The sequence below is a fragment of the Pongo pygmaeus genome, chromosome 9 (assembly GCF_028885625.2).
Source record: "Pongo pygmaeus isolate AG05252 chromosome 9, NHGRI_mPonPyg2-v2.0_pri, whole genome shotgun sequence".
Taxonomy (NCBI): Eukaryota; Metazoa; Chordata; class Mammalia; order Primates; family Hominidae; genus Pongo; species Pongo pygmaeus.
Genome location: NC_072382.2, coordinates 100026883 through 100098971, shown reverse-complemented (window position 1 = coordinate 100098971; position 72089 = coordinate 100026883). Strand labels below are relative to the sequence as shown.

General features: G+C 36.1%; 1 pseudogene; it reads left to right on the top strand.

Moving 5' to 3' along the window:
- The first annotated feature begins 36555 nt into the window (after positions 1-36555).
- Positions 36556-46346, top strand: LOC129008730 (zinc finger protein 614-like; annotated as a pseudogene).
- Positions 46347-72089: the final 25743 nt, after the last annotated feature.

Here is a 72089-nt window from a genome sequence, read left to right as displayed (position 1 = left end):
ACAAAGAGTATTGCAATATGCTCATGGGTATCTTGCTACTAAGTTGCCTTCAGTCTCTATAGCTGGTTTTGAGAAAGTGTATGGATTCTAAAAGTTGATTATATTACTCTCAATTTATTATCTAATTTAGGAAATGCAACAGATTGTCCAGGCATAATGTACATTTGACATATTTTTGGTTGAATATATTCTTTCTTATTTTCTACATGCTTATTTGTTTCATTTGGTTAATGTTAGTGAAAGATTAAAATCTCCAAGTGCATAAACTGAAGAGGGCAATTCTTCCTTTACTCACTGCTGTCCTTTTATGGAACACTTAATGCTGATTAGTTAGAAATACTCTACATGTAGGAGTTTTGGTATGTCATTTCTGACTATTTTATTTAAAACTCCCGTACCTGCCCATCACTGTGTCTCTCCATAAGCTGAAATTGTATAAACCACACATTTATTTGTTTATTGTGGACTGCCTTACTAGTATAAAAGTTCCTTCTTCACTGATGTATCCCCAGTACCAAGAAAAGTCACCAGTATGTAGTATTTCCCCAAAAGATATTTGTTAAATACATGAAAAAATAACAGGTAATGACATTGGTAAAGATAAAAGCATCCTGTTAAGTCTTAATGCTATAAGATTATGTTGGAACTTCCTGTTTCTTCATCTCCCAAATGCCCTGATTTTTATTAGTTTATCAACTTCCTGAGTCATCTTTCCGTGAATTTCTGTTTACTTAAGTATACCAGAATACATTTCTATTTCTTACAAGGGACAAAAATAGAGGCCTAAAATCCTTCATTGTTCTTCTAACACTAGGAAATTCAGCAAAAGAAAGAGTATATGATATTGAGAATCTTATTACTACAAGTCTATACATAAACAAACAAACAAACAAAATATATATATATATATGTTTTTTGAGACGGACTTTCGCTCTTGTCACCCAGGCTGGAGTGCAATGGCACAATCTCTTGGGTCACTGCAACCTCTGCCTCCCGGTTTCAAGCGATTCTCCTGCCTCAGCCTCCCAAGTAGCTGGGATTACAGGTGCCCGCCACTGCGCCTGGCTAATTTTTGTATTTTTAGTAGAGACAGGGTTTCACCACGTTGGCCAGGCTGGTCTCAAACTCCTGACCTCACGTGAACCACCTGCCTTGGCCTCCCAAAGTGCTGGGATTACAGGCATGAGTCACCATGTCTGGCCCAAACATATTTTTTTGATATTGCATCATATAAAAACAGGGGACAGATGTTTGCCATGTATGGAGGGTGTGTTTCAGATCATATGACCTTTAATTTAAGCATCATGGTATTTACAGGTTCACCTTCCAGGTCAGTGGGAGTAACGGGAGATAGGTTTTCATAGTCCAGAGTACCAGGCAGCAATGATTTAATGTCTGTTTTTCTTAACAAGATCTATGTAGTAACATACTCTTGGGTAGGAGACAAATGGGAATTTTTTAATTACTATCTTTGTTCAGGTGCCGAAACAAGATACCATAGACTGGTTAGCTTAAAAAACAGAAATTGATTTCTCACAATATGGAAGATTGTGAAGTCCAAGATCAAGATGCTGCTGATTCAGTTTTGATGTCCTGCTGTGACCTCTCACAGCCTTTCCTCAGTGTATGCACATGGAGAGAGAGAAAACTGTGGTCTTTCTTCCTCTTACGTACACAATTCTATCTATTCAGGGCCTTACTCCTATGGTCTCATTTTACCTTAATCACTCCCATCAACGCCCTTCTTCCAAATATAGTCACACTGAGCTTTTTTTTTTTCTTTGAGATGGAGTTTTGTTCTTGTTGCCCAGGCTGGAGTGCAGTGGCGCAATCTCGGCTCACCACAACCTCCACCTCCCGGGTCGAAGCAATTCTCCTGCCTCAGCCTCCCCCCTGAGTAGCTGGGATTACAGGCATGCCCCACCAAGCCCAGCTAATTTTGTATTTTTAGTAGAGACAGGTTTCTCCATGTTGCTCAGGCTGCTCTCGAACTTCCAACCTCATGTGATCTGTCTGCCTCAGCCTCCCAAAGTGCTGGGATTACAGACGTGAGACACCGTGCCTGGCCCACATTGGGCTTTAACATACATAGTTAATGACTATTCCAGGCTATCAAGAAAAATGCTGCTGGTATCTTATATTTGTAACTATTTCATATAGTGTTTTTACATATTTGATCAGCAAAACGTCTCAGAGGTAGGTTGTACAGATATGAGCACAGGACTTAAATTGTCATTGAGGAAAAAGAGTCTACGTTGTAAACATTTATTTTTTAAAAACTGAACATTTATATTGGTGGTACAGCAATGGATTCTCGGTGTTTTGACTCACTTTTCACAATATCTATTTTTTCACAATGCCAAAACAACTGAAATAACTCTCTGAGCTCTTCTTATCTCACTTTCTTTCTGTTTTAAGTTCCTTGCTTGACTCACAGTGTCTTTACTATGCCCCCGGTTTGCTATATGTCCAATTGGATTTCTATGCTTCTCATTTAACTTCTGTCTATCAGAAAAAGTTCCTGAACACTTGTTATTTCATGACTCATATTCAAAATTATTCAAAACTATTTTAAACAATAGAATACAATCTACACATAAATGTGTAAATCATACATTTTCTTGGTATTGGCATTATGGTGTATGGAATATAAAAAAATCAGCAAAGCAAAAAAATTATATTGAAGAAATTAATTACATATAGTTTATAACTCAATAGGAACAGAATACTATCCAACAATAAAACAAAAACAACTTTTCCTCAGCAAGTTATTTTGGATATGAACAAACCAATTGTAAATTCTTTGGAGCAGAAAAAAACCCAGAATAACCAAAAAATATTCAAGGCAAATAACAAAGTTAGATAATTGATACTGCACAACTCCAAGACTTATTATAAAAGAGAGTGTGTTGTTTGAAAAAAAAAAAAAAGACAAATAGGTTAATAGAACAGAAATAGATTTGCATAAATATAGTCAACTAATCTTTGGCAAAAGAGGAAAGGCAACATAATGGATGTCTTATCAACAAATGATGCTGAAACAATGGATATTCACACACAAAAAGAAAATGAATCTAGATGCTATTGTTACACCCTTCACAAAAACTAACTCAAAATAGATAACTCAAAATAGATTACAGACCTAAGTGTAAAACAAAAACACTATTAAACTCCTGTAAGATAACATAAGAGAAAATCTAGGTTACCTTGGGTTTGGTGATAATGCTTTAGATACAACACCAAAGGCACAATCCGTGAAAGAAAAGCGTTGATAAACTGGACATCATTAAAATTAAAATTTTTGTTTGGAGGCAGAGCAAGATGACCAAATAGAAGACACCAGTAATCACCCCCCTCTGCAGGAACACCAAATTGAACAACTATTCACAAAAAAAAATCACCTTTATAAGAACCAAAAATCAGGTAAGCGATCACAGTACCTGGTTTTAACATCATATTCAAAAAAGAGGCACTGAAGAGGATAGGAAAGACAGTGTGGAATCACCTGCACCACCCATTCTCTATTCCTTTCACTGTGGCACTGAAAGAAAATCTGCGAGCTTGGGAGAAGGAAAGCACAGTGATTGCAGGATATTGCACAGGAACTCAGTGCTGCCCTGTCAAAACAGAAAGTAAAACAGAGAGGAGCTCAGCCAGGTACTATGGAAGCAGCATTCGGATCAGCCCTAGCCATAAATGAATTGCCCATCCTGGCAGTCAAAACTTGAGTTCTGGCAAGCTCCACAACTGTGGGCTAAGGTACTCTGGAGTACTAAATAAACTTGAAAGGCAGTATACACCACAAGGACTGCAATTCCTGGGCTCTGTGCTGGGCGTGAAGCCAGTGGACTTGGGGTGCATGTGACCCAGTAAGGTACCAGCTGGAGCAGCCAATTTGAGTGACTGCATCACCCTTCCCTTAACCCCAGCACCGCAGCTCCCAGCACGAGGAGACACTCATTTCTTCTACTTGAGGAGAGGAGAGGGGCAAGTAAGGAGGACTTTGTCTTACAGCTTTGATACCAGTTCAGCCACAGTAGAAGAGAGTAGCAGGTAGAGCTCTGAGGCCCCCATTCCAGGCCCTAGCACCCAGACCACATTTCTAGAGACACTGTGAGCCAGAAGGGAAGCCACTGTCTTGAAGGGAAGCACCCAGTCCTGGCAGAAGTTATCACCTGCTGACTTAGGAGCCCTTGGGTCTTGAATAATCAGTAGTGGTAGCCAAGCAGTACTCACTACAGGCCTTGGGTGAGACTCAGAGCTATACTGGCTTCAGATGTGACTCAGCACATTCCCACCTGAGATGGTTAGAGGGAGAGACCTCCTCTTCTGTTTGACAAAAGGAGAGGGAAAAGTAAAGGGGCATTGTCTCCAGCTTGGGTACCAGCTTGGCCACAGTGGGGTAGAATATCACGTGGGTTCCCAGGGTCCCTCATACCAGGCCTTGGCTCCTGGATGGCATTACTGGACCTTCCCTAGGCCAGAAGGGAGCCTACTTCCCTCAAGGGAGAAACTCAGGATGGACAGCATTCACCATAAGCTGACTGAAGGGCCCCTGGATGTTGAGTGAACATCAGCAGCAGAGAGGTAGATGTGGACCTGGGGTAATAGTGGCCAAATAAAGAGAATCATCTTCTTGAGGAAAGGGGAGAGAAGAACAGGAAAGACTTGGTTTCATGGCTTGGGTGCCAGCTCAGCTGCAGTAGAAGAGCACCAGTTAGATTTCGTAGGTTTTCAACTTCAGGCCCTGGCTCCTGGGAGGCAATTCTGGACCTACCCAGGGCTGAAGAAACTTGCCATCCTGAAGGAAAGGATACAAGCATGGCTCCATGTGTCACATACTGATTGTAAGGGCCTTGAGTAAACAGGTAATAGCAAGGTAGTGGTCACTGCAGACCTTTGGCAAGACCCAGTGCTGTACTGGCTTTGGGTCTGACTCGGCATAGTTTTAATGGTGGTGGCCACCCGAGTGCTTTTATCACCCTTCCCCCAGCTCTAGGCAGCTTAGCAAAGACAGAGATACTCTGTTTGTTTGCAGAAAAGTAAAGGAGCAGAACAAGAGTCTTTGCCTGGTAATTCAGATAACTCTTCCAGATTATACACAAGACCACCAAGGTAATATTTCTGAGTCTGCAAGTGCCACAGCATCACTGGGCTTTGGATGTTCCCCGAAGCTGATATGGCTACAGTGACATGTGACCTTTCAGACAGATAATTCAACATAGCTTTTCTGAGGAAGTGAAATGAAATTCAAGATAATGCAGATAAGGAATTCAGAATCCTATTAAATACATTTAGCAAAGAGATTGAAATAATTCAAAATAATCAAGCAGAACTTATTGAGTAGAGCAATGCAAAGGACATACTGAAGAATGCATCAGAGTCTCTTAACTGCAGAATTAACTAAGCAGAAGAAATATTTAGTTTGAAGACAGGCTATCTGAAAATACACAGTCAAAGAAGACAAAAGAAAAAATGATAAAGGATAATAAAGCATGCCTAGAAGATCTAGGAAATACCTCAAAAAGGGAAATCTAAGAGTTTTGGCCATAAAAAGGACATAGAGAGATTGTGGTAGAAAATTTTTTCAAAGGGGTAACAATGGAGAACTTCCCAAACCTAGAGAAACATATCAATATTCAAGTACAAGAAGGTTACAGAACACCAAGCGGACTTAACCCAAATAAGACTACTTCTAGTGGGGGGAGGGGGGAGAGAGAGCATTAGGAGATATACCTAATGCTAAATGACCAGTTAATGGGTGCAGCACCCCAACATGGCACATGTATACATATGTAACAGACCTACACGTTGTGCACATGTACCCTAAAACTTAAAGTATAATAATAATAAAATTTAAAAAAAAGACTACTTCCAGGTATTTAATAATCATACTGCCAAAGGTCAAGAATAAATATAATATCCTAAAAGCGGCAAGGGAAAATAAACAAATAACATGCAAAGGCATTCCAATATGTCTGGAGTAGACTAAGTCCTTACTTATCAATAATGGCATTGAATGGTAGTTGACTACACTCTCCAGTGAAAAGACATAGAGTTGCTAAATAGATTAAAAAAATAAAACAGGCCCCAATGTCCTGTTGCCTACAGGAAACACACTTTCTCTATAAAGATACATATAGAGTGAAAATAAAGCGACAGAAAAAGATATTTCATGCCAATGTAAACCAAAAAGGAGTCAGAATAGCTAAACATATCAGACAATATAGATTTCAAGACAAAAACTATTAAAAAGACAGAAAGAGTGTCATTATATAAGGAAAAAGCAGTCAGTTCAGCAAGAGGATATAAAAATTATAACTATATATGCACCCAATGCTGGAGGACCTAGATATATAAAGCAAATATTATTAGAGCAAAAGAGAAAGACACAAGTCAATATAAAAATAGCTGGAGAATTCAACACCACACTTTCAGCATTGGACAGATCATCTAGACACTATCAAAAAGACATATTGTACTTAACCTGCACTAAAGAACAAATAAGCCTAATAGATATTTACAGAACATTTCATGCACTGACTATAGAATATACATTCTTCTCAGCCCATGGGTCATTCCCAAGGATTGAGTATATGTTATGCCACAAAACAAGTCTTTAACATTTCAAAAATTGAAATAAAATCAACTGTCTTCTTCAAACACAATGGAATAAATCTAGAAATCAATAACAAGAGAAATTTAGGTAACTATACAGACACATGAAAATGAATTAAAATGCTCCTGAGTGACCAGAGGGTCAATGAAGAAATTAAGAAGAAAATTAAGAGATTTCTTGAAACAAATGAAAATGGAAACAAAACATTCCAAAACCTATGAAATACACAAAAGCAGTACTAAGGGGAAAGTTTATTTCAATAAGTGCCTACATCAAAACAGTAGAAAACCTTCAACTAAACAACCTTGAATGATTGAACTTAAAGAACTAGAAAAGAGAGCAAACCAAACCCAAAATTAGTAGAAGAAATATTAAAGATCAGAGCAGAAATAAATGAAATTGAAATGAGAAAAACAATATAAAATATCAACAAAAGGGAAACTTGGTATTTTAAAAATATAAACAAAATGACAAACCTTTAGCCAGACTAATTAACACCAAAAGTGAAAATCCTAATGCAAATTATGGACTTTGGGTGATAATGATGTGTTGGTGTAGGTTCTTCAATGATAACAAATGCACTCATCTGGTAAGGGACATTGATAATGGGGGAGGCTAAACATGTTTCAGGGAAGAGATTATATAGGACATATCTGTACCTTCCACTCAATTTTGATGTGAATCTAAAACTGCTCTAATAAATAAAATTCTATTAAAAAGAAACTCTTGATTTCCATGTTTTTGTTTGAAGGAGTTGTTGCTATGTATAATAGAAGGAATATATGTTTACAGAACATTTCATGCACTGGCTACAGAATATAATTTCCATGTTTTTGTTTGAAGGAGTTGTTGCTGTATATAATAGAAGGAATATATGTTTTACTAAGGGACCCATTTAAATTCAAATTTTGTTTCAATCTCTCACATCAAGTAGTAGAATTTCTAAGTCAAATTCCACTTTTGTAAACTGTAAATGATTATACCCATCTCACGAAGTTATTGTGAAGATTACAGAAAAGCATATATGAAAGCTGCCTTGCATGTTATACTTTTGTGTAAATACAAATGCTTCCACCAGCACCCTTAATTTGCTTCTCATCCCTTAAAAATCTGCCATTGGGCAATAACTTATATCATACACAATATCTTCCTATGTGACAGACTTGCTGTACTCTTTATTGTCCAAAAAAATACACACCAATGTAATCAATCTCTCTAGGAAAAAAATAAATTGTGTGGGATTTCCATTCCTGAATGTAAACAGTAATTTGCAAGGTCAAGTCCATCTACAAAATAGTTTTATATGCAGGAGGCCCATGAATTAACCAAAAAAAAAGTGTATTTTGACTAAAAGAAATTTAATTCATCCTTAAGGCAAATTAATTATTTTCACCTCAGATATATTTCCAACTAAAATGGGAAAACAAAAACTCTCATTTGTTACCAAGCCCCTAGCCTCCTTACTGGCTTTCCATTTCTCTTCTGAAAGGCTGCTCGGTATTTTGAAACTTTTGTTTCATGTTCAGCATTAAATTTAAAATTACTTTATAAATAAATTTACAAAAGGCAAAAAATTGTAAATGTCGTAAAATTCTTAAATTTGGTTTATTATCAATAAATGAAACAAGAAAATTAGTAATGGTTTATCTTTTAATTCTGGACTGTAACAGAATTAGAGTAATCTAATTTTTTATCCTTAAGGTACATTTTAATAAACATGTTTGTAGTAGCAGTAAAACATTCATTAATAAATTCATGCATATTATAAGAGTATATTATGGCAATGTATTAATTTTAAAAAGATAAGCATACCCATTAATCTACCACCCAGACAAAAACATATGAATAGAAACTTAGAAGCACCTCTGTGTACTCTCTCAATTTCAACTTCCTTGGTTCTCATCAGTAATGATTATCCTGCTAACATCACTAAATAATTTTGCCTATTTTAGAACTTTGTGTAAATTGAATCCTATATGTCTATAATGTTTCATTTATCTTGATCAATATTATGTTTTGAGATAGCAGATTCAGTTTTGCTGAGTAAGTCTTCAGCTTCTTCATTATTATACCATAGCAACTGCCATGGTGACCACATACTGGATAAGTTTATGGAAGTGCACTAAAAGGGACTTTAAGATTTAAAATATTGTATTACCTTTATTCTCTCAGACAGTTCAGCAACCAAAATCCATTGGATTTCTGGGGATAGCAGACAGGTGAACTAAACGTGGATATTATAAGACTACTACACCTGTATGTTTGATGATGATTCAGATGTTGCAATTCTCCTTACATGTAATATTCCTTTTGAGTTAAAATGTTGAACAAGACAGTTGAGACCACTCAAAAACTTTCATTTGTCTGTTACTCCAAAGATAGAGAACCAATATGAGGTTCTATCAATGTCCACTTATATCTATCCCAATTCTAAAATTAAAGGCCAAGAACACAACCAGAATTACCCACGACTCACTGGGCTTAAGTCCAAACCTCTTTTTTTTTTCACCCAATCTCTGTTAAGTCTCACTCTGAAGATTATTGTTAGTCTGTTTTCACACTGCTATAAAGACATACCTGAGACTGAGTAATTTTTAAGGAAAAAAGGTTTAATTGGCTCACAGTTCCACATGGCTAAGGAAGCCTCAGGAAACTTACAATCCTGGCAGAAGGAGAAGAGGCACATCTTATAGGGCGGCAGGTGAGAGAGAAAGGTGAGAAGTGAAGGGGTAACAGCCCATTATAAAACCATCAGATCTCATGAGAACTCACTCACTACCACAAGAATAGCATGGGGGAAACTGCTCCCATGATCCAATCACCTCCCACCAGTTCTTTCCCTAGATACATGGGGATTATTGGTAATAAAATTCAAGATGAGATTTGGGTGGGAACACAGAGGCAAACCATATTAATCATAATGTAATTATTGTCAGCTTAGAACACTGTTATCTCATAGAGGGCCTTCGAATAGGGTTAGGAATATTCTTTACCTAATTCATTGCAGTGTGCTATGGTCTACTGACAAAGCGAGGTTTGTTCTTTCCTTCTGGCAAAGAAAAAAGGGCTACCTCTCACAGTCAGAATGCTTCACAAAAATTTGAATTCCAAGATTATCACGTTAGCTTCTCCATGCCTAAGTCCAGGTCTGAGCCTCACATCCTTTTTTTCCCCCAGAATTTTGTCTTTAAAGCCATTAAAAGTGGCTATCTAGTAGCAAAATCCTCATAACAGTCATTGTTTTCATACTAATTTGGTGCAGTAGCCACTTGATTGCCCAATGCTTTCTTTCCAACTGCATCTCCTGTAAACCAATTAAAGCTGAAACTTATTGTGATTACGATGCCGCTGTGTGTCAGTGGTTGTTACCACCAACCACAACATTTCTACAATAAGGGCTTCCATGAATCCTACTAATGCCTATATTGGTATTGAAATTTCTGTAGCTTCAACCACAGCAGTCATAATAGAGGTTATTCCAAGACCGAGTTTTACTTTGGGAGATCTTTAATAAAACAATCGTGGAATCATCATGGATTTATGTCACAATATCAGAGTGAGCTTTGCTAAGGCAGACACGGATGGAAATCAAGGAAAATAACCAATTCCAGGTGAAAAGTGGAACCAAGTAGAAATAGAGAAATATGTAGATATCGGAAAATAAATCATTAGTCTAATTAACTTAGTCAATGTCATATGAGTATACTAGAATATTATAATGGCATTTTGCTTGCATTTCCCATATTACAATTTTATAAAATTTCTAGTTAAGTCTCTACTATTTTTTTAAAGGAATTTTTGTAGGTCTTTTTAATATAAATGTATAAGCATTTAAAAAAATTATATTTGGCATCATCACATACTTCTTGATAATTGAAGGTGAATTCAAACACATACATCGAACATTTCAGCAACGGCAAAAACACTTATTAGTTTATCAATTTAGGGAAATTTCTATTCAATTATTAGGTTACTACAAAGAAACCAAATAAAGACTTCGATGACCTCACACTTTACAAAGAAGATGGATATTACTAATGGTCCAGTAAAGTCATTAAATAAACAAATATCTTCACGATCAAGAAACTCTGAGATGGGAGGGGAGACAGTATTTCCAAAATTTACACATCATATTATTTACAATATCAAAGGTTAAAAAAATTTGAGACACACAAAGAATGAAGAATGTGTATTTCATACATAAGAAAAACAACAACAACAACCAAAAAACAGTTAATAGAAACTGTTACTGAGAAGCTGAGGTATTAATTGGACTCACTAGACAAAGACTTCATATTGGCTCTTATAATTATATTCGAAGGACCAAAGGAAACCATTAAAGGAATTAAGGGAATGCATACAAATTCCCACCAAATGAAAACAACGAGATAGAAATTTTAATAAGGAGCCAAGTAAAAATTTTGAAGTTGAAAAGTACAAGTTTAATGAAAAATATATTAAAGAGATTCAACAGCAGATATGAACTGGGAGGAAAATAAATCAGCAAATTTTAATATAGGTCAGCTGAAATTATTCATCTGAGGAACAGAAAAAGTTTTTTTAAATGAAGAAATTAGAATCTCAGAGACCTCTGGGGGCACCATCAAGCATACCATCATGTATGTATGTAATGGGAATCTCAAAAGGAGACGAAAGAGAGAAAGGGATGGAAATGATATTGTATAAAAACTAGTTGAAAACTTCCCAAGTTTGATGAAAAGTATTAATCTGTGCATCCAAGAAGCTTAGCATTCTCTAACTATGACAAACTAAATGAAATCTGCACCTAGACACATTAGAGTCAAACATTCAAAAGACAAATATTAAAGAAAAAGAATATTGAATGAAGCAAGAGAAAAGTAAGCTGTTAAGTACAAGTGGTCCTCAACTAGATGAGCAGTTCATTTCTCATCAGGACCCATGGAGGTAAGAGGCAGGGAGAAAACATATATTCAAAATTTGAAAACAAAAGTAAACAGTTGAATTTATAACTGTGATATAGCTGTTATGGAGGTAAGAAGGAGGGAGAAAACACATACAAATTTTGAAAAAAAAAAGTCTACAGTTACATTTATAACTGTGATATAGCTGTAAATGCCTCAATAACAAAAAAAAATGACCTAGACTCAATAAACTAACTCATTATCTTAAGAATCTTTACAGGAAAGAGCAAATTTAACTCAAAGCAAGCAGAGGAAAGAAAAAAAGTGATTAAAGTAGAAGCAAATGAAATAAAAATAGAAAAATTACAGAGAAAAATCAGTGAAACTAGAGTTGATTCATTGAAAGGATCAATAACATTCACAAAACTTTAGCTAGATTTACTAAGTAAAAGAGAGAAAACTTAAATAAAAGCCCGTATGCAGGTTATGGCTGATATCATTTTATTTTATTTTATTTATTTATTTATTTATTTTTCTTTTATTATTATTATTATACTTTAGGTTTTATGGTACATGTGCGCAATGTGCAGGTAAGTTACATATGTATACATGTGCCATGCTGGTGCGCTGCACCCACCAACTCGTCATCTAGCATGAGTTATATCTCCCAATGCTATCCCTCCCCCCTCCCCCCACCCCACAACAGTCCCCAGAGTGTGATGTTCCCCTTCCTGTGTCCATGTGTTCTCATTGTTCAATTCCCACCTATGAGTGAGAATATGCGGTGTTTGGTCTTTTGTTCTTGCGATAGTTTACTGAGAATGATGATTTCCAATTTCATCCATGTCCCTACAAAGGACATGAACTCATCATTTTTTATGGCTGCATAGTATTCCATGGTGTATATGTGCCACATTTTCTTAATCCAGTCTATCATTGTTGGACATTTGGGTTGGTTCCAAGTCTTTGCTATTGTGAATAATGCCGCAATAAACATACGTGTGCATGTGTCTTTATAGCAGCATGATTTATAGTCCTTTGGGTATATACCCAGTAATGGGATGGCTGGGTCGAATGGAATTTCTAGTTCTAGATCCCTGAGGAATCGCCACACTGACTTCCACAAGGGTTGAACTAGTTTACAGTCCCACCAACAGTGTAAAAGTGTTCCTATTTCTCCACATCCTCTCCAGCACCTGTTGTTTCCTGACTTTTTAATGATTGCCATTCTAACTGGTGTGAGATGGTATCTCATTGTGGTTTTGATTTGCATTTCTCTGATGGCCAGTGATGGTGAGCATTTTTTCATGTGTTTTTTGGCTGCATAAATGTCTTCTTTTGAGAAGTGTCTGTTCATGTCCTTTGCCCACTTTTTGATGGGGTTGTTTGTTTTTTTCTTGTAAATTTGTTGGAGTTCATTGTAGATTCTGGATATTAGCCCTTTGTCAGATGAGTAGGTTGCGAAAATTTTCTCCCATTTTGTAGGTTGCCTGTTCACTCTGATGGTAGTTTCTTTTGCTGTGCAGAAGCTCTTGAGTTTAATTAGATCCCATTTGTCAATTTTGGCTTTTGTTGCCATTGCTTTTGGTGTTTTAGACATGAAGTCCTTGCCCATGCCTATGTCCTGAATGGTAATGCCTAGGTTTTCTTCTAGGGTTTTTATGGTTTTAGGTCTAACATTTAAGTCTTTAATCCATCTTGAATTGATTTTTGTATAAGGTGTAAGGAAGGGATCCAGTTTCAGCTTTCTACATATGGCTAGCCAGTTTTCCCAGCACCATTTATTAAATAGGGAATCCTTTCCCCATTGCTTGTTTTTCTCAGGTTTGTCAAAGATCAGATACTTGTAGATATGTGGCATTATTTCTGACGGCTCTGTTCTGTTCCATTGATCTATATCTCTGTTTTGGTACCAGTACCATGCTGTTTTGGTTACTGTAGCCTTGTAGTATAGTTTGAAGTCAGGTAGTGTGATGCCTCCAGCTTTGTTCTTTTGGCTTAGGATTGACTTGGCGATGCAGGCTCTTTTTTGGTTCCATATGAACTTTAAAGTAGTCTTTTCCAATTCTGTGAAGAAAGTCATTGGTAGCTTGATGGGGATGGCATTGAATCTGTAAATTACCTTGGGAAGGATGGCCATTTTCATGATATTGATTCTTCCTACCCATGAGCATGGAATGTTCTTCCATTTGTTTGTATCCTCTTTTATTTCCTTGAGCAGTGGTTTGTAGTTCTCCTTGAAGAGGTCTTTCACATCCCTTGTAAGTTGGATTCCTAGGTATTTTATTCTCTTTGAAGCAATTGTGAATGGGAGTTCACTCATGATTTGGCTCTCTGTTTGTCTGTTATTGATGTATAAGAATGCTTGTGATTTTTGCACATTGATTTTGTATCCTGAGACTTTGCTGAAGTTGCTTATCAGCTTAAGGAGATTTTGGGCTGAGACAATGGGGTTTTCTAGACATACTATCATGTCATCTACAAACAGGGACAATTTGACTTCCTCTTTTCCTAATTGAATACCCTTGATTTCCTTCTCCTGCCTAATTGCCCCGGCCAGAACTTCCAACACTATGTTGAATAGAAGTGGTGAGAGAGGGCATCCCTGTCTTGTGCCAGTTTTCAAAGGGAATGCTTCCAGTTTTTGCCCATTCAGTATGATATTGGCTGTGGGTTTGTCATAAATAGCTCTTATTATTTTGAGATACGTCCCATCAACTCCTAATTTATTGAGAGTTTTTAGCATGAAGGGTTGTTGAATTTTGTCAAAGGCCTTTTCTGCATCTATTGAGATAATCATGTGGTTTTTGTCTTTGGTTCTGTTTATATGCTGGATTACATTTATTAATTTGCGTATATTGAACCAGCCTTGCATCCCAGGGATGAAGCCCACTTGATCATGGTGGATAAGCTTTTTGATGTGCTGCTGGATTCTGTTTGCCAGTATTTTATTGAGGATTTTTGCATCAATGTTCATCAAGGATATTGGTCTAAAATCCTCTTTTTTGGTTGTGTCTCTGCCAGGCTTTGGTATCAGGATGATGCTGGCCTCATAAAATGAGTTAGGGAGGATTCCCTCTTTTTCTATTGATTGGAATAGTTTCAGAAGGAATGGTACCAGCTCCTCCTTGTACCTCTGGTAGAATTCGGCTGTGAATCCATCTGGACCTGGACTTTTTTTGGTTGGTAAGCTATTGATTATTGCCACAATTTCAGCTCCTGTTATTGGTCTATTCAGAGATTCAACTTCTTCCTGGTTTAGTCTTGGGAGGGTGTATGTGTTGAGGAATTTATCCATTTCTTCTAGATTTTCTAGTTTATTTGCATAGAGGTGTTTGTAATATTCTCTGATGGTAGTTTGTATTTCTGTGGGATCGGTGGTGATATCCCCTTTATCATTTTTTATTGCATCTATTTGATTCTTCTCTCTTTTTTTCTTTATTAATCTTGCTAGCGGTCTATCAATTTTGTTGATCCTTTCAAAAAACCAGCTCCTGGATTCATTTATTTTTTGAAGGGTTTTTTGTTCTCTATTTCCTTCAGTTCTGCTCTGATTTTAGTTATTTCTTGCCTTCTGCTAGCTTTTGAATGTGTTTGCTCTTGCTTTTCTAGTTCTTTTAATTGTGATGTTAGGGTGTCAATTTTGGATCTTTCCTGCTTTCTCTTGTGGGCATTTAGTGCTATAAATTTCCCTCTACACACTGCTTTGAATGCATCCCAGAGATTCTGGTATGTTGTGTCTTGGTTCTCGTTGGTTTCAAAGAACATCTTTATTTCTGCCTTCATTTCGTTATGTACCCAGTAGTCATTCAGGAGCAGGTTGTTCAGTTTCCACGTAGTTGAGCGGTTTTGAGTGAGATTCTTAATCCTGAGTTCTAGCTTGATTGCACTGTGATCTGAGAGACAGTTTGTTACAATTTCTGTTCTTTTACATTTATTGAGGAGAGCTTTACTTCCAAGTATATGGTCAATTTTGGAATAGGTGTGGTGTGGTGCTGAAAAAAATGTATATTCTGTTGATTTGGGGTGGAGAGTTCTGTAGATGTCTATTAGGTCTGCTTGGTGCAGAGCTGAGTTCAATTCCTGGGTATCCTTGTTGACTTTCTGTCTCGTTGATCTGTCTAATGTTGATAGTGGGGTGTTAAAGTCTCCCATTATTAATGTGTGGGAGTCTAAGTCTCTTTGTAGGTCACTCAGGACTTGCTTTATGAATCTGGGTGCTCCTGTATTGGGTGCATATATATTTAGGATAGTTAGCTCTTCTTGTTGAATTAATCCCTTTACCATTATGTAATGGCCTTCTTTGTCTCTTTTGATCTTTGTTGGTTTAAAGTCTGTTTTATCAGAGACTAGGATTGCAACCCCTGCCTTTTTTTGTTTTCCATTTGCTTGGTAGATCTTCCTCCATCCTTTTATTTTGAGCCTATGTGTGTCTCTGCACGTGAGATGGGTTTCCTGAATACAGCACACTGATGGGTCTTGAGTCTTTATCCAGTTTGCCAGTCTGTGTCTTTTAATTGGAGCATTTAGTCCATTTACATTTAAAGTTAATATTGTTATGTGTGAATTTGATCCTGTCATTATGATGTTAGCTGGATATTTTGCTCGTTAGTTGATGCAGTCTCTTCCTAGTCTCGATGTTCTTTACATTTCGGTATGATTTTGCAGTGGCTGGTACCGGTTGTGCCTTTCCATGTTTAGCGCTTCCTTCAGGAGCTCTTTTAGGGCAGGCCTGGTGGTGACAAAATCTCTCAGCATTTGCTTGTCTGTAAAGTATTTTATTTCTCCTTCACTTATGAAGCTTAGTTTGGCAGGATATGAAATTCTGGGTTGAAAATTCTTTTCTTTAAGAATGTTGAATATTGGCCCCCACTCTCTTCTGGCTTGTAGGGTTTCTGCCGAGAGATCCGCTGTTAGTCTGATGGGCTTCCCTTTGATGGTAACCCGACCTTTCTCTCTGGCTGCCCTTAACATTTTTTCCTTCATTTCAACTTTGGTGAATCTGACAATTATGTGTCTTGGAGTTGCTCTTCTCGAGGAGTATCTTTGTGGCGTTCTCTGTATTTCCTGAATCTGAATGTTGGCCTGCCTTGCTAGATTGGGGAAGTTCTCCTGGATAACATCCTGCAGAGTGTTTTCCAACTTGTTTCCATTCTCCCCGTCACTTTCAGGTACACCAATCAGACGTAGATTTGGTCTTTTCACATAGTCCCACATTTCTTGGAGGCTTTGCTCGTTTCTTTTTATTCTTTTTTCTCTAAACTTCCCTTCTCGCTTCATTTCATTCATTTCATCTTCCAGGGCTGATACCCTTTCTTCCATTTGATCGCATCGGCTCCTGAGGCTTCTGCATTCTTCACGTAGTTCTCGAGCCTTGGTTTTCAGCTCCATCAGCTCCTTTAAGCACTTCTCTGTATTGGTTATTCTAGTTATACATTCTTCTAAATTTTTTTCAAAGTTTTCAACTTCTTTGCCTTTGGTTTGAATATCCTCCCGTAGCTCGGAGTAATTTGATCGTCTGAAGCCTTCTTCTCTCAGCTCATCAAAGTCATTCTCCATCCAGCTTTGTTCCGTTGCTGGTGAGGAACTGCGTTCCTTTGGAGGAGGAGAGGTATTCTGGTTTTTAGAGTTTCCAGTTTTTCTGCTCTGTTTTTTCCCCATCTTTGTGGTTTTATCTACTTTTGGTCTTTGATGATGGTGATGTACAGATGGGTTTTTGGTGTGGATGTCCTTTCTGTTAGTTTTCCTTCTAACAGACAGAACCCTCAGCTGCAGGTCTGTTGGAGTACCTGGCCGGCTGTATGAGGTGTCAGTCTGCCCCTGCTGGGGGGTGCCTCCCAGTTAGGCTGCTCGGGGGTCAGGGGTCAGGGACCCACTTGAGGAGGCAGTCAGCCCGTTCTCAGATCTCCAGCTGCGTGCTGGGAGAACCACTGCTCTCCTCAAAGCTGTCAGACAGGGACATTTAAGTCTGCAGAGGTTACTGCTGTCTTTTTGTTTGTCTGTGCCCTGCCCCCAGAGGTGGAGCCTACAGAGGCAGGCAGGCCTCCTTGAGCTGTGGTGGGCTCCACCCAGTTCAAGCTTCCAGGCTGCTTTGTTTACCTAAGCGAGCCTGGGCAATGGCGGGCGCCCCTCCCCCAGCCTCGCTGCCGACTTGCTGTTTGATCTCAGACTGCTGTGCTAGCAATCAGCGAGACTCCGTGGGCGTAGGACCCTCTGAGCCAGGTGCGGGCTATACTCTCCTGGGGCACCGTTTCCTAAGCCCGTCGGAAAAGCACAGTATTCGGGTGGGAGTGGCCCGATTTTCCAGGTGCCGTCTGTCACCCCTGGAAGGGGAACTCCCTGACCCCTTGCGCTTCCCGAGTGAGGCAATGCCTCGCCCCTGCTTCGGCTGGCGCACGGTGCACTCACCCACTGACCTGCGCCCACTGTCTGGCACTCCGTAGTGAGATGAACACGGTACCTCAGATGGAAATGCAGAAATTACCCGTCTTCTGCGTCACTCGCGCTGGGAGCTGTAGACCAGAGCTGTTCCTATTCGGCCATCTTCTTATTTATTTTTGAAACAGAGTCTCACTCTGTCGCCCAGGCTGGAGTGTAGTGGCCGCTGTCTCAGCTTGCTGCAACTTCCAGCTCCCAAGTCCAAGCAATTCTCCTGCCTCAGCCTCCCGAGTAGCTGGGATTAGAGGCGCGCGCCATCACGCCCAGCTAATTTTTGTATTTTTAGTAGAGACAGGGTTTCACCATGTTGGCCAGGCTTGTCTCCAACTCCTGACCTCAGGTGATCCACCCTCCTCGGCCTTCCAAAGTGCTGGAATTACAGGCATGAGCCACCACACACGGCCTGATATCATTTAAAATGTAGTCAATCCACATTTAATTTTAGTTTATATTTCGTGCACTTAATGGTTTAAGTTTGTCATTTTACTGTCTAATCTTTATTTGGCCCCATATGTCTCTAGGGAATTTTTTTTTTATTCCCTCTTTTTTCTTGATTTATTGTGCTTTTAATTATTTTTGAATTTTCTGTTTTAAATTTATTGTTTTATTTTTTCCCATTAATAGATTTTTTTTGTAAATTAACTTGTATTGTTGTCTCTCTATATATATATATGTAAAATATACACACACATATCAACCACACTATTATTATTGGGTCAAATTCATTTATCTTTAACCACATACTAATTTCCTTGCTCTTTCTTCCTTTCTGAATAAACAAGCTTTCTTCTGATAAGAAAAATATTTCTTATGACAGAATAAACTCTTTAGTGTCTCAATTAACATGTGTTTGATAACAAATTTCCCTAATGATTTTTTGTTTTTATTTTGAAAATGCCTTACTTTCAGTGTACTAGATATTTTACTAGACATTTATATTTACTGGATGATTTACTAGATCTATCAAACATATATCTGAAACTAAGGCATTATATTTAATTTACTATTTATTTTATTTAATTATTTTATTTAAATTACTATTTTATTTCATTATTTTATTTAATTCATGCTGTATTTACTAGACTTTATATTTACCGAACTTTTACATTGGCAAATATTTTCTTGTAGCACCTTGAAAATGATCCATCTACTTTCAGCGAGAAACTCATTTAACAGTCCTGTTGCTGCTTCATTAAAGGTAATGTGTTTCATGTGAGTGTGTGTTTTTGTTTTGTTTAGTTTTTTTGCTACTTTTGAGATTGTCACTGGTGTTTGATTTACAGTACTGTAATACAAGGCATCTGGGAGTAGTTCTGGATTGCAATTTTCCTGGGATCTATGTTTTTTATGTCTTTCTTGTCTCTTCAAATATTGGTTAGTTACCAGTCTCTCTCTGCTCCATTTTTGACATTCCAATTTAATATCTTCAACATTTTTACCACGTTTTATGTTTCTATATTTTCATCCATATTTCTGTATGTTAATCTGGAAATTTTCTTTTGCTCTGAATTCCAGTACAATAATACTCTTTTTTTCAAAAAATCTATCTTTAATATGTTTCTGACATCTTTTTTCTTTTTTTTTTTCTGAGATGGAGTCTCGCTCTGTGGCCCAGGCTGGAGTCTAGTGGCGTGATCTCGGCTCACTGCAAGCTCCACCTCCTGGGTTCACACCATTCTCCTGCCTTAGCCTCCTGAATAGCTGGGACTACAGGCGCCCACCACCATGCCCAGCTAATTTTTTTTTTTTTTTGTATTTTTAATAGATACAGGGTTTCACCGTGTTAGCCAGGATGGTCTCGATCTCCTGACCTCATGATCCTCAAGCCTTGGCCTCCCAAAATGCTGGGATTACAGGCATGAGCCACCGAGGCCCGGCTTCTGACTTCTTAAATTCAGTTACTATATTATGTAGTGTGGGATTCCTTTAAGAATCTTTCTGTTAATTTTCAGTTTTTTACAGAAATTCTCCATTTTTAAACTTAATTGAATAAATTGGTCATAGATATTTTAACATCCAGGCCTTATAACTCTATCATCTAGAGCTAAATTGATTCTCTGCATATTATTTGTTTTTTTAAAAAAACTTTTTAATTTCTATCTTTTTTTTTTTGCTTGTTTGTGTGCTTGCTTCCTGGTTTTTTACTGAGTGGCAGTCAGACAAAAAAATTACATCCATAACTGGAGACTTTTTGTGATGTTATTGTCCTCCAGAGAGTATTTTCTTTTTCTCTGGAAGGCAACTACAGTGGGGACAAGTTAGTTTAATCTACTAGGGGTTGACATTATCTGAACCTGGGCTTCAGTTTACCTGAGGACTTGTTTATTTCCAATTTATTCTTAATTCGGGAGTGCAGCCTCCCAAAGATATCATCCAACATCGTGGGGGCTGTAGAATGGCCTTTCGTTTTTCATGGGTTCTGAACTTCAATGGCCCCTCAGCCCTCTAAGACTGATAAAAGCTCTATTTAGCTTTTCAACTTTTCGATGCAGCTTTCAGAATTGACAATTCCCTTGGGGACAGAAGCACTGCTAAATCTGTTCTCTATTCTCTGCCTTTTCTTCTGTCCAGATTTCAGTACCACATAATCTCATGACTGTCTAATGGTAGTTCTATAATGACTTCAAAGACAATTTTTGTATTTAGCCTAATTTTTCTAGTTGTTTCTTAGCATGTTTACCTTTCCAGAGGCAGAACTCAATCTACTTCCTCTGTAATATTTTGTTATTGTGCTTTCATAATTGTTATGTATGCTACCTACTAAAATGGCTTTATCTTGCCATATTTCAAACATATTTCTTCTCTATCAGATAGTATCATACTGAATTATACAGGATGCCTAAGGTGACATGCATTTTAAAAGTTATTGAAAATTATTTTCATTAGTACATTAAAGTCCAATAAGGAGCAATTCTTGCTGATCATTATTTTCAGATAACAAAATAACTGTAAGAAAAAAAAAAACACTGACAAAATTAAAAACAAAACCAAAAAACCAAGGACAGCAATTTTTGCTTACAACAGAGGAAGGTAAATCATTTTATCCAAAAAGTCAGTTGGTATGGGAACTTGACAATACACAAATATCTATTTTAAAATATGTTGGAAGTACTATTACCTATGTGATTCATTTATTTTTTCTAAATCAATTAAACAAAAAGTCCACTTTCTTTTCTTTTTAAAAATTTTATTTTAGATTCACAGATAAATGTGCAGGCTTGTTACAAGGGTATATTGGGTTTGTTGTGGTTTGGGCTTCTAGTGAACCCATCGCTCAAATTGTCAACAAAATAGGTTGCTTTTCAACCCTTGTCTATTGTCCTTCCTTCCCCTTTTTGTAGTCCCCAGTGTCTACTATTTCCATCATTGTCTATGTGTACACATTGTATACACATAGTCTAGCTCCTACTTGTTAGTGAGAACACGAAGTATTTGATTTTCTGTTTCTGCATTAATTCACATAAGAAGACTATGGCAAATATAATGTTTGTTGATTTCATATAGAACTTTAAATTTTTCACTTCTTAAAAATTTTCTTTGCTTGTCATTTGCTTTGCTTGACAATCCAGCCAGTAACAGTAATAATTACATTTATAAACAAATAAAAAACTTAAATTTCATCTAGATATAGAAATAAAATCGAAATATTAGCTAAAATACAGCAACTTACATTATACCAAAATTTTGCCAGATGATTTATTTTAAATGCACAAATGTGTTTATTTGTCAGTTAATGACTATGTGTTTACCATCAGTCCTCATTAGTTACAGTTATTGACTTCTAATTTGAAATCAAGACAGATGACTTCTGTTCACTTTGCAGGTATTTACATGGGTGAAAATTTCCTCCAAATAAACCGTTTTCAGTATCAGGAAAATGAAAATATATATACAATTTTTCTGTTCTTCCTAACATATAAAAATTATGTCTATTAACCTGTAGCATCGCACACATGTTCATATAAACCAATTCTGGATACCGTGGGAATACTTAATAACTTTATTAAAAATGATGATCTATTCCTGTGATAGATATATCTGGTCAAATTGATGGTAAGCTAATAAATATTACTATCAAAGAACATTAGATTTAAGTCCTGATTTGGACATTTACTATTTCAGCAAATTCCAGCGAGTTACTAAATTTTTCAAAGTATTGCTTTTCTCACCTGCTAAACGGTAAAAAATAATAACATCATTACTGTGTAATAACCTCATGACTGTGTAATTCTCAAAACAGAAAATATGTATCTCTAGTATGGCAAGCAATAGGCATTCAATAAATGGTAGCTACCATTCCCTTACTTTCATAAGGGAGGTGAGTTTACCCCCAAAGAAGTCTACTTGGCTTTGTCTGTTTCAATTTAAACTACAACTTATACTTATTGTATACTAAAAATAATAACAATTTCAACGTGGCATCTTTTGAAACCCTGGAAAGCCCAACCAACAAAATGTATTTTCCATTCCAGCATTGAGAACAGGAACCATGTCTTACTTTTTTTTTAATTCCCCAGAAACCCGTCCAGTGACTAGCTAATGTATTAGTCACTCACATTTATAGAAAGGCATATAGGAATTTTCTAAGTTTTAAAATATTTCATTTTTCTATTTTTTTTTCCTTTCTACAGTTACAACAGGATTACTTGAGCTCTAAATTGTTTGCTTTTAGTTTTTTTTTTCTTTTTCATTTTCTTATGTTGTTTCTACAATTAGGAAATGTGTGTTTATTTATTTATTTATATGTACATATATGACAAAACATTCCAAAGAAACAAGTATAATATTCATATCTCTGAAAATGTTTATCTTAGGTGATGCTTTCCTTTGCAGTTTACACAACTATAGAAATGTAAACATTTATAGTATGTATATTTATTCTGTAATCCTTTCCTAATCTACAAATTAGTCCAATAGTTTAGTTACATTTGTTTTCTCAATAAATCTACAAAATTTTAAATAAAATATTCAATTTTTTAAAGAATTATGAAACATGTTTACTTTTAATGTAAAACTTATGTCTCCAAAGTGTAATATATGCTATAAAATAAATATAAATATAAATCCTAACATGGTGACTCACTGTATTCATTTAAAAGCCAAGGGGCTACTGGACTTAATTTTTTTTGTTATTCAAATAAATGGCCTGGAGAAATATATTCTTAAGCACGTAAACCAACAATATAATCCTAAGGTCCCTAACTGATTGAACAGACTCCTTCTTGACCAAGGAGACCCTAGAGAATCTTGAAAAACTGAGTTCCCAACCATGACAGGATGGGAGTTGATGTGGTTTGGCTGTGTCCTCATCCAAATCTCATCTTGAATTGAAGTTCCCATAATCCCCATGTGTTGTGGGAGGGACCTGGTGGGTGGTAATTGAATCATGGAGGTGGTTTCCGCCATGCTGTTCTCATAATAGTGAGGAAGTTCTCACAAGAACTGATGGCTTTATAAGGGACTTCCCCCTTCGCTGAGCTCTCATTCTTCTCCTTGCTGCCACCATGTGAAGAAGGACATGTTTGCCTCTCCTTCCTCCTGAGGCCTCCCCAGCCATGCTGAACTGTGAGTCAATTAAAACTGTTTCCTTTATAAATCACCCAGTCTTGGGTATGTCTTTATTAGCAGCATGAGAATGGACTAATACAGGAGGTTAGACAGGCCTTGTTATACTTCCTCCCTTTTGGAGTTTAGGAACAACTGACCAGCATTAATGTTAAAATAGAGATCATAAGACTGACAAAACAGACTCTTTGTGGCAATAAGATAACAAATTTCAACCTGACTCTGGTATATCATCACATGACAGATAGAAGACCTTGAAGGAAATAAAAATATTTTATACCAAAATGTATCTCTTTGAAATGGCCTTGCAAAATCGTCTTTCATGGGGGACATCTGCATCTGTGGCTTTCACAGATCTCAGAAAGATTAAGAGTCTAACACCCTTTAAGGCGTAAAAAGAAATATTTACTATGTATTCTTTCTGAAGGCTGATACCTGGAAGTTTCAGCTACACAAAAAGAATTTTGGCTTTCACAAACCCCCATATATTAACTGAATAATTCCTTTCTACTGACTTTAGGATTTTAGACAAAGCTTAACTCTTTCAATCAATTGGCAATTAGAAAATCTTTGAATCCTCCTATGACCTGTAAGCCCCCATTTGAAGATATACTTCCTCTTTAGGCTGAACCAATGTGTATCTCACACGTATTGAGTTATGTCTTTGCTTGTAATTTCTATCCCCCCAAAATGTATAAAACCAACCTGTAACCCCACCACCTAGGGCACACTTTCCCAGAAGCCTTTGAGACTCATCCCTGGGCTATGATTTTTCTTATTGTCTCAGAATTAACCTCTTTAAATATTTTACAGAGTTTGTTCTTTTCAACAACAAGCAGAAATTAAGTATAGATATAATAAACAATAGCTTTTAAAATTTCCCAATTAGATTAGGTGGGATAAAATGTATAATAGTATACTATTCAGGATAAAATGTATAATAGTCTCTTCTGTTTCTTTGGTGTTGACACAGCCTATTGCTGTACATGTATTAGTAGAAATGAGCAAGCAAATTTTGTTCATTTTTTAAGGAACAAAAATAAATTCAGTTTACATTGGTCTTTCATCCAGAGGCTTTTTTTTAAGTGTTAAACTGACTTCCATCTCTTGTGGTATGCATTCAATAACAGCTAGAGCTTTAAACACTTTGGTTAGAAACACCACCATGGTGAGAAAGCAGTAGGTGAGGCTGATTATTATGAGTTATATTTGGACGGTTGATTTCCAAAGCAACACACATTGCATTAATGTAAGTCCTCTTATTCACTTCAAATGCATGTGGAGAGTGTCAGCATTATTTTTATGTTACACAATCAAACCTAAATAACACTGGCATTCTTGTTGTTGAATTTTTTTACCACTTTATAGATGTCATTGGAATATGAGTGCTATAATTAAGCATGCAATGAATTGCCTAATCATGGAGTAGGCTTTCACTGAAGTAATTTTCATTTATTTCGATAGAATTTTCAAATTCTGTCGACTTTAGTTCAAATCTCATAAGAGAGTGTAGATTTGTTCTTGAATTTTTAAATTTCCATTTGCTTTTGTACCCATTAAGCAAATACCTGCAATTTGTTTTCTTTAAAAAAGCTGTTTTTCTAGTGCTGCAAAGAAATTCCAAAATCATATGAACTGTTCCAGTAAAACTCAGATTTTTAGACTTTATTATTAATCTTCTTAGTTTAAGCTTATTGCTTTCAAAGCAAGCTACTGAATAAGAAGGCCTCTGTAGCGAGCAAACACACAAATAAATCTGCTTTGGGTGATAGTTTCTTCAAAACAAATTCTTGATATTTTGTAAACTGATCATTTTCTTTCCATATTTTTGTATTTCTTTTTACCATACTAAGAACTTTATTATCCATAAACTCTAAGTTAGGTGTGTCTATCCTATGATTAAAATTCCTAATGCTACTAAACATGGTTGATGAGGTATTGAGGGATATTCTATTTAGTCAAAGTTTAGTAATGAAAATACAATAATTAACTATTTATAATTACAATATAAAATGTATTTTAAAAGGCCCAAAGCAATTTGGACTTTTTTCACCTGCTGAACGTAGACTATAGACAATTAAAAATCACAAACTTTTGGTGGAAATTTTAGTCTTGCTTCCAAGGCTAATTATTCTTAGCCAATAATTATTTTTATGGTAATTTAGAACTTCTTTAGATCCAAAACATTCACTATTCTTTAGCTTACTTGGTAATTCTGTATGAGAATTTTACAATGAATGTTCCTTGTCTTCTGCTCGTTGAGTATATATAAAGGTGATTCTCATCACGCTACTAAATGGAAGCTAGTTTTTAACTTGCATTTTTTTTTTTTTGAGACAGAGTCTCGCTCTGTCGCCCAGGCTGGAGTGCAGTGGCGCGACCTCGGCTCACTGCAAACTCCGCCTCCCAGGTTCACGCCTTTCTCCTGTCTCAGCCTCCCAAGTAGCTGGGACTACAGGTGCCTGCCACCACGCCCACCTAATTTTTTGTATTTTTATTAGAGATCGGGTTTCACCGTGTTAGCCAGAATGGTCTAGATCTCCTGACCTCGTGACCTGCCTGTCCCGGCCTCCCAAAGTGCTGGGATTACAGGCATGAGCCACCGTGCCCGGCCTTAACTTACATTTTTAAACAGAAATTAATAATTTTATTTTCTTTTCCTGAAACGGAGTTTTATAACATCTTCCTTTCATTCATTACAGTGTATGTGGAGTAGGACATACCTGGATTAAACATGTGCCATAGAAGGAACTACAGATCACTCAAGTTAAAAACATAGGGCAGCAACCAGATGGAAAAAAGTGGAAAAAAATAACCACTTTTATTCAAAAGTCAAATATATGGTCACCTTTTCAAGAACATATTTAAGGAAAGCAAACTCATTGTTAACTAAATATTCAATATATAATACATGTCTAATGAATATAGTTTGAGACAGTCTATGAGCAACGCCTAACAAATACTGCCATTTAAAAATAAGGACCCTGGGCCGGGTGCGGTGGCTCACGCCTGTAATCCCAGGTGTGTAATCCTTTGAGAGGTGGAGGCGGGCGGATCACATGGTCAGGAAATTGAGACCATCCTGGCTAACACGGTGAAACCGCGTCTCTACTAAAAATAAAAAAAAAAAAAAATTAGCCAGGCGTGGTGGTTGGCACCTGTAGTCCCAGCTACTCGGGAGGCTGAGGCAGAAGAATGGCGTGAACCCAGGAGGCAGAGCTTGCAGTGAGCCAAGATCGCGCCACTGCACTCCAGCCTGGGTGACAGAGCGAGACTCCATCTCAAAAAAATAAATAAATAAATAAAAATAAGGACCCTGAAAATACATGGAATCATGGAAGATTGTGAATGGAAATGGAAAAGACTCCAGACAGACAAAGCAATCCTGAGCAAAAAGAACAAAGCTGGAGACATCACACTATCTGACTTCAACATCTACTACAATGCTGTGGTAATGAAAACAACATGGTAGCAGCATAAGAACAGATACACAGGCTGATGGAACAGAATTGAGAACCCCAAAATAAATCCACATATTTGCACCTAACTTGTTTTTGACAAACCTATCAAGAACACACATTGGGAAAAGGAAAGTATTTTCAATAAATGATACTAGGAAAGCAATATCCACGTGTGGAAAAATGAAACTAGACACCTATCTCTCAGCATATATAAAAAGCAACTCTAAGTGGATTAAGATTTAAATGTAGGCCTCAAAACTATAAAACTGCTACAAGAAAATATGGTGGAAATGCTTCATGAAACTGGACTGGACAAAGTTTTTTGAGTAAGACTTCAAAAGCACAGTCAACAAAAGCAAATATAGGCAAATCAGATTATGTCAAATGAAAAATCTTCAGGCCGGGCGCAGTGGCTCACACCTGTAATCCCAGCACTTTGGGACGTCAAGGCGGGCAGATCATGAGGTCAAGAGATCGAGACCATCCTGGCCAACATGGTGAAACCCCATCTCTACTGAAAATACAAAAATCAGCCCGGTGTGGTGGCGGGCTCCTATAATCCCAGCTACTCAGGAGGCTGAGGCAGGAGAATCACTTGAACCCAGGAGGCAGAGGTTGCAGTGAGCCGAGAATGCGAACTACACTCCAGCATGGCAACAGAGCGAGACTGCGTCTCAAAAAAAAAAAAAAATCTTCAGCATAGCAAAGGAAACATCCTTTGTTTTCAGTGATTAGACAGCATACAGAATGGGAGAAAGTATTTGCAAGCTATGCATCTGACAAGGTGTTAATATCCAAAATACAGACTGGGCACAGTTGCTCATACCTGTAATCCCAACACTTTGGGAGGCCGAGTTGGGCGGATCACCTGAGGTTAGGAGTTCCAGACCAGCCTGGCCAACATGGTGAAACTCCGTCTCTACTAAACATACAAAAAAAAAATACACTGGGTATGGTGGTGTGTGCCTGTAATCTCAGTTACTTGGGAGGCTGAGGCAAGAGAATCATTTGAACCTGGGAGGTACAGGTTGCAGTGAGCCATGATGGCACCACTGGATTCCAGCCTGGGCAACAGAGTGGACTTGGTCTCAAAAAATACAAATAAATAAATAAATATCCAAAATACATAAAGAACTCAAACAACTCAATAGTAAAAACAAGCAAATAACTGAATTAACAAATGGGCAAAAGATGTGAATAGGCATTTTTTCAAGAAGACAGAAAAGTCACCACAGATATATGTAAAAAATGTTCCCCATCGCTAATCATCAGGGAAATGCAAATCAAAAGCACAATGAGATATCATCTTACCCATGTTAGAATGGCTATTATCAAAAGGACAAGAAATAACAAGTACTGATGAGGATGTGGAGAAAGAGGAACTCATATGCACTGTTGGTGGAAATGTAAATTAGTACAGCCATTATAGAAAACAGAATCTAAGAGAATCTAAGATCCTCACAAAATTAAAAATAGAACTATCATATGATCCAGCAATCCCATTACTGGGTATACATTCAAAGGAAATAAAATCAGTTATGTTGAGATATCTGCATGCCTACATTTGTTGCAGCACTAATCAAAGCCAAAATTGGAATCTGCCCAAATGCCCTTCTACAAATGAATGGATAACAAATGCAGTATTATACAATATATACATGCATTGAAAAATCACATTGTCTCCTGTACATAAATATGTTATCATGTTGTAATAAATGGCAATATCTCCTGTTTTATGTGTATGTGTGTGTGTGTGTGTATATATATATATATATATATATATACTCATACGTTCACATATATATATACACAAACACACAATGGGATACTATTCAGCCATAAAACCGAATGAAATGATGTCATTTATGGCATCATGAATGAATCTGGGGTACATTGTGTTAAGTGAAATAAGCCAGGCACAGAAATACAAACACCTCATCATCTCACTCATAAGTGTAAACTAAAAAATTTGATTTAGTAGAAGGAGAGAGTACAATAGTGGGTTACCAGAGGCTAGGAGGGTAGTGAAGAGGGAGGAATCAGAAAAGGTTAGTCAATGAGAACAAAGTCATAGTTAGACAGAAAAAATAAGTTCGGGTGTTCTGTTGCACAGTAGGGTGGCTATGGCTAATAACAATATAGCATATATTTCAAAGACAGTTAGAAAAGATATTGTTATCACAAAGAAATGATAAATGTTTAAAGGGATGGATGTATTACTTACCCTGACTTGATTATTATGCAATGTATACATGCATTGAAACATCACACACACACATTGTGTCAATTATAAATAAAATTTAATGAATAAAAAAGATAAAAACAGTTTAATTGAAACAAAGACACTAGCAATCTGGAAAGATAGAATCCAGATTACACAAAACTATTATCTTTTTTTGCCACAGGAATTGGTAATAGAGTAAACTGTATTGTCTTTATGGTTTCTTGGTTTATCTCATTTAATGTTACCATGTATAATAAAATACAAATGGTTCTTGTTTCAGTATGCATATTTAGTAATTTAAAACAGTGGTTCTCAATACTATCAGACCCACTTTTAATAACTAATATTTTAAAATGGTTGTCACATATTTAGGTTACAGGCTAAGCTCCCATAATAAAGACAATCCCAAATAAAGTACCTTTAAAAAGACGTCAGTGTATTTCTCTCTCAGGTAAAGGTCTTGGTTTTTAGCTTTATTTGACTAATAAAAATTCAAGGTGTAAAATGTGATGATTCAAGGTGTAAAATATGATGATTCAATATACGCATGCATTGTGTAATGATTACCACAGTCAAATTAACACATCCACACTGCTTATACTTACCACTATGTATGTGTGTCTGTGCCTGTGGGGAAGACTCTTAACATATGCTATTTTACCAATTTCAAGTAAACAATACGATACTATTAACTATAGTCATCATGCTGTATGTTAGATTGCCATAATTTATTCATCTTTTTTTTTTTTTTTGAGACGGAGTCTTGCTCTGACACTCAGGGTGGAGTGCAGTGGCGCGATCTCAGCTCACTGCAACCTCCGACTTCCTGGTTCAAACAATTCTCCCTGCCTCCGCCTCCCAAGTAGCTGGTATTACAGGCGCCTGCCACCATGCCCAGCTAATTTTTGTATTTTTTAGTAGAGACGAGTTTTCACCATGTTAGCCAGGCTGGTCTTGAACTCCTGACCTCAGGTGATATGCCTGCCTTGGCCTTCCAAAGTGATGGGATTACAGGCATGAGCCACCACACCTGGTCTTTATTCATCTTATAACTGAAAATGTGTATCCTTTAACCAGCATCTCTCCATTTGCTCCTCCTGCTCAGCCCATGGTACTCTCTGATTCTGTAGTTCAACATTTTTAGATTCCACTGAAAAGTGAAATCATACAGTATCTGTCACTGTGTCTGGTTTATTTCAGTTAACATAATGGTTTTTAGGCTTATGTGTCATGGTGTTTTAGGCTTATGTTATCATGTTGTAATAAATGCCAATATCTCCTGTTTTAAGGTTGGATGATATTCCATTGTGTGTGGAATTACATAATCACATTTTATCAACCAGCCTTTAATCCCTCCCTCTCTCTCTTTTCTTTCTCTTTCTTCTCTTTCTTCCTTTCTCTCTTTCTTTCTTCTCTCTTTCTTCTTTTTATTTCTTTCTTTATCTCTCTCTTATTCTTAACATGTAGGGCCTCACTATGTTGCTCAGGCTGGTGGTCTCAAACTCCTGGGCTCAAGAAATCTCCCCCATCACACTCTTCTGAGCAGCTGGGACTACAAGCATGTGTCACCTGAGCCAGCTTATATATACCAACTTTTTCTATCCATTCATCTGTTGATGGACACAGATTTTTTCTTATCTTGGCTTTTGTGAATAATGATGCAATGAACCTGTAGTAAAGACATCTCTTTGAGATACTGATTTCATTTCCTTTGGTTGTATAATCAGAAGTGGGATTATTGGATCATACTGTAGTACTGTTTTTAAATTTTTGAGGAATCTCTGCCAGGATGTTGGTCAGAGTTTTTGCTTTCATTTCAATATTTAAAAAATTATTTGAAGTTTGGTAAGCTCTGTGGGTTTGTAGACTGAACCATATTCTCAATCAAGTAAAAACAGCTCCCATTACAAATTAATTATATATAATATCACTGTTATTTTTGGTTCTTCTATTTTTTCCCATATTAATTTTTTTCTCAGTTTTTCTGCGTTCTAAGTCCTCTCCAACTTCTCCCTTCAAAAGAAGTTTGTTAATTATTCATTGAATTTTATATATTTAGTGGCAGTGAGATGAGACTTGTTTGTTGCTTTTCTATTGGGCAGGTAGTAGTACTTTTTCAATTTTCTGTATATTTATGGATGCCTTAGCAGAAAGCTGAAAGGAGGCATACCAGGTCCTGTTTAAGGTTTTGCTGCCTTGTTGACCAGGAAGATGTTATGAAGAATAATAATGCTTATTCTTAATTGAAATACTATAAGAAAGTGATGTCATATAAGTGAGCAAACACAAAATACGTCCTCACTTTTCCTCTTGATTAGAGATAATTCATTGAGTACAATTGATGTTTGTATGTTGCAATAGTTATTCCTACTTTAGTTTTCCTCCAAATATTTTTTTCACTGCAGTAATAATCACTGCATTATCTCTATCTTTTCATCATTCTCTGTTGTAAATTTTCTTATGTTTGGGGACTGGGAAGAGGGAGTTGGTAACTGTTTTCTCAGTTAATTAGTATAGTCAGAGAAATGTATTTTCTTAGTTTAAAAATACTAGCTAGTTTTTTAACCAGACTTTTAGAAAGAAAACATTAATGAATGGCCATAATTTATTGATTATTTTTGCCAGATCAGTTTGCGCCATATGGTAGATTGAGAACTAACGTTATGATTTTTCAACTGCCAAGAACAAAAAATTAAGCAAAACAAACGACAAAAAGTGTAAAATTTCAACAACAAAAAATAGATGTTGTAGAGCAAATGGAGTTTTTATAACTTATATAGCTCATCAGAAAAAATCAAGTTTTGCCATAGAACTCTAGAGTAGTTAAGAAACTGAGAAGATGGGATTTGAGGTACTGCCTTCAACAGGAAGATCTTTTGAAAATCAATTTTAAGAAGCAATTTGACATTCCGATTCCCTCTTCCAAAGTTTCTGGTGAAGTGATTGCTCATTCCCTTCCCAAGAAAAACAGAACATTGTGTTCTTGTGAGGTTGATACAGAGATCTCTGTACTTTGAGATACCAGATACATCTGAAAGCAGGAGTGATGCTGTTCTGAAAACAGGCTCAAGTGATGGATTGTATATTAACTATTCAGACACTTCTAATTATAAGATTCTTCCTCTATCAACCAGTGAGAACACTAGTACTAGGATTATGGCCTCCAGGTACAATTATATATATTCTATATATATAATCTCTATATATTTTATGTAATATATATAAAACTTATTTCTAGGTTCATAGTGAAAAAAAATAACAGATTCCAAGTTAAAATGCTAAGTTTCTACCAGTTCACTTTGAGTGGTGTATGAATTGACAAGCTCCACACATGCCATAGAGCTGCCAATAGGAAAATTAAAGAACAAAACAAAATAAAAGCCTTTAAAAAATAAAGTAAAATAGAGGTAACAATGATGGAGACAATGGAAGAAATAATACGATAACTAAAATCACCAAAGAAGAAAATATATTAAGACATAAGATAATTTTAAAAAGAAAGAAAGCCAATTGTGGTGGCGCATGTCTGTAGTACCAGTTACTTGAAAGGCTGAGGAGGGAGGATGGCTTCAGCTTAGGAGTTGGAGGTTGCAGTGCACTTGATCATATTTATGATTAGCCACCACACTCCAGCCTGGGCAACATAGTGAAGCCCTATCTCCAAACTAAAAATGAATAAATAAAAATAAATTTCAAAAATTATCAACAATCACCCATCAAAATAACAACACATGACACAAAGAAATCAACAAATAGAAAAACTGAAGAAACAGCAATGAAAGCCTATCAACAAACAAAAATCAACAAACTTTCCAAGAAGAGCAAATGCTGAAGTTGATGACTTTCAAGTAGAATTATATGCCAGTTTTATGTCAATCAAAAGTAAGTATGAAATATAAAATTAGAACAAGATGTTCTCGGAAAAAAAAAAAAAAACTACCTCCAATTTTGTCTTACTCAGGGAGCTAAAGATGTAACTTGTAAACCCAACAGGTAAAATGAGATACAGGAGATTACTGAGATCTAGAAAACTTGGGGTCCAAAAAAGGGAAAAGATATTGGTAGAAGGAATTTCAGGAAAGTAGCAATTCAGCAATCACAAAACAAAACTAGTTGAAATTGGAGGAGAAGAAGAGAGAGCTACAGGTGGTATGCCTTTAAAAATATAAATCAATAAAAGAGGAAAAACGAGAAACAGAAATGTTGATTTCACTGCTTCAAAATGCTGAAACAAAGTTGTGCTACACAGAAAACTAACCAAAAATGTAATAATTACTTAAAAAAGAGGAAATATGTAAGCTATAAATAATATTTTCTAATCTGAATGATCTTCATGACATAAATGTTTAGTATTCATTTAGAAAATATGTGATGAATTTATATTTCAGGTATAAAGCAGAAAAAGTTTGTGTGGGATGACAAGCTGTTGTTTATTATAATCTTCCTGATTAGAAAATGATATATATAATATATAAACTTCAGAAATCAATAATAACATAGATATATCATTTAGAAATACATATTAATAATTTTTTCAGAAGAAAAAAGTAAAAACAAGAATTAAAGATATGGAGGATTGTGGCTTTAGTTGATTTTTTTAAATTTTAAATATTTTAGTGCTATTTGTTTTTCTTACATGTGTACACGTATTAATTATAAAGACAATTTTAAATACAAAGTCTCTTTAAGTAGATTTAATTTGTGACACTACAAGTAAGAATCAGAAATTATCACATAATTCAATGATTAGTTAATGATAATGGAAAATATGTGTAAATGAAAATTTGTGCAAATGCATCAGCACAAATATAAATATACACATAGGTACACCATTTCTTTTTTTAAAATTTTTGTTGTTATTATTGAGATGGAGTCTCGCTCCTGTAGTGCAGACTGGAGTGCAGTGGCACGATCTCGGCTCACTGCAACCTCCACCTCCCAGGTTCAAGCAATTATCCTTCCTCAGCCTCCCGAGTAGCTGGGATTACAGGTGTGTGCCCCCATGCCTGGCTAATTTTTGTATTTTTAGTAGAGACAGGGTTTCTCCATGTTCGTCAGGCTAGTCTCGAACTTCTAACCTCAGGTGATCCACCAGCCTCAACCTCCCAAAGTGCTAGGATTACAGGCGTGAGCCACTGTGCCTGGCCACGGTACACCATTTCTTTAAAAACATAAAATTTTAAAGCCAAGTAAGGAAACATAAACTGGTAACCTACAGGACAAAAATCTACTACCAAATATGTCTTGTTTTCTCAAAACATTTTAAATAAATTTGAATTGAGATATTCACTTTACTCATTCTGTTAATTACACTCTCCCACTCACTGGTATTTAGTCCCTAGAGACATTTGAATATACAATGCTATGACTTATAAAGGTGTATTTTTAAAATAATTGTGCTTTATTTTCACATTTACTAGCTTATTTTCTGTATGATATTTAGAAGTTATTGAAATGGCTTAAAATCAATATGCATCATAGTAAAATATTTAACTTAAAACTATAGAGAACTCCCAGTATTGGGGGAATCTGGGGTTAACTTAATCAAATTGTGCAGTTTAAATAAGAGATTTTAGGATGTTACGTTACTTACTTTGAGCTTTAAAAAAAATAGGAAAAGAAGAATTCAAATTCTTAAAGCTGAAAATTTTTGCAATATTGCAATTAATACAATATTGTTGATTCTCTAGCATAGCCAATTTCAGTTAAGAGAAAATTTAAAAATAACTAAAAACGTGTATCATCAATAATTTATTTTGCTATATTTATCTCTACCAAGTATTTTATTACTAAAAATACCACCACCATTTTATATAGTTGTATTTATATAGCTGTATATATAATAAATACATGCCTATTTCCTCAAGTTTATAAAACATTATGTTATAAGCCTCCCTGATAGGTAAAGCCTAATTAATTTAACCATGGTCTGCTTGATAATTTTATATGTGAAAAAAATGCTTATTTGCAGGATTTTTATAGCCCCAGGTAAAAGCCCCTCGTATAAATATTTTTATCTAATATCCTGGTCATTGTTTTAAGATGTTTTCGTAACTTTTAAAGGAGCTTTCTAAAGGCATTCCCTGATAATTCAATTCAAGTAAATGTGTATTACTATATATCAGGAACAAATAATTTGAGAGCAACTATTAACAGTGTCTTTCATTCTGCTATAGACATTAAGTTCGCAATATACTTGCTTATTCATTAATACAACCAGATCATTTCAGATTTATTGTGCCTCTACTCTATATGTGGCACGTTGGGGATTCTGGGGATTTACATTAAATATGATGCCATCCCTTTTTCTTATGATTTCACTGTCAAATAGGAAGTCAGATAAAAAATTATAAATGTGTCATATAGTAGAATATGTGTATGTTACAACCAAATATTGAATATGAACCAAGTGCTCTGTAATTACCATACAGCATAGAAGAAAGAGTAAAAAACATGCCTTACATTGTTAAAAAGGATTCATAGGCAAGGAGTTATTTTGATTCTTATGTGCCCAGTAAGTATCATCAGGTTACAATATAATGCATTTTTTATGTAATATGGTGGTAGGCCATGGCCTGATCATCCTCTCAGAAGATTTCCTATTGCTTCTAAACCCTTATGTTATGATTTATTAGACCCTTCGGTACTGTGAACATTTCAATATCCAGGACCTGGTTTATTTTTCCAGTGATATGAAGAAAAAATGATTTTTTAAAAAATGTAACATATTAACAACATGATCTCTTGGTTGGTAAGAGAGAAAGTATCCTGTGAAGAGATACAGGTGCTCTCCTGATTTCTGTCCCACATGATTATGAACATTGATCAGGAGCACAGTTATGAGAGGAATGTAGGCCTCTGGGGAAGCCTGTATGCCTTATGATCTATTTTTTCCCTTTGCTCTAAATTGTTGAAATATTTCTTTTGCCCAAGATAAACACACACCTGCTCACTTTAATGAAAAGAGGTTTATTTTACTTCTGCTGCATTAATAACTTTCAAGTCTACTAGGAATCCCCAAATTGACAAACTAATCTAGCCTATATGAATTAGCTACATGGTTTAAGGAATAAAAATTAGAATCTAGGAAAGTAGAATGGTAAAGATAAGCCATACACACCCTCCCCTTTTACTAGGATGTGTGGTATGGCAGATGTATTTTCCAAGATGATCTCAACAAGATCTCCCATGCCAAATGCTCTATGTAAAACATGCTGTTAAAGTGGGATCTATGTTTCCTACTTGTGAATTTGAGTGAGTCTGTGATTAAGTAAGACGTGGTGTTGTCTGATTTCTGAGGTTGAGTGATAAAGGTGATATAACCTTCTCTGATCCTTTTGAGATGCTTGCTCTTGAACCTTATCAATGTGCTATGAAGAAGGAGAGAGAACACAAAGTGCGGTCACCTATAGGTTAGAAACTGGAGGACAGCCAGAATCAACTTCCAAATGCACTAGCACACAAGCCATCAGTCGTGTGATGCCCAAGATAGTAGCCACTAGGCACATATGACTATTTAAATTTAAACTGAATTGAAAATAAAGTAATGTGGTGCTAATCACATGTCCAATAGCCATATATAGCTAGGGCTACTAAATTGGGCCATGTAGATATAGGATATTTCTGTCATCATAGAAAGTTTTACTGGAAAGTACTGCTTCAGATGGTTATAGTCCCAGCCATGGAGTCCCTTCACACCTTCAATACTCCCAGCTGAGTCCCCAGATATCATGGGATGAGAAATGTTACCTCTAATGTGCCCTTTCCAACTCCTGACCTATAGAATCTATGAGTATAATAAATGGCTGTTTTAGAGGCATTAATTCTGGGGTGGTTTTATGTAGTATTAGGTAACTCAAACAGATTTTGGAAATTGGAACCAGGATGTCGCCATAACAACAACCTAAAACATGAGACACTGAGTTTGACATCAAGTTACACATGGAAACTGAAAGGGCATTTGGGAGACTTTTAATAAAAACTTAAAGGTTTCTCAGAGGCTTAAAGAACCTCAAGCAGGTTGTGATTAAGTGGTCAAAGAAACTAGGGGAATATTGTTGCAAACTAGAGTAAAATGGACACTTTTAATGTAGTGGCAGAAAGTTTGCTAATAGTGTCAGCTCCAGTAATGTGGAAAGTAGGAAGAAGAATTAATGAACCTGATGATCTAGTGGAGATTACCAGTTAGAATATTAAAAGTGCCATCTTGCTGTTTCTAGTCTTCCAGTTGCCTATGATAAAATACTATAGGATAGATAGAAGCTAAAAACAGAATGGTTAAGTATAAAGAGCCAAAGACTTGCTGAGTTTGAAAATAAAACTCATTGTTATTCCCAGCCTCTACAGCCAGCAGGAAATTCTCAAAATAAGAAAAGATCTCAGAGCAGAGATCAAGCCCATGCACTTTTAGGAAAACATGATCTAAAGATGAAGCCAAGGGCAGGACTGTGAAACTCTTTGTTAAGGCTTCAGAAAGATCGAAGGCTGTGCCTCATAGACCTTACACATAAAAGGTCCTCTAAAAAGCTTAGGAGCATGCCTCACAGATATTCTCCTTAAACAATAGGGCTTCTTAGAATCTTAAGGGTTTTCAGCTACAGCTTCACAGCGAGTGTGGTGTTGAGGAAGTCCTGTCTTGCAGAGATCTATGGTTGTTATCTTTTTTCCTAATGCAGTGAAGATTCATAAAGGACCCACAAGCTTTCTTTTTAAAGAAAACTGTACTGATAGAAGCATGATCTGCTTGGATTAAAAGAGACAGAGACAGTACAAAGTGAAAAGAGACCTTTGGATGCCAAATTTCTTATGAGTAGATTGAAAAGGCAACTTCTTCATAGTTTTATTAAATAATAGGATGATTCAAAGAGTAGAACCAATAATGTAAAAAGCAGAAGTAAGAAAGAATCATTCACAGGTCCTGAGTCAAGAAATTGGAAATATGTATGTGTATTACTCACTTCAGAACTTCAATGGGTCAGGGAATGCTTGATGCCTCTGGTTTCTGTCCTTTTGAATGTCAGTGTATAATGGGTATGTAGGGAGCAGATAACTTGTCTCTTTAATCCTGGGGTCATAGTGTCAAGAGAAAGTGTTTTTGAGCAGTTATACCAGAGAACACACCGAAGGAGTCTTATTTATATCTGGACTTGATAAAAATGACAAAATTCTGAAACTCAACCCTGAGACAAGTACTTTAAAAGAATGAGACTTTGGGGGAATACAGTAGTCTTCCCTTATCCATGAGAGATACATTCCAAGCCCCTAGTGGATACTTGAAACCACAGATGTTACCAAACACTGTGCATATTATGTTTATTTCTAGATATGTGTACCTATAATAAAATGTAATTTATACATTAGGCACAGTATGAGATTAACAATAACTAAAAAACAATTAAAAAGACTAAATAAATAAATAACTAAAAAACTGAATAAATAACTAAATAACTAAAAAACAACAAAACAATAAAAAAGAACAATTATAATAATAAATTGTAATCAAAGTCATGTGAATGTGGTTTCTCTCTCTCCCTCTATCTGTCTCTCTGAAAATATCTTATAATACTATACTCACTTATATTCTAACCACAGTGGACCATGGATAAATGATACCCTAGAAAGTGAAACCATGGCTGAATAAAGAGGACTAGTGTATTGTCATTGGATTAGTGTATTTAGTATGTAAGAGGAATATAAATAATAAGTTACTAGAATAAGTACTTCACCAGTTATAACACATGGACTCAATATTTTCTGTCATTCCTCCTCCCTCTCCCCTGGAAGCTGGGCTCTACAATTATTGAACCAGTGGGAAACACGTGATACACTGCCATTTTCTGGGTCTAGGCTTTAAGAAACTGGCAGCTTCCATTTACTGTATCTTCAGATGTTTGTCCTTTGAGCCTAGCCACCATGCTGTTAGGAGAGATTGTGTATATATGTTCTGGCTGATGGCCCCAGGTGAGGTCCCAGCTGATAATCAATCTTGACCTTCAGAACCTGAGCAAGGCTTGAGATCAGCTCCAACCCCCAATCTCCAACTACCTCTTATGACACTATTTTGAGCAGGAGGTATGATGCATTCACTGAGCTCTGCCTGAACTGCATATTTCTTAGCAATTTAATGATTATTATTGTTTATAGCAGTAAGTTTGGGACAGTTGTTGTACAGCAATAAATAACTGAAATCTACCATATAGAGCCCTAAGGAGCTCAGTGATGCCAACATTATGTGTTAAATGCTCAATATCCTTTTAGTGGGATAAAGCAGTATGTGAGGTTGAGTCAAATGAGATTTCCATTAAGTAAAAAAGGGAAGTAAAAGGTAATGATATAAAATATCCTAAAGTTTGTGCTTACCTATGAGAGAAATTAGAGGAGGAAAGCTGTCTACTGAAGAGAAGATGCATTTTTTTCCAACAAGGGACAGAAAAGGCAGAACTGATCTGGCAGAGGATTTCAGAATTCCAGAAATATTTTGTTCCATTTAGTTGTAAAGGAAAATAACCCACCTTTAACAGAAATTAGAAGGAAGAAAGACAATTGCTCCTACAGAGATTAAAAAATTGTCTACTACATTGACAGAGAGGTAAGTCTAGGTTCATCTTCAGAGGTGAAAACTATATCCAACCCTTCTCCTGCAGGGAATATTTGTAGGACCTTCCATGGCCAGGCAGCTAGTTAGACTGATAATAATTTAATAGTCTACTTGCAAAAGTAGTGAGCCAACTCCAGTAGTTGCTCCATTGGAATTCAACATAACTCCTTGATATATTGATTTGACAAAACAGAACAGAGGACATAGGCTTGCTAAGTACAAAACTCTTAAGGCAGTAATGGTGTCAAGGAACCTGGTTTTTTTTCAAATCCAATTGACATTTCCCCCATTCTCCTCATACTTTAAGGCATCAACACATTATACATAAAGCATTTAGGATGATTTCTCAACACATCTCATGAACAAATATATCTTGAGATGGGTTGAAATTGGCTGAGGACACTCACGAGATAACTCAGTTAACACCAGCATGCCCACCCTCCATATCAGTTGTTTTATTTTTAACTAATACAACAATCATCTAGGAGTCACTAACCAAATGTCTTGTACTTTTGTGCCCCATATCAGGCTTCTCTTGAAATCTTCAGAAACAATAAGGGAATTGAGTGTTGATTTAATTAGTAATAGAAAAAGACAGAGGCTGAGGCAGGAGAATTGCTTGAACCTGGTGGGGCAGAGGCTGCAGTGGGCCAAGGTCGTGCCACTGCACTCCAGCCTGGGTGACAGAGACTCCATCGCAAAAAAAAAAAAAAAAAAAACATGCTCCGAAAGTTCAGTCGGGAGTAGGTAGAGAGTTTCATCTTACACTTCCATGATAGCAACATGGTAAAGAAAAGCATTATTCAAAATAAAAACAAAAATATTTTATCTTTTAGACAAAATAAGAAAATTACAATGAGAATGTAAGAAAGTGTCACATTTCTGCTTATACTTTAGTTCATGGAGATCTCACAAAAATATTTTACTTCAATTATTTATATCTGATTCTCCCTCCATTATAACTGTGTGGATCCTAATCTTTTTTTAGACTCAACATATTTAATCACTCTTTAGTTACTTTAATTCCTTGCCTCTCCTTTTGCCACTTGACCACCTGTTCTTGGGAGGGACCTCAGTCTGAAAGAAAATGGGATCCAAGATCCAGAGGAAATGACTAGTCTCAGAAAGGAGAGAGCCAATGTCTTCCTTTTAGCTATATGAAAGGAAAGAAAGAACAGTGTGAAAACAACGTCCACACTGTGAATTCCAGGGAGGAAAGACATAATAAAAACAAACGACTAAATATATAGAATGCCAGATGATTACTATGAAGGAAAACAAAGCAGGGTAAGAGGAATGAAGAGTGATGGGGCTGAGTATGTACAGTGGTCATTGTTACTGTAAGCAGTCAGGAAAAGTCTCTCTGAGAAGGTGACCTAAGAGAGAGATCTGAAGAGATTTACAAATGTAGTTACGTGAAACAAGTGCATTTTAAGTAGAGGGTCTAAGGCAGGAGCAGGCTCATGTTTTGTCAAATCAGCATCACTCAACATCTGGCACTTAGTGATAGGTGCATAATGAATAAGTTTTGAAGACATGAGTAATTAGAATCCTTTTAAGATTAACAAAACACCTACTTATAGAAACGTCTTATATTTCCAGTTTAAAAATGTATCTAAATTATTTCCATAGTTTATATATCCTATAATTTTTCAGCAAATTTTCACTCTCAGTTTTAGATCTCACTTTATTTTCAAGTTTTATCTTTTGAGTTTTATCTACATCCTTAACTCTTAAGAAAATGTCCAAATAGGGCCAAAGCATATTGCCATAGTCAAGCATTGTATATTTACTACCTAGATGTTTAAAGTTAGGTTTATAGTGGTTAATTACATTGATGTGTCCCTTTGAAAGCTATCTTTGCCCAGGAAACGTAGGTTCACGTTCAATTGAGTCATTTTAAGGAAGCCCTCATGGTGCATGTGATACAAAGTCAGAGGGTATGTGTGAATTTAGTTAAACCTATCCAGAGAGACAGCAAATGTCACATAATGTCACTTCTGCCACAACAAATTCTGTGTGATTTGGATGGAAGTGCCTTAATGAGGGCAATAAAGCAACTCTTGCAGTCTTAGGAAAGTGGAGTTGCTGTATATTCATGTCTACTTCTCTATCCTCACTTAGTTCATACTGCTAACCATGGTTAGTTTTAAATGCAGCCCTATTTAATATATCACACAAAAACCTGAATAATATGACCCCTAGCTCTACATTATTTTCTTATCTTTTGCTTTACTCAGTCACATCCATTCTTCGTCTTCATCATGCTGATTATAGTTCCCAAATTTATGAGGCCATTGCATGCCTCTAAGCTTATAGGTTTTTTTTGCACACAGCCTACTGTAAAAAGCCCCTCTCCATTACAATTAACTTTGTAAGACTGCATTGAAGGTTAATTTCAAAGCTCTATTGCCCAATGTAAAGTTGACTACTTCCTGTTTTGTACCTTTATAGCACCAAATACGGACTTCTAGTATTGACCCTATGTAATAATATTTTGTTGCATATTATTATTTCTTCAATTCACCCTTTTTATCTGTCTCTCCCTGCTGGACTAGGACCCTGTGAGAGGTAGGCCTTCATTTTACTTATCTTCAAACCCCTAGCACTAACGGAGTATCTGATGGATGGTAGCTATTTATGAACATTTTTGGTGAATATTTTGATCAATGAAGTCATACGCTTAACAATAGCTATCAATATTGAGGAGCTATAAATAAATTCTAATTTTCACAAAACTCAGCAAGGTATGTAATACAACCTCTGCTTTACAATGAGAAAAATAAGTCTTACTGATTCGTTGATTTAATCCATATCAGAGTTAATAACCTCTTTTTCATTAAAATTGGTCCTCTAGAAACACACCTGCGGCTGGGCACCATGGCTCACACCTGTAATCCCAGCACTTTGGGAGGCCGAGACAGGTGGATCACCTGAGGTCAGGAGTTCGAGACCAGCCTGACCAACATTGTGAAACCCCGTCTCTACTAAAAAATATACAAAAATTAGCCGGGCATGGTGGCGCATGCCTGTAGTGCCAGCTACTTGGGAGGCCGAGGCAGAAGAATGGCTTGAACCCAGGAGGTGGAGTTTGCAGCGAGCTGAGATCATGCCATTGTACTCCAGCCTGGGCAACAAGAGCAAAAACTCCATATCAAAAAAAAAAAAGAAAGAAAGAAACACACCTGCAAACAACCCCAATATTTCAACAGCTATACCTGTGGATAACTACTCTCTCACATTTCCTCCAACTCTTTATTTCACTCTTCAATTTCTTCTCTTTCTGTGCTAACACCCCTTTGTTTTAATCTCCTTTACTTGATTATTTCAAAGTCTCAGATTTCAGCAATGTATTCCTAATGCTTCAGTCTTGGGATCACATTCTGGTTCAATATTTCAATAGCTGTCTCCTATTTCTGATCGTCTGCTCTCTTGCACAGGGCTGTCTTGCAGGCCGTCTGGATATCATGTTACAACAGCATAATGATAATACCCTTCTTATTTGGTAACGTTCAAGAAAACCATACTTACTTTTCTATGACAATCAATCTTTCATGACTTTTATCAGTTATTTTTCTTTTCATTTCCTGCACTTCAGTTAAAATCCTACTCCTTAGCAAAAAAAAAAAAAAAAGTGATATGTTTTTATATGTTATTACCTAGTACATTTGTAATATTACAGCAAAGATGATTTATTTGATGGCATCTTCTTCCAGATACTATCTGTTATCCTATATTTTTATTTCTCTTTTGATTATTTTGTGAGGTATTACTCTATCTCAACTTTGATTTTTCTTGATTCCAAAGTCATTTTAGAATATTATATTGCCATTGCTTTTTGTCACACTAAGTCAAATTAAGGAATCTTCAGTATATGGATATTTACTTGAAAGAGTCTCATAGCAAAGTTTCCAAAATGTGTTCTCAGTGATATAAAACTCTATTTCTAAAGCAATATCTAAGTGCCTATGTTTTATATCACAAATTTTATAGGGTATTGATAACAACTTAAGTGCAATAACTCTAACAAGAACTATCTTGTTTTTAAGCAAAACAACATATATTTTTAAGCATACCAATATATAAAACTGCAGATACGTTTCAGTTGCATGTAAGTCACTGACAGTATAGATGGCTGTGGGTCACCCAGATACAAATTAAATTATGTGCTTTAATACTATTGGAACAAAGGGCACCGCCATCTTTTTTCCCCCAACCGGCTGAATAGAATGCCACTGCGCTGTGTTGGCCTTAGCTGGGCACCCGACTCTTAAAGCTTACGTGGTTAGCCCAGCGCTGTTGAGTGTCCCTCGCAACAAAGACAGAAAGGCACTGAGGTGTCCAAGAGTGATTTCCACAGCCATTATAGCCGCTCCTGTCAGATACTCTGCAATGGGCGCAGCCGTGTGACCTTGCAGAGCGGCACCTGCACTCGAACTCGCGATCCCGGACGAGCTCCGCGCTCCTCACCTCACCCCATCATCCTCACCGTTCAGCGTCCCGTAGGCCGCGCAAGAGTGCATCTGAATAGGAAGCGGTTTCGGACGTGGATGCCGTGTTTTGTCGCTGCCAGTAGTGTCTGGAGATATTTGGGCGCAGCCCTCAGGTCCTGTCTCCCAAAAGCAAGATAACTCAAGTGAAGCAATGACGGAAGAAGAAGGAGGTTGCTGGCCTTGGATATCATCGTTTCTGGGTACAACTTTAGGTGGACACTAATATTTCTGACTAGGAAAACTTCATGGCAGAAGAGACAAAGATGTATAGTCCATGTTATCCACTATTTTCTGAGCACAGAAGAAAATGATCAAGACCCAGAATCACTGACCCTGGAGGATGTGGCTGTTGAATTCAGCCGGGAGGAGTGGCAGCTCCTGGAACACTGCTCAGAAGGACATGTACCAGGATGTGATGGTGGAGAACTATAACCACCTGGTATCACTGGGGTATCAAACTAGCAAACAAGATGCACTCTCCAAGTTGGCACATGGACGAGAACCATGGAAAACAGAATAAAAGTCCAGAATAAAAATTGTCCAGGAATCAGGAAAGTTGACAGGCATCTGCAAGAGCACTCTCCAAACCAGTGATTTCTGAAGAGCATGCAGCAATGCAGTGGACAGAATGCATTTAGAAATATTGTACATCTCAGCAAGACACATTTTCCTCTAGTGCAAAATCATAATACATTTGACTTGTACAAAAAAACATTGAAATCAGTTTTAAGTTTAATCAACCAGAAGAGAAGACATGGAATAAATAACCTTGTGGAGTTTATTGGAGGTGAGAAAACCCTTCTACTTGATAAGCATGAACATCCGAATACTAAAACTAGATTTTCTGAAAATGCAAAATGGATCCATACTAAATTCCAAGTCTTTAAGCATCAGAGGACTCAGCAAATTGAGAAACCCCATGCATTCATTGAATGTAAGCAAAACTTCCTCTGAAGTCTCAGCTCATTTACCACGAGAACATTCATATAGAAGAGAATCCTGGAAGTGGTCAATGTGAGAAATTGTCCAGAAGTGTCCTGTTCACTAAGCATCTGAAAACTAATACAGGAGACAAAATCTGTATACCCAATGAATATAGAATAGGCTCTACTGTGAAGAGTATTCTCATTGCACATCAACAAACTTATACAGAAGAGAAATCCTATATGTACAGTGAGTGTGGAAAGGGCTTTACAATGAAGCGCTATCTAATTGCTCATCAGTGAACTTGTAGTGGAGAGAAACCTTATGTGCGCAATGAACGTGGAAAAGGTTTCACTGTGAAGATCAATCTCATTATACATCAGCGAATTCATACAGGGGAGAAACCCTATATATGCAGTGAATGTAGAAAAAGGCTTCACCCAGAAGCGCTACCTTGTTGTACATCAGCAAACTCATACTGGAGAGAGAGACCCCATATATGCAGTGAATGTGGAAAAGGCTTTACCGTGAAGAGCAATCTCATAGTACATCAGCGCTCCCGTACAGGAGAAAAATCTTATATATGCAGCTAATGCGGAAAAGCCTTCACTGTCAGACGCACTCGCATTATACATCAGTGAACTCATACAGGAGAGAAATCTTACATTTGCAATTAATGTGGTAAAGGTTTCACCACAAAGTACACTCTTATTATACATCACCGAACTCACACAGGAGAAAAACCTTATGAATGCAATGACTGTGGTAAAGCCTTCAGCCAGAAAATATGACTCATACAACGTGAGAGATGTCATACAGGAAAGAATCCCTTTGTATGTACTGAGTGTGGAAAATCCTATTCACACAAATATAGTCTCATTACCCATCAGAGAATTCACACAGGAGAGAAACCTTATGAGTGCAAGGAATGTGGAAAAGCCTTCACCACAAAGTCAGTACTCAATGTACATCAAAGAACACATACAGGAGAGAGGCCCTATGGATGCAGTGATTGTGAGAAAGGCTTCTTCCACTCATCAAACCTTGTCAAACATAAGAAGATGCACACAAGAGAAATGGGTAGTATCAGTCAAGTTGAAAATTCCTGTAATGGAGAGTCACAGCTCCTTCCTTACAAGTGAACTCATGCAGAATGAAAACCCTACTAGTGCAGTGACTATGGAAATGCCTTTTGTGGCAACTCAGACATCATTAATCATCAGTGTGTTTCTAGCAAATCGGAACATAAACATGGTGCTGCCTGTTGTCAGATGTGTGCCCTCAGGAGGTAAAATAATTTGCCCTAGAGATAAACTTGATGAACACAGTAAATAAGGTAGTGCCTTTAGTGGTCTTTTACCTCACATTTTCTGTCAATGAAAACATGTTGAATAAACTATAATATATTCATGTGGAAAAAAATAAACTATTGAAGTCTAAGAAGTAAGTCAATTGTAGAATCAAGTGTCAGTTGTTCTTAATGAATCCAAATAACAGAGCAAGTGCCCAGTTAGCATCCTTGTGAAGCTAGTAGTCCAATAAATTGTCAGGCAGGGCAGAGCAGTCAGGTGAAAGGGCTACTGTGTTCTTAGCATTTAGGAGAAGTCTCAGAAAAGACGTTTTGTGACAGATACACACTTTGAAAAGTGTTGTTTGCTTTTCCATTTAGCTGTACTATGCATAGTTGGCTTTTTCGTTGTTGTTGTTGTTAAAGGTAGCCCTTTTCCAGTCTCTGACTAGTTTGTCATAGACAGAATTATCTGACAAGGACATCTACTCCGAATGGTCTGAAAAACCTAGATAAGGACTTTGAAGCCCTAATTATTCTGAGCTAGTCCTCTAGCCTCTGGAATCTTGCTAAAAGATATTGTAAACCATTAAGCGGTAGATGAGAGTGTTTGTGTGGCCATGTGTTGTGTGTATCGTGTGTGTTTTCCTTTGTCCTTATTTTCTACAGGGGTGCTGATTATAAGAACTTAGAGGTTTTCACTTTAATCAAACAACATTTTATAGATATCCTTGACAAATTTTTTTTCAGAAAAACAAATTTTTACCAAATTTTAATACACATGCGGTTTATGTAGAGCATGCATTACGAAGAAAATCAGAACTTTTTTGACACTGTATAGAAAAGTTAAATCAATGATTCACTCAGTACTTTCCAGTTAGTTATTTTAAATTGTGGAGATAGAATTTATGAGTATAAAATGACTTTTCAGATTTTTGAATAAAATATTTCTTGAAAAATTATTACAGTTAGTAAACATATTAATCTATCACTGTAAACATAATTTTAGGTATTAAAGAGAAATATAAAAGCATAACTCTGCCAGTTTATAAAAAAAGAAATAGTTTCCAGTTCATCAGTTTATTTCTTACTACTGTTCTCTGTGAAGTGATATATCAATGGAATCATTTTACAGAAGCAAACTACTCAAAAACAACTACATGCTGAGGTTTCATATCTTTGCAAATAAAAACTAATTTATGAATCAACTCATTTTTATGGAAAGTCTATTTTTTGCCAAGTATTTTCCACGGGCATACACAAGATTGACATGGTCACTGCCCTCATGGAAACCCAGATAATTAAATGAGATGTAAAGAGTACTACTATGGAGCTTTTCATAATGCCCCCAAACAGGTACTGAACTTATTCTATAGTGTTACAGTAAGATTCTCAGGAAAACAGTTTTGTTATATTTTATTTTTATTATGTTTGGTTATTATTGTTTTATTAGGTTTGGTTATTATTTTGTCCCAACCCCATCCCAGTATATGATAAATAAAAGTAATAGCAGCAAAATAATAAAAGGTATAGAAGTAGTGAAAGACAATATGAATGTTCTAGATAGAGACCAGTGTAGAAAAAAATAAAACAAAAATGGATATTTAAAACATTATAAGTAGTAATACATGACAGCAACTTATCATGAGAAGCAAAATGTGAGGTAGTGATTACCTCATAGTAGGTACTCACCAAAGATGTGCTGCTGTCGTTCAAGTCCTGGTGATGTAGCCTGAGGAGTTAAAGACATGAGTTTTGAGACAAAAATAAGTCAGACCGTCAAAGATATTCCAAACCATATGTCTTAGTCAAAATAGATAGATAGACTGTACTAAAATAACATATAAAACCCCAATTCTTAAAAGATTAACACATTAAAAATGTATGTCTCACATACACCTGACTCCCACATCCCTCAGAGTGCTCTTCCTTCTTATACCTATGCCATCTGGAATACAGGGCTTCAAGGTAGCCGCGGAAGAGAAACGAAGCTGGATTGTTGTGAAGTGTTTAAGTAGCCAAGCCTAGAAGTTGCTTGCCTTAGTTTCACAGCTTCTGTCCACCTTCCAGTCATCAACACACTATTACTTCACTTGCTCCAGATATTATTGCAAGAGAGGACTGGGAATGTATTCTCTATGCCCCAAAAGACGTGGTGTGAATACCAAGCATTGTCTGCACCAAACCATATTAAGTCTAAATGTTGCTATTAATAAAGTTGATGAATTATGTGCATTTATAATGAGACTAGCATGGTGAGGAATGGAAAATGCAGTCTAAACACTAGAGAAACTCTTTTTGGTATGATCCTCCACATAGAGTTTAATCACTCCATTTAGGAGTCTCTTGCTATAAGAATAATTTAGTAAAAGCATTTATAAGTAATTTTTAGAATAATTAAAGTGATGTGAAGATGTTTATATGAGGACTAATGAAAAGCTGGAAATGATCAAATTAACAGAAGTATTAATCTGAAAATATTTCTGGTACTAATTTCTTAGAACAGTTTTCAAGGAAGAAATGGACATTACTGCAATAAGCATAAATGATATATTTTATGAATCAGCCTCAGTATTTCATAGTAAAACTGTTTATCCTTAGCTTTACCTTTGTACATTTCTTTTTCAAAAGATACTATAAAGTTTTCTATAGGAAGCAAATTAATTTTTAAATCAAGCTTATATAGTTTCATGTAACCAATACCAAACAATATTTTTATGCTTACTAATGATTTTTCTTAACTGGACATATATTGACACTGAATAAGGATGAATAAGAAGATGTATTTTCACATTTGAGAATGAAATTTATACATAACCACATCAAGGTCTGGCAAGAATGTGAGTGAGTCAGAATTAATATATTCTTCTAGGAGATTGATGACTGTATATAGTTTGGGGAATGTGGTATGAAAATGTATTATTATGTACTTATATCATAGCAATCCTACCCTTCAAAAATCTATCCTATAGAATTAAAAGCATCAGTATGCAAGGCAATATGTATTATGTTTGCAGTGGCAATGAAAGAATAATAATAATTGACTTTAATAATCATCTCAATAAATCTTATTACACATATACTGTGGAATAGGATAGATCTAATAAAGAGAATTTCCTTTTCTCTTTTGCTCCAGAAGGATATTCATTATGATGCAGGATGTTTTGCTCCTTAGCTCAGCTAAAATCTGGGTTCTTGTCTCATGAACAGGAAAAAGTAATCATGTGTACGTGTTGAAAGGTGAGGAAAGCGGAATTTATTAAAAGAAAGCTCTCGGCAAAAAAAGAGGAGGTCCTGCCAACAGGCTCCCACTTCAAGATTGAATACCAGGCTGCCACACACGAGCTGAAGAGGCCAGGCTCCTCCCCGCTGCAAAAGGCACAAATTTCCGGTAGTTCCACCCCATTATCCCAGTGAGCAGGCGGGTCCTTAGTTTGAGCCACTCCACACTGATTTATTTCCCTTACTCTCATGTGTTAAACTACAGAATTTTTCACCATGGGCATGTTTAGGCAAGCCTCCTGCACACAGTCACCTGGGCAGCATTTGGTTGTCTCCTGTCTCTGTCAATAGTCTATAGTGAAACATGAAAAGGGAGTTGCTGGGAACCTAAATAGTAGAATAGACTTTATAAGTAACTTGATACAAATATATCTGTGCATACACATGATTAGAATTGTATATTTATGATATAAGTTGTAGAGGGTGACATTATACTTGACTCTTAATACCTATTAATTTAAAAGGCTGAGATTGGGAGTGAAAAAGATAAAATGTAGCAAACCAAAAAAGGTGACAACATTGTAGCAAATAATATTTTATCCAGTGAAAATGCAATACAAGATCCAATCTATCATATTGTCTGAAATATATTAATATGGTTAAGAACAAAATCTGGGAATATTACATGTACAAATGAACATTTATTTATTTAGCTGACTGGGAGGTGGGAAGTATATATCTTGAAATTTTATTGCTTTAATATTTTCAACAATCAAGTACCATTATTTTCTTTAAAAATAAATACATCAAATATTCATGAAAACAGTTTTACATTATGATGCATGTTTGAAACTTTGTTCGTCTGTGCTTTTTATATACTCTCAGCATGGGAACCTTGTTTTTTAAATACATTCTACTATTGCCCTGAAATATACCAGTATCATGGATTACACCCCACTGTTATTTAATACTAGCTCAGTGGCTATGGTAATGATGAGGAGGTAAAAATTTGACTTTCACAAAACTTTCAACATTTTGACCCCCTCAACCCCCCATCAAAATCTGTCAAAATTGTTGCCTCCTTCAGGTCCCTTTTTATATTCTGTCAGTAAATCTGTCAAAACCCAGTTTTTCTTATTCATATGAATTTGCTGAAGACATTTCCCCAAGCATCTAGCTCTGAGTTCTGCTAGATAAAAAATCACAGATATGTGAACTCTGAATAAAATACAGCAATTTTAAGTGATACGGTAATTTTTTTAGTGAGACTCTATCACACAAAAACATATATAGAGCAAAAGCTAAGGCTGTTAGGCTATCAAAACCTCTTCCTCTTTTTAGAAGCACTTTCCCAACCTAAATACTTTTGCACCAGTGGCACAGTCCCTAAAATATGGAACTTGAAGGAGATACTGACCTTGTGTGCTCCTGGTCAAAGGGACCTTCCTTTTTTGTAAATCTCAGAACTAAAAAATGCAAGAATGTCTGTCCCCAGTAATTCACATTACAGAAGGATCATCTGTGCCTACAGGTGCCTGTGAGTTTTCAGCATACTTCAGATAGTGCATTTTCAAAGGCCAGCTGCCTTCTATCAAGGCTTTGAAGAAAGGCTCTCGGAAACTGCCTGAGAGTAGTTTCCAGAAAATCTGTTAGTTATCAGCCCAAATAAACAATCTGATTTCTCAATGTTTACGCTGCTAGTTTTCAGAAAGCAACTAGTTAATTAACCTATCAAAACATCTGTTAATAAAATTAGATAAAATAAAATGTACTTAGATGCTTCTAAAAATTGTGCTATTCTGTTTCCAGGGTATGTTTTCAACTCAACAAACAAATTTTGAGCTCATACAGTGGGAAGGAAATAGCCGAGTCCTTAAAAAGGAAAGGAAAGAATACATTATTGATCAGTGCCCATGGTTTATCACATTAAAGTTTACCTGTAGTGACTTTTCCTACACATTTAAGAGACCTGCTGGGATCATTCCAAGGAATAAATCTAAGTGAATAATGGAGTTCCACCTTGTGCTGATTTACACAGACGCACACACACACGCAAACATACACACACACAAATCATATACATTGAGTCTTACACACAGATGATTGTTCGAAAGAACAGAAGCAGAAAAAAAAAGAAAAAGAAGCTTGAAAATCTAATTTTAAATACGAAGGATTAACAGTTTGTTAAATGAGCATATAATTGTATTTGTTACTGCTAATTGTCAGCCCCAGTATCTGATAAACTGATGAAGACAGGAGCAGTTCAGTTCTTTAAGAGTTCAGTTACCCAAAGTGATTCACCTCCCAGGAACAGAAGAGTTTGACACAAAATGAAAAATAGCAGCGGCATGCCAACCCAAGGTTAAAGGGACAAATGATTGAAATAGAGAAGATGATGAAACAGAGAAGAAGACAGCTATCCCAAGCCTGTGCTTGGTTTTTGTAGGTAGACATTCCACATGAACTTACCAATTATGAAAAAGTGAGATTGAAAAGTATCTACTCTAGGTCATTATGTATTGATTTCTTCTTTATCTCCATGTGATAAATTTATATGTGACAAATTGAAGTGAATGCAAATAATTGATGCAAGTTAAACAACAATCATTTTTATGTACTGCACATAATTTGGACCGATATTATTACAGCCTTATAAGAATAATTATATCTACAAAATACCTTAGTGCATTATTCCATTTATAATAACAAGCAGGAGGGTAGTGAGTTTTCATCATGCTTAACATCTGGTATAAACCTGTATGAAATCTAGATTTAAAATAAAAGCACAAAAGTTGGCTAACATTTTAAAAGGAAAATCTGCTGGTCTATCTCTGCAGTTCACCTGCCTTACAACTACAAATGTCTAGACTTTTGATACTGCTTATATCAAATGTCTTGATACTTCTTGTATATGCCTAACTATCCTTTATGTATGTATTGAACTTTGCCATTACAGAGTATTACATTAAACTGTCATCTTGCAGAGATCTATTACTTTTGACTAGTTTCTATCCATCTGCACATTACACACTACCCTCTATCACAGTGTTTGACAATCATGCCATGTTGAGGATGACCATAATTTAGAAAATGTTAATTATCATTTCTACTTCCAATCTAAAATGTCCCAGAGCCATGGTTGCACTGATACAAAAAAAAAGGAAACACTAAAATATAATTGCATTCTGTTCTGCAGGGGAATGTAACATTTATTAAAAAGAGAAATAAAATGTATTATGGAAAATCCTGGTTAGTCTCAAGACAACTCATGAGTACCCTGTGAAATAATGTTGTGTACTAATCTTATCATATTTTCAGTGAAGAATTTTCTTCTTCTTTTTATACCCTTAGAGCTCTCTTCTCCTATTGCTGAGGAAATGAAGAGTTGCTGTCTTCTCACCTCTTGCATCCCGTAGTTTGGGGAAGAAAATTCCGAGATATTGGGTTATGAAGTGGAGATTAAGATGAAGGCCTGAAAATCACTGGAAAGAGAAGCACATTAGTCTTCTTAAAAAGCTCTCCTGCTGCTACTTCCTCCATAATCCTCTTCCATTAATTAATGAACTGAATGACTGCATTGGTAGTGAAAAAGTTCTTCAACAAATATTAATGAATAATTCCACTGGGCTAAGAGGTAGGCTAGATTCTAGAGTATTATGAATAATCGATCTCCAGGCAAAAAGAAGTTCTGCCAATTGGGCAAATAATGCAACATCACATGTAATATGGCAGGTTAATTAGCACAGTATATGGTAGAGAGGCAAACTGCTGAGACAGTAGAGATTTATTCATAAGAGTTGGTTTAGAGTATACAGTATATGCCCTTCAAATGTAGGTGAGAGAACTTAAAATTAAATTTCTACTCCCACCCTGTCCAAATTTTAAAAAGAAGAATATAATTATTTTCAAGTGTGACATGATAAATTATTTAGGGAAAAGTACCCTGTCACAAGAATTAGAGGTCAGCATTTACTTTTCCCAAAATTCCACTGAGGAGAATTATTTTAAATTTTCGCTTTAAATATGGGGTAGAAGGAAGAAATAGCAGGAGATACTTTGAGTAAGTAAAGTAAACGTTGCTGGAGCTGAGGGTGAGTTTAACTTAACCTGACACTAGAGAGAAGTTTAGGGAAGAGATGCTGGTCAGAAGTATTTTATGATGAGATCTCTTGGTGGGGAAATTTTCATGGAGTGCTAAATCAGGCTCAGATAAACAGAGACCTGGAAGGGAAGCTCTGAAGCTGCCCAGAAAACAGAAGATAGTCACGAGAAACATTTAGACTGGGATCTGGCTCGTCCTCTAGATTTTTAGAACACAAAAATCTGAGATACTCTGATGTGGTTGTGGAGGAGTGAATCAAGTTTGGAGGAGATGTAATCTGATTTAAACAAAGGAATGTGACATATCATATGTCATATATATACACACACATATTTTAATATATATATGTAAAATTTTATTTTATATGAGACAAGGCCTTGCTCTGTCACCCAGGCTGGAGTGCAGGGGTGCAATCTTGGCTCACTGCAACCTCTGCCTCACAGGCTCAAGCGATCCTCCTGCCTCAGCCACCCCATCCAGTAGCTGGAACTACAGGTGTGTGCCACCTCGCCCAGCTAATTTTTTTATTTTTTGTTTCTCCATGTTGCCCAGGCTGGTCTCGAACTCTAGACTAAAGAGATCCGCCCGCCTCAACCTCTCAAAGTGCTGGCATTACAGGCATGAGTCACTGTGGCCGGCCCATATATTATAAATAATATTATAACGATAATAATTCTGTAAGATAATGACTCTTTCTAAGCATGAAAAAGTAAACGTGTGTCCCAGCATCTCACAATGCTATTCCTCATATTTATTTTTACCTTGCAATTTGCAGAAAAAGTCAAAGCCTTGCATTTTACTGAAGGTAGATATCTATTCATATAACACTGAAGAAAGGAATTCCATTCAAGGAAACATCAGGAAACTTAGGCAAACTTGCAAATTATTTGATTAGATTGGTTATGAGTACTGAGGAAAATGCTGAGTATTAAAATTGACAGGAAAGTCAATAGAATCAAATTCAACCTTCTTATATTTTACAGAAGAAACCAGAGACCAAGGAGTCATATATTATTAAGTAGACTGAATCCAGACTTGAACTCTATGTTCCCTGATTTGCATCCAGTGTTGAGTTCATTGACTCAAGCTACATTTTGGGGAGTAGGCATCATGGGCACCTTACTCCTACAAGCCACTAGTTTCTAAATGCAATGAAAAGTGAGGCTAGAAACTAATTGTGTGAGAGTGGAAAGATTACTTCCAACAATACCAGAAAAGTCTCTCATAAAGTAACAGTAGAAAACTAAGGGCCATTTCTATGGCTACCAATTATTCTCTGTTGATTTGGATTCAGTATGGGCTTAAGTATATCAAGACTGAATTCATAACAACAAGCACAAGCTTGAGAGTTTGTGTGAAGGTACAGAAGATTGCCTGGTAGGAATTTTAAATTCAAACAGACTATATGTTAATCATAGGCTTTCACCACAGAAGGTCACCATGAGTTTCTCAGAAATTACTGTAATATGACATTACTTCAGATAATTCATTGAAATCTAAATAATGGTGAACAAACTGGCAAACTTCAGCTAGTGCCTCACAGTTGATCAAACTAGAAAATGTTGAACCATGCTTAGATCAATGTACCTGAGAATTTTATCTAAAACTACAGTACCACTTATTACTTTGTCATGATAGATAAACTTGGCAGGCTGACATTAATTAGTTATCTTCAAGCCTAATTAGCAATATTTTCTCTGTTATCTAAGTATCTCCTTCCCAAAAAGAAGAGAGCTTCAAAATCTTGTATAACAATAATAGCACAAAGGAGGGGAAAGCGTTAGGAAAAGAGACATAATGTAGCATATTTTTTTCCATGTTATTGAAATTAAATAGAATGTTTTATGTTAAAATGTTAATGGCAGTAATATTCTCATTGTTGCTTGGTGAGCATGGAATAAGTCTGAGTATATATTAAATGATTTTGAAGCTTCTCTGTAGGATTCTGGCTATAAAAAATAACAATAATGGAAATAACACTTCTGCCAAAGACAATGATTCCCTCTTGAGAAGGTAAGACAAACAAACAAAAATTATTAAATAATAATAATGACCTTTGAAAGAAGGAAGCAACTATGACTGAGTACCAACATACACATTTACGCAACATCCCTTAGAGCACTCTCCAATTCTTGTGGTGGCATTTCAAATAGAGCTCAGAAAGAAAGCCTCATCCTTACCTGTTTGAGGAGTAAATGAACAGAGTTCAGGGCTGTCTGACCAGCTAAAAATTAAAGGGGAAATCCCAGAACAGAGAACCAGTGAAGGAGGGTTTCAAAATCTTATATGACAATAATAGCACAAAAGAGGGTCTAGAAACATCTACATTGGATGGATTATTCTTTTGCATATTACAAAAATTAAGTAGACAAGGTGCTTTATGTTAAAATGTTTATTGTAGTCCCACAGACAGCCAGCGGCAAAATAACTCATAAATATAGTAATAGAAAAAAAATAACTAAAATGCTATGCTAGAGAATCTCATTTTAATGCAAAAGGAGGCAGTAATGGAGAAATGTGAACACAAAATAAATAGGATATATGTAAAACAGGTACAAAAATGTCAGATATAAATCCTACTGATTCAGTAATTACAACAATTACTGAATAATCACATATTGATGAAATAATTCAATCCAAACCAGAAATTGTCAGAATAGAATTAAAAAAAGAAACATCGTCCAACTGCATGCACTGTAAAAAAGACAGAGATATACTTTAGATTCAGAGACACAAATGAGATAGAAGAAAGAGGATGATAAAGATTGATACCAGTCCTTCACAGATTCTTTCAAAAAATAGTAGAGAAGAGAGCACTTCCCAATTCATTGTTTGAGGCTCTGATGCCATAACCAGGAAAATATATATAAGAAATGAAAACTAAAGACCAATATTCATTTTGAATATAAATGTGAAAGTTTAGCAACATCAAAAAGCATTACACATCATGACTAAGTAGGATTTATCCCAGAAATGCAAAGTTTAACATATAAAAGTCAATTCAATACATGATACATAATATTAAAAAGAAAAAAGAACAAAATTGCATTATCATGTAGATTGGAAGAGAAAAAATATTTGATAAAATTTCACACCCCTCTCATGACTTAAAAAAAAAAAACACTTAACAAGCAATAGAAACGAACTTCTTCCAACTGATAAAGCATATTTACAAAATTTAGCAGCTAGCATTGCATTTGATGGTGAAACACTGAAAGCTTTCCCTCTGAGATTAGGAAAAACACAAGGATTTCTGTTTTTATTTACTTCTGTTCAACATACTACAGGACCTAGAAAGTGTAATTAAGCAAGAAAAAAAATAAAAGGTACTTATGATGATAAAGAACATGAATTTATCTCTATTTGAAAATGCTATCTTGTATATAGAAAATCCTAAGGAACACACACACACACACACACACACATACACACAACTAGAAAATGAATTCAGTGAAGTTGTAGAATTCAAGATTAATATACAGAAATCCACTCTTTGTCTGTATACCACTAATAAATGACACATAAGTGAAATTAATAAAACAATGACATTGCAATAATATATGTATCCCCCAAAATTCATACTTTGAACCCTAAATTCCCAATAAGATGATTTAAGAGGTAAGGCCTTTGGGAGGTAATTAAGTTATGAGAACTGAGCTCTCATAAATGGGATTAATGCCTTTATAAAAAGAGGAGACACAGGATTTCTCACTCTGTTCTTCACCGTGTGAGGTTACAATGAGAAATGGCCTTCCACAAATCAGAAAGAGGGCCCTCACTAGAATCAACTATGCCGATATTGTGATCTCAGACTTCCAAGCCTCTAGAAATGTAAGAAATACATTACCATTGTTTAAGTCAATGATACTCTATTATAGTGACCTAGACTGAGACTCCAAAAAGTGCAAGATTTGTGCCCAGAAACAAGAAAACAGTTGACAGCAATTAAAGAAGATCTAAATAAATGGTAAGGTATTTTATAGTCATAAATTATTTAAGAGAACACTCAATATTGTTAATATGGAAACACTTCTCAGATTAATCCACAGATTCAATGTGATCCCTAAAACTCACTTTTTAAATAAAAATTGACTAATTAAATCTTAAATAACTCTGAAAATGCAGACTAATGACAACTTGAATAACAAGAACAAAGTCATAGGACTCTTATCTCTGTTTTGAAATTTACTACAAAACTACAGTATACAAATCAAGATATTGTGGTAGTGGTACTGGAATACATGTAAACATACAGATCAATGGAATATAATTGAGTCCAGAAGTAAGCCATTATGTTTATGGTCAATTGATAATTGACATGCATGCCAGGGATACTCAGTAGGGGAAAGAATAGTGTTTTCAACTAATGGTTCTGCAGAAAATCAGTATCAACATAGAAAAGCATAGTATAGGATCCCTACCTTATATCATATACAAAAATTAACTCAAAATGGATCCTAGACCTAAATATAACAACTACAATTATTACACTCTTGGAAGAAAACATAAGAGTAAACATTCATGACCTTGAATTTGTCAATGGTCTTTGATATAAAAGCAAAAGCACAGAAACCAAAAGAAAAGCTAAATAAATTATTTTCAGAAATATTAAAAAGAAGACTTTGGAATGTCATAATAAGTGAGATGAACAATTATCTACAATTCTTCAGAAATACACTATAAAATATCTTGAAAGACAAATCTATGATCCTTTTATTAACTTTCTTTCCTTACCTACTCTCTTTAACTTATTCTAATTAATCCTTTTCAAGCTCTTTCACTACAGTTTTTCTTTCTTCTGTTACCATCAACAATTCATATTGTTAAAATCAATAGCCCTTTTCTCGTTTCTTATCTTGGTTGACTTGACAGCAACTTTCAACAACTTTAATGCTCTCTGCCTATGTATTAAAACATTTTTACTCTGGACTTCAGTAATGCCACACTCTTTAGATCCTAACTGAATCACAGGAACTTCTTAGTTCTTTTGTAGACCCGCCTCCTTATATACCTCTCTAAATATGTAAAGACAGAAGCTCAGTCCTAGGTTCTTATTTCAGGATTAGAGGGAATATTTGTTTTCCTACTTTAAAAATTTTCAGAACATATCGCCAGCCAGTTTTTTATACTGTTTAGAACACTAACCTTTACCTAGGCCCAAGGAACACTCTGCCAGGTCCCATCTCTAGCAAGAAGGTCCTTTTATGGAAAATTTGTAATAATATTTTTGTAAGTCTATCAAGATGCAATCTGCTGGGGATTTTTTTTTTTTTGAGACGGAGTCTCGCTCTGTCACCCAGGCTGGATGGAGTGCAATGGCACGATCTCAGCTCACTGCAACCTCTGCCTCCTGGGTTCAAGCCGTTCTCCTGCCTCAGCCTCCTGAGTAGCTGGGATTACAGGTGCCTACCAACCATGCCCAGCTAATTTTTTTTTTTTTTTTTTTTTTTTTTTTTTTTGCAGTAAAGACAGTGTTTCACTATGTTGGCCAGGCTGGTTTCAAACTCCTGACCTCGTGATCCGCCCGCCTCGGCCTCCCAAAGTGCTGGGATTACAGGTGTGAGCCACTGTGCCCGGCCTGAGTTTTTTTTTTCTTTCTGTTTCCATAGGTTATTGAAAAACAGGTGGTGTTTGGTTACATGAATAAGTTCTTTAGTGGTGAATTGTGAGATTTTGGGGCACACATCACCTGAGCAGTATATACTGCACCCAATTTGTGGTCTTTTGCCCCTTACCCCCTCCTCAACCTTTCCCTCTGAGTCCCCAAAGTACAGTATTGTGTCATTCTTATGCCTTTGCATCCTTATAACTTAACTCCCACTTATGAGTGAGAACATGCAATATTTGGTTTTCCATTCCTCTTGAGTTACTTCACTTAGAATAATAGTCTCCAATCTCATTAGGGTCACTGCAAATGCCATTAATTCATTCCTTTTTATGGCTGAGTAGTATTCCATTATATATATATATATATATACACACACACATATATATACACACATATATATACACACATATATATACATTTTATATATATATATATATTCCACAGTTTCTTTATCCACTCGTTGATTGATGGGCATTTGGGTTGGTTTCACATTTTTGCAATTGTGAATTGTGCTGCTATAAACATGTGTGTGCAAGTATCTTTTTTGTAAAATGACTTATTTTCCTCTGGGTAGACACCCAGTAGTGGGATTGCTAGATCAAATGGTAGTTCATCTTTCAGTTCTTTTTTTTTTTTTGAGACAGAGTCTTGCTCCGTCATCCAGGCTGGAGTGCAGTGGCACGATCTTGGCTCACTGCAAGCTTCACCTCCTGGATTCACGCCATTCTCATGCCTCAGCCTCCTGAGTAGCTGGGATTACAGGCATCTGCCATCACACCTGGCTAATTTTTTGTATTGTTAGTAGAGACGGGGTTTCACTGTGTTAGCCAGGATGGTCTCGATCCCCTGACCTCATGATCCACCTGCCTCGACCTCCCAAAGTGCTGAGATTACAGGTGTGAGCCACTGCACCTGGCCCTACTTTTAGTTCTTTAAGGAATCTCCACACTGTTTTCCTTAGTGGTTGTACTAATTTACATTCCCATCAGCAGTGCAGAAGTGTTTCCTGTTCACCACATCCATGCCAACATCTATTATTTTTTGATTTTTTGATTATGGATATTCTTGAAGGAATAAGGTGATATTGCATTGTGGTTTTGCTTTTCATTTCCTTGATCATTACTGATGTTGAGCATTTTTTCATATGTTTGTTGGCCATTTGTATATCTTCTTTTGAGAATTTTCTATTCATGTGCTTAACCCACTTTTTGATGGGCTTGTTTTATTCTTGATAATTTGTTTCAGTTCATTGTAGATTCTGGATATTAGTCCTTTCAGATGCATAGATTGTGAATATCTTCTCCCATTCTGTGGGTTGTCTGTTTATTCTGCTGACTGTTTCTTTTGCTGTGCAAAAGCTCTCTAGTTTAATTAAGTCCCAGCCATTTATCTTTGTTTTTACTGCATTTGCTTTTGAGTTCTTGGTCATGAAATCTTAGCCTAAGCCAATGTGTGGAAAGATTTTTTTCAACGTTATCTTCTAGTATTTTTATAATTTCACGTCTTAGATTTAAGTCCTTGATCCATCTTGAGTTGATTTTTGTATAAAGTGAGACGAGAAACCAGTTTCATTCTCCCACATGTGGCTTGCCAATTATTTCAGCACCATTTGTTGATTATGGTGTCTTTTCCCCACTTTATGTTTTTGTATGCTTTGTCAAAGATCAGTTGGCTGCAAGTATTTGGGTTTATTTCTGGGTTCTCTATTCTGTTCCATTGGTCTCTGTGCCTATTTTTATACTAGTACCATGCTGTTTTGGTGACTATGGCCTTATACTATAGTTTGAAATCTGGTAATGTTATGCCTCCAGATTTGTTCTTTTTGCTTAGTCTTGCTTTGGCTATGCAGGCTTATTTTTTTGGTCCCATATGAATTCTAGGATTGTTTTTTCTAATTCTGTGAAGAATGATGGTGGTATTTTGGTGGGAACTGCATTGAATTTGTAGATTGCTTTTGGCAGTATGTCATTTTCACAATATTGATTCTACCCATCAGTGAGCATAGGATGTGTTTCCATTTGTTTGTGTCATCTATGATTTCTTTCAGCAGTGTTTTGTAGTTTTCCTTGTAGAGGTCTTTCACCTCTTTGGTTAGGTATATTCCTAAACATTTTATTTTACTTTTTTGCAGCTATTGTAAAAGGGATTGAGTTCTTCATTTGATTCTCAGCTTGGTCGCTTTGGTGAATAGCAGAGCTACTGATTTTTGTATGTTAATTTCATATCCAGAAACTTTGCTGAATTCTTTTGTTAGTTCTAGGAGCTTTCTGGAGGAGTCTTTAGGTTTTCTAGGAAAACAATCATATCATCAGCAAACAGTGACAGTTTGACTTCCTCTTTACCAATTTGAATTCCCTTTATTTCTTTCTCTTCTGATTGCTCTGGCTAAGACTTACAGTACTATGTTGAAGAGGAGTTGTGAGACTGGGCATCCTTTTCTTGTTTCAGTTCTCAGAGGGAATGCTTTCAACTTTTCCCTATTCAGTATTATGTTGGCTGTGGATTTGTCACAGATGGCTTTTATTACATCGAGTTATGTCCCGTGTATGCCAATTTTGCTGAAAGTTTTAATCATAAAGCGATGTTGGATTTTGTCAAATGCTTTTTCTGCATCTATTGAGATGATCATGTGATTTTTGTTTTTAATTCTGTTCATGTGGTGTATAACCTTTTTTGACTTGTGTATGTTAAACCATCCCTGCATCCCTGATATAAAACCCACTTGATCATGATGGATTAACTTTTTGATATGTTGTTGGATTTGGTTAACTAGTATTTTTTTAAGGATTTTAGCATCTATGTTCATCAGGAATATTGGCCTGTAGTTTTCTTTTTCAGTTATGTCCTTTCCTGGTTTTCATATTAAGGTGATACTGGCTTCATAGAATGATTTAAGGAGAGTTCCCTCTTTGTCTATCTTGTGCAATAGTGTCAATAGTATTGGTATCAATTTTTTTTAATGTTTGGTAGAATTCTGCTGTGAATCCGTCTGGTCCTGGATTTTTTTTTGTTGGTAATTTTTTTATTATCATTTCAATCTCACTGCTTGCTATTGGTCTGTTCAGGGTATCTAGTTCTTTCTGATTTAAACTAGGACAGTTGTATCTTCCCAAAAATTTATCCATCTCTTCTAGGTTTTCTAGTTTATGTCCATAAAGGTGTTCATACTAGCCTTGAATGACCTTTTGTATTTCTGTGTGTCAGTTGTAATATCTCCTGTTTCATTTCTAATTGAGCTTATTTGGATTTTCTGTCTTCTTTTCCCAGTTAATCCTGCTAATGGTCTATCAACTTTATCTTTTCCAAGAACCAGCTTTTCGTTTCATTTATATTTTGTGTTTGTTTGTTTCAATTTTTTTTTAATTCTGCTCTCAACTTCGTTATTTCCTTCATTCTGCTAGGTTTAGGTTTGGTTTGTCCTTGTTTTTCTAGTTCCTTGAGGTGTGACCTTAGATTGCCTGTTTGTGCTTTTTCAGATTTTTTGATGTAAGCATTTAGGGCTATGAACCTTCATCTTAGCTCTGCCTTTGTTGTATCCCAGAGGTTTTCTTAGGTTGTGTCACTATTGTCATTCAGTTCAAAGAATTTTTAAATTTCCATCTTGATTTCATTTTTGATCCTATGATCATTCAGGAGCAGGTTATTTACTTTCCATGTATTTGCACGGTTTTGAAGATTCCTTTTGCAGTTGATAGTGTTTTATTCCACTGTGGTCTGAGAGAGTGCTTGATATAATTTCAATTTTCTTAAATTCATTGAGGCTCGTTTTGTGGCCTATCATATAGTCTATCTTGGAGAAAGTTCCATGTACCGTTGTATAGAATGTGTATTCTGTGGCTGTTGGGTGGAATGTTCTGTATGTATCTGTTAAGTCCATTTGTTCCAGGGTATAGTTTAAATCCATTGTTTCTTTGTTGATTTTTTATCTTGATGACCTATCTAGTGCTGTCAGTGGAAGCAAAACTGAAGTCCCCCCCATTATCGTGTTGCTGTCTATCTTATTTCTTAGGTCTATTAGTAATTGTTTTATAAATGTGGGAGCTCCACTGTTAGGTGCATACATATTTAGGACTGTAATATTTTCCTGATGAACAAGGCCTTTTATCATTATATAATGACCCTTTTGGTATTTTTTAAATGCTGTTTTAATGTTTCTTTTGTCTAATATAAGAATAGCTACTCCTGCTCACTTTTGGTGTCTATTTGCATGGAATGTCTTTTTCCCTGTCTTTCCCTTAAGTTTATGTGAGTCCTTATGTGTTAGGTGAGTATCTTGAAGGTAGCAGATAGTTGTTTGGTGAATTCTTATTTGTTTTTCAATTCTGTATCTTTTAAGTGGAGCATTTAGTCCATTTACATTCAACCTTAGTATTGAGATGTGAGGTACCATTCCATTCATCGTGCTATTTGTTGCCTGTATACCTTGGCTTTTTGTTTTTTGGGGTTTTTAAGTTGTATTTTTGTTTTATAGGTCCTGTGAGATTTATGCTTTAAAGAGGTTCTGTTTTGATGTGTTTCTAGGATTTGTTTCAAGATTTAGAGCTCCTTTTAGCAGTTCTTGTAGCTGGCTTGGTAGAGGCGAATTCTCTCAGCATTTGTTTGTCTGAAAAAGACTATATCTTTCCATCATTTATGAAGCTTAGTTTTGCTAGATAAAAAATTCTTGGCTGATAATTATTGTGTTTGAGGAAGATGAAGATAGGGCCCCAATCCCTTCTAGCTTCTACGGTTTCTGCTGAGAAATCTGCTGTTAATCTGATAGGTTTTCTCTTATAGGTTACCTAGTGCTTTTGCCTCACAGCTCTTAAAATTTCTTCCTTTATCTTAACTTTAGATAACCTGATCACAATGTGTCCAGGTGATGATTGTTTTGCAATGAATTTCTCAGGTGTTTTTTGAACTTCTGGTATTTGGATGTCTAGGTCTCTAGCTGGGCCAGGGGAGTTTTCCTCAATTATTCCCCCAAATATGTTTCCAAAACTTTTAGATTTCTCTTCTTCCTCAGGACTACCAATTATTCTGAGGTTTGGTCATTTAACATAATCCCAGGCTTTTTGGAGGCTTTGTTCATATTTTCTTATTCTTTTCCTTTGCCTTTGTTGGATTGGGTTAATATAAAGACCTTGTCTTTGATCTCTGAAGTTCTTTCTTCTGCTTGTTTGATTCCATTGCTGAGACATTCCAGAGTATTTGTTATTTCTATAAGTGCAACCATTGTTCCTCGAAGTTTTGATTGTTTTTTATTTATGCTATCTATTTCATTGAATATTTCTCCCTTCATTTCCTGCATCTTTTTTTTTTTTTGGTCAATTTCCTTAGATTGGGCTTTGCCTTCCCCTGGTGACTCCCTGATTAGCTTAGTAACTAACCTTCTGAATCCTTTTTCAGGTAACTCAGGGATTTCTTCTTGGTTTGGAGCCACTGCTGGTGAGCTAGTATAATTTTTGGGGGGGTCTGAAAGAACCCTGTTGTGTCATATTACCAGAAGTGGTTTTCTGGTTCCTTCTTATTTGGGTAGCCTCTGTCAGAGAGAAGTTCTAGGGCTCAAGGCTGTTGTTCAGGTTCTTTTGTCTTATGGGGTGTTCCCTTGATGTAGTACTCTCCCCCTTTTCGTAGGGATGTGGCTTCCTGAGGGCCAAGATGTAATGATTGTTATCTCTCTTCTGCATTTAGCTACCCAGCAAGACTACCAGGCTCCAGGCTGGTACTGGACGGGGGGGATTGTCTGCAGAGTCCTGTGATTTAAATCATCTATGGGTCTCTCAGCCACGGATAGCAGCACCTGCTCCAGTAGAGGTAGCAGGTGGGTAAGATGGACTCTGTGAAGGTCCTTGGCTTGGGTTGCTTAATGCACTGTTTTTTGCTGGTTCGCCTCCTGTAGGGAGGTGGTGCTTTCAAGAGAGCATCAGCTGTGATAGTATGGGGAGGACCAGGCAGTGGGCAGGGCCCTAGGACTCCCAAGAGCATGAGTCCTTTGTCTTCAGTTACCAGAGTGAATGGGGAAGGAACAAGAGGGGCAGGGCTAGGCATGTCTGACCTTGGGCTCTCCTTGGGCGGATCTTGCTGTGGCTGCTGTGGGGGATGGGGGTGAGGTTCTCAGATCAATGGAGTTATGTTCCTAGGAGAATTATGACTGTCTTTGCTGTGTCATGCAGGTTGTCAGGGAAGTGGGATAAAGCTGGCAGTCACAGGCCTCACTCAGCTCCCACACAATCTGAAGGGCCAGTTTCACTCCCACCGTATCCCCCAAGACAGCACTGAGTCTGTTCCAGACAGTGGCTGAGCAGGGCTGAGAACTTGCCCCAGTCTACCCTCCTCCCAGCTGCAAAAGCACTTAGGGCTTTCATTCTTCCCCTGCCTGTGGAGTCCACATACCAGATTCAGTCCCTCCCCAGAGTTCTGGCCAGGAGACTTCTCAACCAGTTCAAATAGTTAACAAAGTTCAGCTGGAGGTTTCTTTCTCCCTGTGGCCTTTTCTCAGTGCCCCTGGCTGTCCTCCCCAAGGACCCCTGTGAGGAAGGGCAGAAATGGCTTGCTAGGGGATCCAGCACGCCCACAGGGCTTTTCCCACTGCTTCCTCTGCCCTTGTGTTTCACACTGCTCTCTAAATTGACTTAGCTCCAGGTAAGGTCAGAATCTTCCCCCGTAATCTAATTGTTCAGGTTCCCTAATGGGGGTGTGTGTTCCAGGGTAGATGAGCTCCCTTTCCTGCCTCCATAGGTAGGGCATTCATAATATTTGGTGTATCTTCTGAGTCCTGCAAGAGCAATTCGCTTTCTTCAGAGGATCTGTGGGTTCTCTTGGCTTTCCTAATGTATTCCTGCAGTCGTTCCGGAGCAAAAGTTCATGATGCAAGCCTCCACATGCCGCTCTGAGTGGGAGCTGCAATCTAGTCCTGCCTCCCATCCACCGAGATGATTCTGTCTCTACTGAGGTTATTGAAATTGAGATTAATAAACCCGTTCAAATATCAGTAGTATGTTAGAATATGTACACTGAGAGAGAATATGACAACGCAATACAAATCTTCCCATACTTCAGGTTAAAAGCATAATGTATACTGCAATACTTTAACGTCTGTGCATATTATGGTTACTTTGCAGTATAAGTTAGCAAATTGCATTAAGTATATTAAGTTAGCAAATTACATTAAGTATATCTGTTTTCATTACTGATAAAGTGTATGTAGAGTATGAAGCATAATAAAATACATTCTTACTTATACTTTGTCTCCAAAATTTAAGTTATCAATATCCTTATAGTCTCAATAAAGTTGAGTTTAAAATATAAAACAATATGAACAAATGGTCTCTTCTCAGCATATGTAAAAAACAGCTTTTTTTACTTTAATGATGTAATTTGAGGTTATATAATCCTACAATTGTTTATACCTTATGTTGCAAATTGATATACCAGATCTCTGTTGCTGTCAGTTCTTCTTCAGTTGAATTTCTTTACATAAATTAAGTGGATTCCACATTCAACTCAGACATCACATGTAGATACTAAGCTTCATTTGTTTCCCAATAAGCACACGAAAAAAAATATAAATGAATAAGTTGATCATTTTGAATGAACAATATCCTTAATTAAATCTTGGCTCATTTTCACGTAAGTGGTTAGGATTTGAATGTTATATGTGCAGGTGATTTTTATAGAGGTTCAATTTGTTTTATTAAGTTTGACAAGGAAAAAAGTTCTGTTTTGGCCATTTATATTCAATATGAAAAATGTTCAATACATTTAATAAATAATTTTACCAAACATACCTAGATCAATTAAAAACATCACATTGTGTGAGAATAAATCCTACAAAGCATATAAAAAATATTTCGAATGCAATATTATTTTCAATGTAGAAACCATCACTGAGTAAAATATACATTATATTTCATATTACAAAATTTTTCTTAAAACTCTATTCACTTGATAGTATGCTTAATTTTATGATCATATTTGGGTAAATTTTCATCTATGTGGCTGTGTACTTTAATTTGGAATAATAGAAACTAAGCTTTCAAGTGCATTTGACTAATACTACATCTAATTGATTAAATGAGTTTGATTTTCAAAATTAGTGATTTAACTGGCCAATTTGTTTTTTGTTTTTTTTACAATCTAGTTCTGGTATTTTTAAGAAACTATCTGAATAAATTGTGTAGGTGTGTGTAAGAGTCATCGTATTTAGTCTAACATTAAATTTTCTGATACTGTAGCCAAGACCAAGAGAAGTTATGTAATTTGCCCAAGTTACAAGACTGGTTCATAACTGAAAGGAGATCAGAATTCAAGACCTTTGCCATAATGTCTGGTTATCCTTCAATTGTGGTAGTCTTCTATCTTTTTGCCTCACAACCAGTCTGTTAAGTTGAAAGAATTCTCCAAAATATACCTACATAATACACTCTCTAAAGTACTGTTTAGTTGCTATTATTGGCATTACCATTTTAAATATCATGAATCTTTGAGCTTTAGGGATAATAAAATGAAGTGTGAGAAGTTCTATTATACAGACTCTTAGAATATTTTATTTATTCATGAAGCTTATTGTGTCATTAGAACTAGCTTACGTATGCAACTTACCAAATTTAAGGGGGAGAATTTTGAACCATGTATGTGCAGTAAGTCATCAGTCCCATTGTGAATGGTACAATCTATTTATCTAAGAGTATTATTTTGTTTAGAGAGAGATCCCATGATCACTACATCCTTAATCTCGAATTTGGAGAAGCTGTGAAAGTATTACCCAATCTTCTCACTATAAGCCTTCAACACCTTGTTACAGTCAGAAATACATCTGCATACCACAGGTGTTGTTTGTCTTCCTCTTGTTCTTCACCAATAGGTCAGATAAATAACAGAAGTGTATAATTATACACGTTAACTGTTTAAAGAAGATTTTTCAAAACAAAGGCTATTGATTTCAAGGTGGTTTAACAGATACCAAAATAGCAAAATTTCCTAATTCTGAAGACAATGGAAAATTCTCAAGAAAATCAGCCTCAACACTGTCATCATAGTAACCTGTGAGGACGTCTCTCATTGTTTGTGATTCATGAATTGGGCAGCATCTCATTTTATAAAATAGAATAGGTGCTCTGATAAGCTAAGCAGAGAAAGTGGGCATTATAGGTAAAGAAAAAGATGAAGAAAGTAGAAAAACAGGACAAAAAGTGGATTGGTCATTTCAAAGTTACTTTCCTTATAGGGTTAAAAATGAGGGGACTTTCTTATCACCATGGATCAATTAAACTGGGTCCTTTTCAATTGGTTACTGCAAATCTCCTGTTTTTAGGAAAAAACTGGCTTCTTCTAAGGTTGTTTGATTGGCCAGGAGCAGTGGCTCATGCTTGTAATCCCAGCACTTTGGGAGGACAAGGCAGGCAGGCAGATCACAAGGTCAGGAGTTAGAGACCAGCCTGGCCAACACAGTAAAACTCTGTCTCTACTAAAAATACAAAACAATTAGTTGGGCGTGGTGGTAGGCACCTGTGATCCCAGCTACTTGGGAGGCTGAGGCAGGAGAATCACTTTAACCTGGGAGGCAGAGGTTGCAGGGAGCCGAGATTGTGCCACTACATTCCAGCCTGGGTGACAGAGCTAGACTCAGTCTCAAATAAATAAATAAATAAATAAAGTTGTTTGATTGTGTGTTACCCAGCATGGCTGACTCCATTCTGGTTTTCCTGGTCTGTTGGAGCCTAGTGCAAGTGCTTAGTCCAAAACAATCACCTCCTATAAATTATACTTACCAGTCATAAAAATTATTTAGTATTTATCTTTTTAACAGACTATAAGTACTAACATGGCTTGAGATAGATATCTTTTTTTTACCATTCATATGAAGATTTTACACTTGGTAGCATACACTCAATTTTTGCTGTTCTGTGAAATGAAACATGGCTATACCCAATAATGATTTCCAAATGTGTATCTCTGTTACTTCTCCTTCCAACTTCTAAAATTTTCCCAATGTCTTGACTCCAGTCCACCTACTTAGTAAAACAATGTTATGTCTTTTGTCCAAATATATGCCAAATCTCACACCAAACTGTGTCCTCTGAAATGAGCCACCTCACACAGTAAAACTCACTTGACAATTAGATAATTCCTATTTGTATTTGTTTACTTATACTTTGATTATACATTATATTTTAAATAGGAAGTAAAGTATATGAATACTTTGTGAGTAGTTTATAGTATGAAAATACATTCTCTTTTGTTTCCTACATTTGCTATGTCAAGGTTCAATTTATTTGATTAATTCTATTAATCAAATAAACTATATAAAATTGAAGAGTTTATGAATCTAAGTATGAACAGATGCCCAATAATAAATTAACATGTCATCTTCTGGAAAATTTTAATTCACACTGATTATCTCTAAAAAGGACAATGGAATATTTAGTGTTATAGCAATATACTAGAAATAAAAGACATGGGCTTGGCATGCTAGCTCACACCTGTAATCCCAGCACTTTGGGAGGCCGAGGCAGGTGGATCACACACAGTCAGGAGTTCAAGACCAGCCTGACCACCATGGAGAAATCCTGTCTCTACTAACAATACAAAAAAATTTCCTGGGTGTGGTGGTGTGTGCCTGTAATCCCAGTTACTCTGGAGGCTGATGCAGGAGAATCGCTTGAACCTGGGAGGTGGAGGTTGCAATGAGCTGAGATCGCACCATTGCAATCCAGCCTGGGTGACAAGAGAAACTCCAACTCAAAAAAAAAAAAAAAAAGAGAAAGAAATAAAAGTCACGACATTTTACTTTCATTAAGCCTAGGTTTATTGTTAAAAGCAGCTAATTTTGCTGCATGACAAGGTAAGAAAGCAAGTTGCTTACAGACTAGAACATGTACAAAATGGAATTTGCTTCTGTCCTTTTTTTGAAGTGAGACAAAATTTCCAGATTTTACTTTTTTAAAATATATTATTCATAAAATTAGAGAAGTTTTTCAAACACTTTTCAAAAACATGAAAGAAAAGTTATTTGCCATCTTCATCAGAAAACAGTCTTGGTTTAGGATGAGGAAATATAATTAACTATTCCATTCATCAGTATTTCCTATCCTTTTAAAAAAGATACTGTCTTTGATTCTACAAAAAAGATATTGTCTTTAATTCTACAAAATATGCAAGGTCTGTAGAGTAGACAACCACAATCATGTGTGGATGCTCTTTTTGAATTTCTTTTAATTTGTAAGATCTTTATTATGCTGTCCAAGATGAAATAAAAGGAAATTTAATGTAAATGTTATTACCTGTTAAAAGCCATGCAGTATTTCTTTTGATTTATGCAGAATATTTGTCAAAAAAGTTTGTCCAAGGTAAAAGAAATAAGAGGAGGTGAAAGGAGAGGGAAGCAACTATTAAACCAAATATATAATAAGTTTAAAACAGACAACCAGAGTGTAATCAAAACAGGACATTGAATCCTATTTACTTTTGTCAATTTAGCTTCCTTCATTTCTAATTATCCCTTTCTTCCCAGGTATTTTTACTTGGTAACTGAAAGCTATGCTGTTAGATTTCTCTCTTTCTCATCAGACACTGGGTAATACAGTTCTTGTTGGTTTAAGACTGCCACGATATTTCCCCCTGGGGAGAAGATACCATTTTCAATCCAGAAGGTTAGCAGAATGTGAAATCATTTTTGATTACTGTTCTTCTATTTCATCCTGGTTCAATTAGTATAGGATATTGTATTTGTGAATTACCTGTCATCCAAGGCTTCCTGGTATGTTTATAATAGCAAATGAACTATAAGCTAAGAATTTTCTATAATGTGAATGTAAAGCTATTATGTGATCCACAATGATTGCATTGGTATGTTAGCTAAGAAAGGAATTGTGTTTATTAATTCATTTTACAATCACATTATTTTTGCTATGCCATTCCCTTATCCACGCCAAACAAAAAATAAAGTAAGAATACAGATTATTTTCATTGGTAATTCATATAAGATCCTCAACATTACATAAAATTATTGGCCTTAATGTGGTGGAAAAGTAGACTAAAACTATCCATTTTCAGATTATTTTAGCTGTACAGATAACTTATTAATAGAAGAAAAGTAAACAGAGAATCTTAGAGAATCTCTTATTATAACTGATTCCTACATGTGATTTAAAATTTTTAATAATTTCCATTTTAGTAATTATTGAAAGAAAGCCAAATTATATTAATTTCTGTTTCATCTGGTTATATGTGAAACATCAGAATTGCAGTCTATTAAAACACCATTTCATTCTCCAGAGATTAGAATCTTGATATCTCAAAGGGTAAATTTAGCCCTTTGTATATATTAATGGTAAAATAATACTGAGAGCTAATTTAGCATTATTGTGTTATAGCAATCAAAATATCCCCTGTATTTTTAACATTATAAGCAACACAAGTCATTTTTATATATACATTTAACACTAATCAAATAAAGAATAGAAAACTATGACAGGAAAGAACACAAAAATTATTTGAATATCTCCAACATTTTATGAGTCAAATTATATGTGGTCTAAAGAGGAAATAATCATGTGTATTCTCCAGACTTCTAGACTTTAAGTACTCATCTGATATATTTTCACTTTTTGAGTAACAAATTCCTTTCTCTCTCTCTTTTTTCCCCTTCCTCCATTCCTCCTTTCCTCCCTTCCTGTCTTTCT